Source organism: Theropithecus gelada, chromosome 7b (assembly GCF_003255815.1).
Source record: "Theropithecus gelada isolate Dixy chromosome 7b, Tgel_1.0, whole genome shotgun sequence".
NCBI classification, from domain to species: Eukaryota; Metazoa; Chordata; class Mammalia; order Primates; family Cercopithecidae; genus Theropithecus; species Theropithecus gelada.
Window position 1 is genome coordinate 11,148,353 of NC_037675.1, and position 72,089 is coordinate 11,220,441.

At 45.4% G+C, this 72,089-nt stretch overlaps 1 protein-coding gene across 2 annotated transcripts; it reads right to left on the reverse strand.

Moving 5' to 3' along the window:
- Positions 1-8,166: 8,166 nt before the first annotated feature.
- FAM174B (family with sequence similarity 174 member B) lies at positions 8,167-44,531 on the reverse strand. Of its 2 annotated transcripts, XM_025391928.1 has the most exons (3): positions 44,058-44,531; positions 19,190-19,321; positions 8,167-8,755 (listed from the first exon to the last, which is right to left on the reverse strand). In XM_025391928.1, the coding sequence occupies exons 1-3, from the start codon at positions 44,393-44,395 to the stop codon at positions 8,752-8,754; spliced, it is 474 nt and encodes a 157-aa protein (XP_025247713.1). In that variant the 5' UTR covers positions 44,396-44,531; the 3' UTR covers positions 8,167-8,751. The 2 variants fall into 2 exon arrangements, with proteins under 2 accessions (XP_025247713.1, XP_025247712.1); XM_025391927.1 differs by lacking the exon at positions 8,167-8,755 and having other exon boundaries at positions 18,713-19,321.
- Between the last annotated feature and the right edge of the window lie 27,558 nt (positions 44,532-72,089).

Genomic DNA, 72,089 nt, shown 5'->3' on the forward strand with positions numbered 1-72,089 from the left:
ATACTCTGGTCCTAATCGCTGGGCCTGGCAGGGAGCAGATATTCCCTGGTCGCCGTGCAGAAACAATGACGGTCACAGCAAGTGGGGCTCAGCACTTAGGTGGGCTGCATCCTTCTCTAAGGTTCAGACTGAAAGACTGAAAGGGGGTCCAAGGGGAAGAACAAGGGGGAGGGAAGGAGACTACCCGGAATCTGAGCTCTTGGGAGCCAGGTCAGACCCCAAGGCCTCTCCCTTTGTACTTTTCCATGAGGCCTCTCTCGTCCATAGCTTTTGCCAATACAGGTTGGAGATGGGTCACTCAGTAGTGCAATCCCACAAAAGACAATGGGAAGGCTGTCTCTTAAAAGGCCATTTTAAATATTAATGGTCATAGGGCAATGCTCATAAAATTAACTGAAAAAATCAGGTCAGATGACCCACTTTTGTAGAGGAAACAACAGCAAGGCACACACAAGGCCAGAGGTCACTCTTTGTCCAGGTAGTCGGTCCCTCTCTTGTCAGACATCAGATGCCCCCATGTCCCTGTCACAGCACTTTATTCTCTGTCATCCCTGGCAGTGATGTGTCCTGGTCCTCCCCAGATTCACTTTATTGAGCCTTCCAATTAGCATAGTGCCTAGCACAAGCAGGAGTTCAATACACGTTTGCAAATGAGTGAGTGAAGGATGGATGGATGGGTGGGAAGGAGGGAGGGAGGGAGAGAAGGGGGAGGGAGAGAGGTAGGGAGAGAAAGAGGGGAGAAGGAAGGAAGGAGGGAGGAAGGGAGAGAGGGAGGGAAGGTGAGGAGAGGGGAGAAGGAAGGAAGGGAGGGAGGGAAGGGGGAGGGAGATAGGGAGGGAAGTGGGGAAAGGGGAGAAGGAAGAAAGGAGGGAAGAGAAGAAGACACGGAGGGAGGAAGGAAGGGAGGGAGGCAGAGAGGGGAAAAGTTCAGAGAAAAATCTACCAAAATGCTAATCAGGGTTATGATCTAGATACCTTATTTTATCTTCTTTATAATTACCAGTCTTCCAAATTTTCACCAGTTAAAAGATCACTTTTATAATAAATATACTTTTTATCAAAACTCAGCTATTTGATTTAAATCCATCTGAAATGGTTTCTCATAACTCCAAGTCCTATTTTTAACTAATGAATCTAGAAGACACTGGAATTAGTTCATGTCTATCAAAGTGGTCAATTCTTGAACCAACATTGGGACACATGATCTGACAGTTTCCTAAATGCTCATTAAAGAAATGGGACTATTTGGAATCAAGGTGCCCCACAAATCTAAACAAGAACCCCACATCTAAGGATGAAGGGGAGCACAGGTGCTCCCCTTAGGGAAGATGACAGCAGCACTGGGGACATGGACAGTAACCCTTAAGATGGTGGGCCTGTGTCACCCAAAGTTGCCACCTCTGAAGTGCCCATAATAAAGGTGGCAAGAGGGAGATCTCAGAGGGAGATCTCAGACATTCTACTGGGTATAATATTCCAACCTGCCCGACTTTGCTTCCCTGAAGCTAAATTCATTCTGCTTTTAAGAAATGGATATTGTCACCTTGTTGGGGTTATAGGCTCACACCTATAACTCCCAACACTTTGGGAGGCCGAGGCAAGAGAGAGGATCACTTGAGCCCAGGACTGTGAGGCATGCCTGGGTAACAGTAAGATCCTGTCTCTACAAAAAATTAAAAACTAGCTGGGTGTAGTGACACGAGACTTTAGCCCCAGCTACTTGGGAGGCTGAGGTGGGAGGATCGCTTGAGCTCGGCACGTTGAGGCTGCAGTGAGCCATGATTATGCCACTGGGTGACAGAGCAAGACCTTTTCTCCAAATTAAAAAAGAAAAAGAAAAAGAAAAGAAAAGAAATGGAGGGGCTGGATTATGCAGGTAAACAAAAAAGCCCTTCTGCGGCCTCCTCTCCACCTTCATCCTCCTCCTCTAACCAGAGATACATCCATGGGCCCCAATCTCCCAAGCACCAGTCACCACCAACTTCTTACCCCCAAGAAAGAGAACAGCCTCAGGGGACCCCCCAACCTCAGCACTCTCTCTGGGCCTCTGCAGTCTCACACAACTCCGTAGCTTTCGCAGGGCCGAGAGCCGAGGGACCTGGTTGGGATCAGGGCCCACCCTTCTGCAAGGCTGGCCCTGACCTTATGCCAAGTCCCAGCAATGTAGCACTGTGGGTAGCATCCAGGCCTCCAAGCAGCAGACAGACCACTGCTAGCAAGGGATCTGGGTGCGTTTATTACCAAAGCCTTGGTTTCCTAGCTTGACAAGTAAACATCCCAACAGAGAAACTACTTTGTAGTGTTGCTGGACACATTAATGAATTAGTGCTATGTGCCTGGTAGTGCTTTAAAGACATCAAAACATCCAATTCATAATATCCAGATGAGGTAGTGCTTTAAAGACATCAAAACATCCAATTCATAATATCCAGATGAGGTAGGTACTGCTGTTGTTTCCCTTTTACAGATAAAGAGAGGGTATCAAAGAGAGGTTAAGAGATGTGTCTAAGGCCACACAGTGGCAAATGTTAGAACCAGGATTCCAGCCCAGGGAGTCTGGCTCCAGAGTCTAAACTAGTTTTACTATGCAAATGAGTGTCTTTACAATGCATGTAAAGTCTTCAACGCAATGCTAGGAACATATTAAAAGCTCAATAAATAGTAGCTGATCCTCTTGGCTGCTGGGATGCCTCAGTAAAGCAGATGGCGGCCACCCAGTGCTCTGTGTACAAACCTCATCTCCCTCCTACACCAACAGCCTTATGAATCAGGAGTGTGCCTGTCTTGTCCACCTTTGCATTCCAGCAGGCCCCAGCATCATGCCTGTGGCTCTCTGAAAACCTGCGGATGTATAAGATGACATCCATTTATCAAGCACCCACTGTGTGTGCCTTATCTCATTCAACCCTCCCACTGCCTCATGGGCAAGCTGGGCATTTCAGCATCTTGGCAAAGGGACACCGCCCTTCCACCAGGATATCGGTGGAGGCCCCTGGTCTGCAGCCCATTCCCCTTCTCTTGCCATCCCCATCCAGTCATTGTAGCAAGGGGCCTTGCACACGAGTATGGACACCCCAGGCTGCATATTTAAGCTCCAGCCATGTCCACGTCTCAGTCACAGCTGGCCATTCTCAGCCAAGGCATGGGCATACAAGTGGCCCTAGGGAAGATGAACCCAGTGCAGGCCCTGGGAGCTAGCAAAGGGGCATTTGGGCAGAGAATTATAGAAAAGGAAGGATCTGGGGATCCAGGGGACATGTCCCTTTTGCCCTGCAGACCTCTTTCCCCATTGGGGAGCTGCAGCCAGAGTGGGAGCCTCTTGGAACATATGACCTTGTCTCTTTGGCCCAGAGCTGATGTCTTATGCTATCCCAAGTGTGAGCTGTTTTGGTCTCAAAAGAAAAGTCCCCTCCTCTTCCCTTCAGGGAAAAATACTGAAGAGGGCAGCAGACTAGTGGTTTGAGACCTACCCCTTAGAAACCATGTGATCCTGTGCCGTGACTGACCTTCCCAGCCTTGTGTGTACAAAATGAAGACAAATACCTACCTCACCACCCTGTTGGTAGGACTCAAAGGATGACAAAGTGCCAAGCAAATCATTGTTTTCTTATGGATAGCCAGGGAGGTGAATATGATTCAGGGGAAACAGCCCTGGGCCTATGGAAATGGTCAGTCTGTTCCAGGAATAATACCTACCTAAAGGATGCTGTTAAGGACTGAATAAGTGTGTGTGCAAAGGCACCTGGCACCCAGGAAGAACTCAAAAACTATTCATGGTAGAGGTGGTGGAGCTGGTGACGACCATTCCTGGTGGTGCTGGTGGTGCCAGGCACCTGCAGATATTTGGCTAGATTACATATTTTAATGATCACAATAACCAAAGAGGTGTGTTCCTATAATGCAGATGGAAAAAGTAGGGCCAAGATCACAGGGTTCGTGAGTGAACAGTGAGGCCGGAAACACACGCCTGTCTGTCTGCATCCGATTCCTCTTCCCACCACACTCAGCACCACCTGACTGGCTGTCTTGCAGACTCTGGGGATAATTCATTCACAACACTCTTACCTGCTCACAATAAGAAGCCTGTTCACAGCACCCAGGCCAGATCAGCCATTGAGACATTTATACTAGAGATAGTGGGCCACCTGCTTTGCCAACAGATACACAAGAGCTCCTTGTGTTCCCGTCCACATCAACTCGGCTCATCAAAAAACCCATCCCAGGGAAAATGAGCTTGCTGATAAACCAACTAAGTGTAACAAGAAATACCAGCAAACTTTGAGGCACTTTACAAGGAAAGTCACACCCAAGTACTTGTTGGACCCAAGAAGACTCAGGTAGCAAGGCAGGGAGTAGCTCACGACAGCCACCCGAACAGTCACTTCTATTTAGTTCTCGAAAATAATGGAAAACAAACTCGGTTTTCACAAGTGGTATGTTGTGTACACTGAGTCCATATCAGGTGTTCTTGAATTCTCTGATAAATAAAAACCACAAGCAATTGTGGCACCACCGGGCTGGAGGGAAGCACCGGCTTGCACCTGTCATTAGGAGCAGCCTGGGGCCTTATGGGGCAGACCCTTTTCCTGAACTAGTGGTGTTGGAGTGAACACCTTCCAGGTCCCCAGGGCTCGCTCCTCACCCTGAAAAGATTAAATCATTTATTTGCATAAGAAAATATCTAACCCAAATACAGGAGGCACAGGCGGGCACAGGGCGCTGTGGTTACAATACAAGCAACATCTGGACCTGCAAACTCATGATGCTGCTACAAGAAGTGCGTGCAGGGAAGGTGGGTGGCTGGGGAGGCAGCCCAGCATCATCCCCAAAGTCTTTACTATTGCTCTTCCCTCTGATGAGTCACAATGCTCTTTGTTGGTGATGCTTGTAACATAACCCTCCTCTCCCCTCTTCAGCAACTGGCAACACCAAGGTGCCAAACTCTTTTTTTTTTTTTTTTTGAGACAGAGTTTTGCTCTTGTTGCCCAGGGTGGAATGCAGTGGTGTGATCTCAGCTCACTGCAACCTTTGCCTCCCAGGTTCAGGTGATTCTTCTGCCTCAGTTCCTCGAGCAGCTGGGATTACAGGCACCTGCCACCACACCAGGCTAATTTTTATATTTTTAGTAGAGACGGGGTTTCGCCATGTTGGCCAGGCTGGTCTTGAACTCCTGACCTCAGATGATCCACCCGCTTCCCAAAGTGCTGGATTACAGGCATAAGCCACCACGCCCAGCTGCCAATCTCTTTAAATGGCTTCAGCTGCCAAATCTCACCAGCAAGTTTGGGTCACTGATGCCTACCCCTCTTCTCCTACAGACCCTGCTCTTCTGGGTAATTTCCCCTGATTCCCTTAAAATGATACCAGCACCCAAGAATTTCACCAAAGGGGGCAAGCACGGGACACAAACTTACCACTGCATCAAGGGCCCTTTGAGGCTAATGTGCCATGTCCTTATAAAGCATCTCCCATCCCCACATGGTGTAAGAATAACCGTACAATTCAGGCTTTCATAACAGGAGATGCAGGCAGTAGAGGGAGAGGCTTTGATGTTAGGACTTTAACTTACTGGCTTCCCGCAGGTGTTCCACGGCACAGCAGGGGAAACAGATTTTGTAGAAGAGGTCAAGGTGAGGATGGAGCCTCAACAGAATCTTCAAAACCAAAAGGCAAATTGCAGTACCAGCCGACCCTCCGCCATGCAGAGACCGCTGCAGACGCTGAAACACCCTCCTCACCGTCAGGCTGGCTTGTCCCCGGGCGTCTGAACAAGCCAACCTGACAGGATGGGTACTCAGTGGAGGACACTCTCTGAGAAGGATGGGTACTCAGTGGAGGACACTCTCTGAGAAGACTGAGATGGTGGGGAAACCCACTCTCCAGGGCTGGCTTCCCATGCAGCTATTTGAAGAAAGAGCTACCCTGGAGAACCTTAGTCACCGCTGCGGTTGTAGAGAAGACTGAGCACAGGAGTAGCTCCTCGCGGAGGAGGGACACAGACCACACTCCCAGCTTCTTGGTGACCTCCAAGGGAACCAGTTGGAACAGCAGCAAATGGGCTTTTCCTCTGGCTTTTGCTCACCTCGCTGTGCACCCAGCCCAGATACATTCCACACTTACTCATAGAGTAAAGCAAGCCAGGTATGAGGCAGTTACAAGCTAGCAGTTTTTTATGTGATTGATTCTATCTTCTCTGGAGATGCCCCAAGATTCTCTGGAAACAATTAGGGCTCAGTATTTCCTAGCCAAGGAGCAAGCTTCCAGGAAATGAGCAAGTGAGCCTCCAATTGTATATGTAAATGTAAATTGTGTATGTAGATGTAAAAACAGCATGCACGCCCCTCCACCCCCAAGCCTTTTTCATTTCCAAGCTTTTCTCTAAATCACCAGGATCCAAATATCTCCCACCCAGCTCCCATCCCCGCCCTCCTCCTCAGCCTTGGGACCACATCTGTCTTCACAAAAGGCGCCTCGCTGGCCTGCACCACAGAAAACATCCAAGCCCAAGGTACACAGCGTTTGTGTCTAAAGGGTTTTTATTGGAGAGCCTGTAGTGCTGAAGTGCCACCAAGGATTTGGAAGGTCACTCTCAGCAGCTGCCACTTCTACCAGGACCAGTGGCGAGCACCTGGCAGATGGAGCCCGGGTATTTCCGCGTAAGGCAGAGGAATCCAGCTTTTCCATGAGGTTCAGCTGCAGTGGTCGAAAACCCTGTATGAGCCAGCAGTTCCAGTTCAAAGGTTGAGGGGGCGAACAGCTGCGAGGTGGCTGGGCTCCCGTGAGTCACCACTCAGGCCTGAGTACACCGTGGAGAGGAGAGATAGAGCAGCCACGGCTGTTCTGTTGCCAGTCCCACCCCTCTGGCAAACAGATGGGGGAAAACAGAGAAGGAAAGTCAACAAAGAAGGTGAAATGCAGGGAGCAGAGACTACACGCAGGCCCCCCGTGGCTGGCAATGCCATGCGTGGTGGGCCGGCTGCGCCATCCTCACCCAGGGCTTCCCACGGGCTCTGCTCTTTCCTGCAGAGGCCAGACTGCCTTCCTGGCAGGTGGAGGCTGCCGAGCTCCCATGCCCCTTCCCACATATCCCCACTCTTCTCAGAAAACTGAAGAACCTGAAGATGGAGGTGAGTCAGGAAAGGCTGGAGTTTTCATCCAAAAAAAGAGAGCAGGACAATAAACAGGCAAATACATAAACCCTGGAGCAACTCCAGGAAAAAAGGGGGAAATAAAAAATAAAAAAATAAAAAACACATTTCTAGAGACAGCAAAATCCCAGGGTCCCGAAGGCACTGCTAATAGACTACTAGAAGCATCTTTGTTGCAGCCAATCACCTCTAGCCTGGGAACACCGCTAGTCGGGAGGCCTCAATCAACCTGAGAAGTCAGCCCAAGGCCCTGTCTCCAGAAGCCAGCAGCAGATCTCTGGGTCACATCACCAGCAAGTCCTCACTTCACCAGCTCAGAGGTGAGCCACTCTTACCTGAACCTCTGCCTTCCCGCAGGGACCTCCTGGGTCCTGTGGGGCCTCCTGGGTCCAGGCGGGTTTCTAGTCCAGCCCAGTCTAGACTGACTTCAAATATAGTCCCCTGACAGTGTGCTTTTTTCCAGCCAGCTGAATCACCGTTCATTTTTAAAATGGTTTTTAAAAATTACATTTCTAAGGCAAACAACATAGAACTGTGACAGAGCAGAGGAACAACAAAAAAGCACAAAGAATGCTGCTAATCACAAGCTGCCTAGCACTTTCCTTTCCCTTCAGAGAAGGAGAAACTTTTATCACACATGTGCACATGAGCACAAGTGCACACAGTTTTTCCCTGATACTAGAAATTCTTTGTGAAGTAGCCATGCTGATTTCTGGCTGAACCTTTTTTTTTAAGAAAGAAAGAAAGAAAGAAAGAAAGAGAAGAAAGAGAAGAAAGAGAAGAAAGAAAGAAAGAAAGAAGGAAAGAAAGAAAGAAAGAAAGAAAGAAAGAAAGAAAGAAAGAAAGAAAGAAAGAAAGAAAGAAAGAGAAAGAAAGAAAGAAGGAAGGAAGGAAAGAAGGAAAGAAGGAAAGAAGGAAAAAAGAAAAGAAAGAAAGAAAGAAGAGAGAGAGAGAAAGAAGGGAGGGAGGGAGGGAGAGAGGAAGGGAAGGAGGCACGGAGGGAGGGAGGGAGGGAGGGAAAGGAACCACAGACGTGTCCAGGTCTGGAAGGGGCTGACCAGCTCTAAGCACATCCACCTTGAACTCTGACACAGGTAATGCCAAAATGAGGCCAGGACCTGACCAAGCCAAAAAAAAAAGCAAAGGATCAGACGGGGTCCAATGTGTAGATCCAGTAGAGAAGAATGTCAGAAATTCTAAATACACAGTTGGACATCCTTCAGGCTTGTTTTAGATTCTTGATCCTCCTGATCTCTTTTACTATTGTCAACAATTGTCTTAAAAAAACTTTTTTAAAATCAACATGTTTCTACCCTTTGCTCCATAGCAAGGCACAAAGCCTCTTACACGGGGAGTAGAAGTGGGGGACACTTTAAAGGGGCGCCCAAAGGGTGGCAGAAGCAACTCCGTTGTGGTGATGTGGAAACGAGCTTGCCAGTGACACTCTGAGCAGACGCCTGACACCCACAATGGAGCTGGGGTTTTATACATAACGTTCATTTTGGTTTCAACACCTCTGATGCGAGAGGGCTTCCAGGTCTTCACACCCCAGGTTGCAGCTGACCAACTTTCCACAGGATGCCAACAGGCTGGGAAACAGGTTTTACCTAAAAGAAAGGGAAGGACAAGAGTCAGCCCCTTCCGGCAGAGCCCAGCACCCATTCTGACCCCTCCCGAACATCTCTATCCCTCACCCTCTCAGCCATTGAAAAGGTCACAGTCCCCAGCCACAGGACCTTTGAGTGTGCTGTCTGGAAGGCACAATCCACTCTTCCAGCAAACCCCCTCCCTCCCCTCAGCTCCCAACTAAGGATCCCTCCCCCAGCTCCCCACACAGACTCCCTAGAACATAACCTCTTTCTCCTTGTATCTAACCCTCCTTGCCAGCACTTCCAGGGTGTTTACACTAGGGGTTGGAAAACTTCTTCTGTAACAATCCAGAGAGGAAATACTGTAAACTCTGCAGGTCCCGCAATCACGGTGATAACTCCTCAACCCTGCTGTGGTGGTGGAACAGCAGCCACAGCAAGAAATGCTTGGCCACGGCTGTGTTCCAGTAAAATCTTATTTATAGACACTGAAATTTGAATTGCATATTACTTTCTCTTGTCATAAAATAGTATTTTTCCTTTAGTTCTTTTTCAACCATTAAAATGTGAAAATCATTCTTGGCTCCTGAGCTGTACAAAAACAGACAGCGGGCTGGATTTGGTCCCTGGGCCATAGTTTGTTGACCCCTGGCTTATGTATCTGATTAGCGTTGGTCTCTTGCTTAGACTGGGAGCTTGAGACAAAAGCCACGTCTAAACTTCCTTACCTTTAAACCCCAGGCCCACACCACAGTGTCAGACAACATAAGAAGTACAATAAATAAGTTTAGGCCAGGCATGGTGGCTCAAGCCTGTAATCCCAGCACTTTGCGAGGCCGAGGCGGGTGGATCACATTCTGGCTAACACGGTGAAACCGCATCTCTACTAAAAATGCAAAAAATTAGCCAGGCGTGATGGTGGGCACCTGTAGTCCCAGCTACTCAGGAGGCTGAGGCAGGAGAATGGCGTGAACCCGGAGGCAGAGCTTGCAGTGAGCCGAGATTGCGCCACTGCACTCCAGCCTGGGTGACAGAGCGAGACTCTGTCTCAAAAAAAAAAATAAGTTTAAAAACTGAATCTGCGGCCAAGCATGGTGTCTCACGCCTGTAATCCTAGCACTTTGGGAGGCCACAGCGGGTGGATCACTTGAGGTCAGGGGTTCGAGACCAGCCTGGCCAACATGGTGAAACCCTGTCTCTACTAAAACTACAAAAATTAGCCAGGTGTGGTGCCACACGCCTGTAATCCCAGCTACTTAGGAGGCTAAGGCATGAGACTCACTTGAACCCAGGAGGCAGAGGTTGCAGTGAGCTGAGATGGCACCACTGTACTCCAGTCTGGGTGACAGAGAAAGACTCTGTCTCAAAAAAAAAAAACTGAATCTGCTCAAGACATCATCAAAAGGGACTTTAGAAAAGGAGGGAAAATTTGACCAGTTAAAGCTGCCACCATCACCTCTTGATGTTTGATTATGAGCATTATATAATTACATGAGCAAAAATAACAAGGATTTAATAGAATTTACAAAATAATGAAGTGCCTGTCATAATATTACATAATACCAAATATATTACCATATCAGGTAGCTATTTACTAGAAGACGTAAACATCCTATTTTTAGGAAATACATAATTATTTGCAGGAAAGGGCCATGATATATATAACTTACCCTCCAATGGTTTAGTAAAAACCGTTCGTGTGCACACACACACACATATATACACGGATGAATCAGAAAGCAAACAGGCAAAAAACGTTAACAGGAAAATATGAGTTAAAAGTACAAGGGAGTTCCCTACACTATTTTTATTTTTGCATGAAATTTAATTTTTTTTCCACATAAAAAGTTGTTTAAAGAGAAAACATAAGCCAGGCACGGTGGGTCATGCCCGTAATCCCAGCACTTGGGGAGGTCCAGTTAGGAGAATCGCTTGAACCTGGTAGTTAGAGACCAGCCTGGGCAACATAATGAGAGCTTGTCTCTACAAAAACTACAAAAATTAGCTGGACATGGTGGCGTGTGTCTGTAGTCCTAGCTACCCAAGAGGCTGAGTGGGATGATCACTTGAACCCAGGAGGTTGAGGCTACAGTGAGCCAATATCTTGCCACTGCACTCCAGCCTGGGTGACAGAGGAAGATCATCTCAAAAAAAAAAAAAAACAAAAAAAAACAAAAAACCCCTACTCAACAGACTAGAGAAAGAGAAAAGTCTCCAGCAAGCCATGTCCAAGTTGTACAGGAGGCTGGCTTTCTTATACTGATCCCCTGGCCCCTTCTGTGAGTTGGGGAGTCGGGGGATCTATCCTCTCAAACCAATATCTCAAAGCCCAAGCACTCATACCCCCCACTGCAAAGAGGAAGGGACTAAGGACCCCCAATGTTAAGGCTCCTACCAGGTCTGACTCCACCATCAGGCCTTCCACTGCCTCTTGCTGCAAGGTCAAAGTCGAGGATGAGGGGTGGGGGCACAGGAACTGAGGAGGAGCAGTGAAGATTTCAAAGACCAAGAATCAGAGCTGAGGGCAGGGACCTGATCACCATAGCTGTGCCAGAGCAGATCTGGCCACAGCAGGCCTGTGGGCTCTGGAGAAAGCAGCCGGCAGAATCAACGGAGATGCAAACTCTGTACCACTGCCATGCTGAAATTCACCTCCGTGAGTGTCTGGGCATCCCACGGGACTGCTCTGAATCTTACGGGGATCCCCTACCAGGCTGTTTGCCCTCGCCTCACCCTCAGGTTGCTGTCTCTATCCGTGTACTTAAGAAACGCCCACACGTACACAAGGTAGGGAGCCACACTGCTCATCGCAGAATCCTTCACGCTCCTCCACAGGGAGAAGTCCACCCGCACATGGCAACGCCTGCCCAGGTCAGGCCTGGCCACTGGCTCTCTGGGTCTCTCCAGGAGATGGTAGAGCCATACCCCAAGTTTCAGCCATGTAGTTGGCTGGGCCTTCAGGCTCTCTGGGGTGACTGGGACTCAGGAACAATACTCCAGGGACAGTGGAGGGAACAGGCTGTCTCCAGAGGAGGCTGGTTGTAAAGTCCTGGCTCTCTCAACGTCATCTAGCTGTTTCCCTGTGGCCATCTATGGGCCAGAAGCTTTGGGGTTCCCCCGAGGAGTGGCTTGGGGGACAGAGGCTCAAAGCTGCCGCTCACCCAATATCCCTATGCTGGCTCAAACGTCCCTGTGCCTGCACCTGCTGTAACTTCTCCCTGGAATGCCCTCACTACTCCCTGCACGTTGAGCCACCTTGGGCTCACTTCCTGGTCCTCTCAAACTCGTTAAGTTTCACCTCCTCTGGGAAGAACTTACTGCCCCCTTCCTGGCTGCCCACAGCACCTGTTTCTTCCTCTGTGAGAGCCAGGTGGTCTTAGAAGTGGCCATGCTCAGCCAGGCACAGTGGCTCACACCTGTAATCCCAGCATTTCAGGAGGCCAAGGCAGGCAGATCACTTGATGTCAGGAGTTCGAGACCAGCCTGACCAACATGGTGATACCCCATCTCTGTTAAAAATACAAAAATTAGCTGGGCGTGGTAGCGGGCACCTGTAATCTCAGCTATTCAGGAGGCTGAGGCAGGAGAATCGCTTGAGCCCAGGAGGCAGAGGTTGCAATGAGCCAAGATCGGGCCACTGCACTCCAGCCTGGGCAACAAGAGTGAGACTCCGTCTCAAAAAAAAAAAAAAAAGTGGCCATGCTCCTGCTGTCTCCCACTCTCAACACAGGCCCCTCGAGGGCAAGGCCAGGCTTACCTAGCCTGTACTCATGGTGAAGGGAATTATCAGGCTCACCAACTAGACACACTCTAGATGACAAGCAGAGATTCCAAAAGGCCTCTCTCAGCCCCCCTTCTCATTCCCCAGAACTGCCAAATTGCTAGTGACATTTCACTGTTAAGGTAAGTCAGAAAGACTCAATGCCGACCACCACCCCCACCAAAATCTCTGTAGGAAGTGAAGGCATATTTAGCTGCCACGGCCCAGGCTTGTTCAGATTTCCCACTGTGCTATAGGATGACACTGGGTTACAACCATCCCACACAAGGAGAATGACATGTCCCAACTTGCGTCTGGCCCATGTTTTACAAGAAGCTTGTCTGACCGGTGAAATAGCTGTCAACACAGGAGCACCTGTTGCAGCACCTGTCAGTGGTGTCCGGCACCCTGGCAGCTGACCTCTCTGTGCAGCCGGCAAGGACACCCTGGGAAGAGGACGCAGCGGCCCCACGAGTGAATGACGGAGAAGCCAGAGGGAGGAGGCCTGGCCTGTCTGTGAGTATGTCTGAGACAGAGAGATGTGGGGACACCACCACCATGTGTCAGGGAAGCCCCTGGCAGTTCTACTGCTTCCATCCAGGGACACACAAGAAAAGAACACCTGAAAAACATGGCTTGCTTTTGCAAAAGCATTGATACTTAGGATGATTTGTGTTGTTCGTCTTTCCTTCCTTCCTTCCTTCCTTCCTTCCTTGGTTCCCTCGTTTCTTTTTCTTTCTTTCCCTTTCCTCTTTGTTTGTTTGTTTGATCAGATTCCTGTTCACATAGGCTCCATCCTTGTAGAGATAAGACACAAGAATTTTTAAGGTGCCCTGGCTTTGAGCGAGACACCTTAAATGAAAACTGCCCGCAGGCTGCCAATATTGCTTCCCAAAGAAACAAAAATTCTCCGGGCGATGCCCATTTTTAACACATATGCTCTGCATTCTGCAAGGAAGAGGACTGGCAGAGGTTTATTCAAACTGGTCTGGGGATGGCTTCCGATGCTGTTTCAGATAGTTACCCTGCAAGTCACTGGCTCCTCTCTGGTTCCTTCCAGGCCTCAGAAGCTCATGATGCCCATTGTTTCCATACCTACCGCCCAGGCAGCTGTCCATCTGTTGATGCTCCTAACAGTTCACCCTCAGAAGACCACGAGGAAGCATGGGGTGCTCAGCCATTCAGAGGTCCTCAGTAAGTAGAAGCAGCTGCAAGAAGTCACTGCCTTGAGTGTGTTTAGCAACTGCCATGAAGGCATCCATGGGGACTCAGAGCTCCCGGGTAGCAGGCCAGGTCTGTTTTCCCATACTCCCTGCCTACCCTGCAGAGGCCTCATGCTGCAAGCTGCACAAAAATGCCCTTGGTTTCCAAGACAAGACACCAGCCAAAGCCCTCAGCATTACAGCGGAAATCTCATGGGTTTCTAATTATACTCCCGAAGGAAGCCCTACCCACAAGAGGGTGGGAAGCAGGGATTTCTAGAATGCACGTCCACACACCCCACGGGGCCACATCTTTTCCACATATAAGAAGCGGGGACAGGGACCTCCCTCTTGGCAGGGAGGCAGGGCTGGCAGGAGCAGCGCGTTCTCCCAGCAGTGTGCCTTTGGGCTGCGCCTGTCACAGCTGCTGGGCCGCCTGCCACACACACGGGAGGAAGAGCCCACATCTCGCTCGTCCTGGGGGACACCAAAGTCTCCTGTAATAAACCGGGAATGCAAAGAGGCCCAGAGCATCCACACAACTGCACACTAGGCAACAAAGCTCAAAACACATGCAGCGGAAACCCAAATGCCTCTTGAAAGACAGAACCATTTCAAAACCCCAGGGTACTCTTATACTCCAGTTAGCTATCATTTCTCCCTTCTAATTAGCCTTTTTAAGTACAGAGTTAGAGACTCATTTCTATAGAACTCCTCCCTCCCTCCCCAAACTCTGGCCCTACACACTTGAGGTCTTATCTCCTACCCTGCCTGTATTCTTATTCCTCCTTCATTTCCTACCTGGCTGAAAACTTCGAGGAAAAAAAAAAAAAAAAAAAAAAAAAAGCCTGGCTGATAGGCAAAGGCTCTAGGTCACAAGATGTTATCAGAGAGTTGCCTGGGAAAGAATAAGAAGCAGGTTACTCTGCCTTACTGCCCTGGTGCCAAAAACGTGATTTTCCTCTTTCCACTCAATCATAAAATAACCCAAAGTCATGATTCATCTGATTTAAATGTAGTCTGTTTCCTAGAGAGAACTGAAACATTTGGCTGAGTTATGTCTAAATGGGAAAAACAAGTACCTGTGAACAGATTAGCAATGTGCAGACAAAGAAGTTCACAAAAACATTAAACCAAATATGCAATGTCCTAAACTCTTTGTTCTTTCACACCTATTGACCTGAAAAGTTGCTCATGATTCATTGTTTGGGTAGAAAAACGTGCCAAAACAGCGTGTATAATACAGTCTTGTTTCTATAAAAAAGAAAGTTCCACATATATGTACTCACACACACTCTAGTGGTTACTGGTAAGTAGTGAGATGATAGGTAATTGTATCTTTCCTGTTTATTATCTGTATTTTCTACAGCTTAACATCACCTCTGTAACAAGAAAAGCCAGCACTACTTAGTCTTTCTAAACAGTCACTCATCTTTAGGCCTGAGGACTGCAGTGGGCTCGTGTCTAGTGACTCACCTCCAAGTTCACTCACATTCTGATTTTATTTCAACCACAAACAGCACAAACTTCTCAAGGAAGGAAAGCAGAAAAGGCAAAAGAAGAGATAAAACGTTTAAGGACTTGGGAGCAGGGACAAGGACTCTTCTTAGTCCCAGATGACATATCTACACAGAAGACCCAAAGATTCCACATTTATCCTACAAGAATTAATAAAAGTTTAGCAAGGTTGCTGGATTTTTGTTAAAAAATCAGTATCTTTTAAAAATAACTGCAATAAACAAAAAGTTTAAGGATAATATTTTTTAAGAGACGTCAGAGACAAAGTCATGAATCATGAGGTGGCGGCTTGCAGAGAAATCTGCTTTTGACACTGTCCCCAGAATGACAGCAGAGAGAACCTGGCAGCCCCAGAAGCAGAAACCCAGGCATGGAGATTGATCGGTGGGGCAAAGGGGTTCTTTAAGGCTGATGGTCTGGAGCGGAAAACTAATACAGAGGGATCTGCAGGGTCCGGAGTTTCTGCCTAGAATAGGGGCAGAGGAGACACCACTAAGGTGCTTCAGGAAGCTAACACTATTCCTGTATTGAAAACCACCAAGTGTTAGCCAGGTGCCATGGCTCACACCTGTAATCCCAGCACTTTGGGAGGCCAAGGCAGGTGGATCACGAGGTCAAGAGATTGAGACCATCTTGGCCAACATGGTGAAATCCCAGCACCACTAAAAATACAAAAAATTAGCTGGGCATGGTGGCACATGCCTGTAGTGCTCAGGAGGCTGAGGCAGGAGAATCACTTGAACCTGAGAGGTGGAGGTTGCGGTGAGCCAAGATAGTGCCACTGCACTCTGGCCTGGGCGACAGAGAAAGATTCCATCTCAAAAAAAAAAAAAAAAAAACCACCAAGTGTTGGCGGGTCCCGCACTATTGCTGTGTCAGATAGAGATGGAATGCACATCATTAAAGTGGCCAACGAAAATGACCCAGAGCATGCCTGCAGACCAGGGGTCTCACTTACTTTTGCCCTTGCAACACGCCAGCCAGCAAGCCAACCTGGACTTTCAAAACACAAGCTTGGACTTGTCTGTTAACTTTAATACCCACCAGGTGCTTTACCTTTAGTAGTTTACCTTTAGTAGTTAGTCTGTTTCACAGCCAGCAGCAGTGCCAATATGGCACTCATTGTTAGCCTAGAAAAGGAACTCGCTCCATTGTCTGAAGAACAGAGACAAGCTGTGGAAGTTTCTTAATCTGACACTGGTTTCAATGTGTGCCTTATCTTCATCATACCAGACACAACATCAGTCCAGCAACCAGGCCACAATAATACGGATGTCTATGCCCTCAGGGAAAGGCCCCTTTTCCCACCTTCTAGGAAACAGTCTATAAAGAGAATTTCTGAGCAGATTGATTGTTATATTTTTCTTTGTTTAGGGTCTTCTCTTATTTAGTGGGATGTGGAGATACCACAAAAATCGTTCCGTCTATCATTGTTCCCATGGAGTTAGCTCAGTCACCAAAGATTGATGAGATGCTGTTCAGTGGCTCAGAATCAAAACACTACATTGATCCACTTGAACCATTAAATGCTCCCTGTTGTACAATATTCCCAGCCCTGCAGGAGGAAGTGGACTCTTGACTGTGAATAGTGATGAGGACATGGTTTTCTTCACATTATATTTTACTTCTTTGTATTGAGTGTGAGACAGATAAAATGGCTTAGCGATAAAATCAATAGAGTCACTAACTTTCCTATGTACACAGTCATCCCTTGTTATCCTCAGAGAATTGGTTCCAAGACCTCCTGCAAAGACCAAAATCCACAGATGCTCAAGTCTTTTATATAAAATGGTATAGTATTTGCATGTATTCTATGCACATTCTTTAGTATACTTTAAATCATCTCTAGATTATTCCTAATACCTAATACAATGTAAACACGAGGTAAATAGTTGTTATACTATATTGTTTTTTGGATTTGCATTATTTTCACTGTTGTATTGTTTTTTTCCCAAAATTTTCTTTTTTCTTTTTTTTTTTTTTTAAGACAGGGCCTTGCTCTGTTGCCCAGGCTGGAGTGCAGTGGCATGCTCACGGCTCACTGCAGCCTTGACCTCCCAGGCTCCAGTGATCCTCCCACCTCAGTCTCCCAAGTAGCTGGGACTACAGGCATGCACCACCATGCCTGGCTAATTTTTGCATTATTTTTTTGTGTAGAGGTGGGGTTTCACCATGTGGTCCAGGCTGGTCTCAAACTCCAGAGCTCAAGAGATCTGCACTCCTCGGCCTCTCAAAGTACTGAGACTACAAGCATGAGCCACCATGCCCGAATATTTTCAATTTGTGATTGGTTGAGCCTGCAGATGTGGAACCCTCAGGTACAGAGGGCTAACTGTGCATTATTTTGTGGTATGGATAAATATTACCAATTGATTTGATTATTTTCAAAGGGTGCTGCCCTTTACCTAAAATGCAAATTACAGCTAAGGGGATTTTTCTCCCATTCTGCTATCCATAACCAATCCGTTTTAATGCTTTCAAGTTCTTCATAAGATTTAGGTGTGATTCACTAACAAACTCAGCTTCCAAAACCAGTATGTATGTAAACGTGATAATACAGTCTTTTTTCCAGATATGAGTATAAATAAAATAGTACTTTAAAGTAAAAAAATTTACATATCAAAATGTAAAACACCTGTGAGAATATATCTAATAAAAATGTATAAAACATTTATACGTAAATTTTTGAAAGTACTGAAAAACATTTTTTTAAATACCTAATAAATGGAAAATCCATTCTCTATTCATGGATTGGAAAAGTCAAAGTAAAAGTGCTGATTCTCCCTAAATTGATCTACAGGCAATGCAGTTCCAATCAAAATCCCAAACACTTGTCTTGTTGAATCTGACAACTGATTTATGCAGAAGGGCCAAGGACCACCAAGGCTGTGCTGAGGAACACAGGTGTGGAAGGCTCATCTTCCCGGACATGCAGAAGCCACGGAATGTGGGGAGCCCAGACAGGGACAGGCCTGCATTTCTATTCCACTTTTACTACTAATTGGGACTTTGGTGAAGCAATGCCCCTTCTCTGGATCTTCGAGCCCTCATCTCAAAACTATGCTCATCCTCACCTCTTCCATTAAGAAGCTCACATATTCAAAGTACACCTCAAAACGACCTGGAAACCCACACACTACAATCCTAAAGTCACAAAGTCACCTGCCTTTGGAGCTCATCAGTAAACTCCATCCAAGCAGGAATGCCACCTACCCAGTCACCCACATCCTCAGCTATTGACATAAGTGAGGCTGAAAGATAAGTTTCTGTTTGGGTGCCTGGTGTGTGGCACACATGGCTGCTTGGGCCAGACCCCCACAGCCAGTGGACATCTAGCTTGTTGTCTGAAGCACAATCCTCCTTTTCCTTCTTTAAAGGTGACTTCGTGTTCTCACTTGGGAAAAGCAATAAATAAGCAATTCTCTGCTGGGTTTCCAGGTGCAGTGTGTTCTAGGAAGGGATCTGATATGGTTTGGCTGTGTCTCCACCCAAATCTCATCTTGAATTGTAGCTCCCACAACTCCCATGTATTGTGGGAGGGACCTGGTAGGTAATTGAATCATGGGGGTGGGTCTTCCCGTGCTGCTCTCCTGACAGTGCATAAGTCTCAAAAGATTTGATGGTTTTATAAGCGGGAATTCCCCTTCACAAGCTCTCTTGCCTGCCATCATCCATGTAAGATGTGACTTTGCTACTCCTTGCCTTCCACCATGATTGTGAGGCCTCTGCAGCCATGTGGAAATGTGAGTCAATTAAACTTCTCCTTATAAATTACCTAGTCCCAGGTATGTCTTTATTAGCAGCACGAAAACGGACTAATACAAGATCAGAGCAGGTCTCTCCATGTGCAGAACACCCCAGGGCCCAACACTTAACCAAAAAACAAGAACACATGGACATCATGCCTGACCTTGAGGTCCCACCAACCCACTGCCCCAAGACCAGGAGGAAGCCTCTGTCTCCACCCTGTACCTGTATTTGATGTCGAATACTGTGGAGTCCTCATCCTCATCATCCTCTTCATTTAGCGGCGCCATTTCCACTCGCTCAGCTGGAGTGGTGATGATATCATACTTGCGGGTCTTCTTTAACCTCTTTCCTGACCTGCAAGAGAAGAAGCACATTCATGAGAACACAGCTGAGAGAGAAAGAGTCATTGGGCCCAAGCCCCAGAGGACCTGACAGCAACTTAGCAGCTGGTGTTAAGTCAGGTTTCCTTCCTCTGTCTGAGAGCATGAGGATCTGACAGAAGGCAAACCATGCTGCTGCCTCCAGCCTGGCTGCTGAGACCACTCCCAGCAGATTCAGTGAACGCCCTGCTAACCTACTTACGATCATGGGACCTCAAGTGAGTGACTGGCCTTGCTAACCCTTAAAGCAGAGGTCCCTGGCCTGAGCACTAAAAACTCAGTAAGCAAGATAAAGAATACACAAATGCTCTCGCGCTCTCTCTCTCTCTCTCTCTCTCTCTCTATATATATATATATATATATATATATATTTTTTTTTTTTTTTTTTTTTTTTTGAGACGGAGTCTCACTCTGTCTCCCAGGCTTGAATGCAGTGGCGTGATCTTGGCTCACCGCAAGTTCTGCCTCCCAGGTTCACGCCATTCTCCTGCCTCAGCATCCCGAGTCCCAGGCACCCGCCACCACACCCAGCTAATTTTTTTTGTATTTTTCATAGAGAAGGAGTTTTGCCATGTTAGCCAGGATGGTCTCGATCTCCTGACCTCATGATCCACCCGCCTCGCCCTCCCAAAGTGCTAGGATTACAGGCGTGAGCCACGGCGCCCGGCCACAAACGCAGTATTTTAAGAAGGCAAAATTCATGCTTTTTTAAAAAACCCCAAAGATCAAGATGTCCAATGAGGACCAGGTTTGTCACAGCCTGATGCTTGAGGGTGCTGCCCTATGGGCCATTCAGGGGAGAGCTGGGTCAGAAACGGGCTGCTCTGTGCTTGTGTGATCAGGGGCAAGTCAGTTCACCTCCCTGAGCTTCCATTGCCTCACAAACCACATTGGATAGGAAAAGTCTTCCTCACAGGTGAGGGAGAACTGCATGAGATGATGCAGTTATGTCTGCACACAGCAGGCTCCTGGCAAAAGTCACTATTAGGGATGATAAAGAGGAGTTAAATATGCTACATCACTACATCGTTTCTCCTAGGTCAAGGGCTTGTGAAAATGAGTCAATTTTGTTTCCATCATGAGGATTCATGAGGAAAATGGTTACAACACTACAGTGTTCTGGTTTTGTTTCCTTGTTTTGTTTTGTGTTTTAAAGGCAGGCTCTCAGCTGGGTGTGGTGGCTCACACCTGTAATCCTAGCATTTTGGGAGGCCAAGGCAGGCAGATCACGAGGTCAGGAGATTGAGACCATCCTGGACAATATGGTGAAACCCCGTCTCCACTAAAAACACAAAAATTAGCTGGTCATTGTGGCAAGCGCCTGCAGTCCCAGCTACTCAGGAGGCGCGGCAGGAGAATCACTTGAGCCGGGAGGCAGAGGTTGCAGTGAGCTGAGATCGCACCACTGCACTGCAGCCGGTGACAGAATGAGACTCCGTCTCAAAATAAAATAAAATAAATTAAAGACAGGGTCATATTCTATCACCTAGGCTGGAGTGCAGTGGTGCAATCATAGTTCACTGCAGCCTCAACCTCCCAGACTTCAGTAACCCTTTCACCTCAGCTTCCTGAGAAGCTGGGACTACAGGCACATGCCTCCAAACCTGGCTGGATTTTTTTTTCTATCTGTAGTAGAAATGAGGTCTTGTTATGTTGCCCAGGCTGGTCTCAAACTCCTGAACTCAAGTGATCCTCCCACCTCAGCCTCTCAGAGTGCTGGGATGACAGGCACGGGCCACCAGGCCAGACCTAACACTATGTTTTTACCTTTAGGATGGTAGAGAGTCACCGTGGGCTGCAAGGAAAGCACTGACACAAGCCACTTCAGCCTCTAGCCTAAGACTCTCTGCACAAAGGCTGCGATATGTATCAGAACATGGCTAGAAGGTCTAGGATACCACTGGGAATAACACTATTAGTGTGATGACTAACGTTCTTTGTGTTTGTTCCTCCACTCTCTTGAACTTTTTCCTAATTGCTTTGTATTCACTGATGTCCCTCCTTTTTCAGAATATTTAATACTGTCTATGAGAAACCAGCCAACCCAGAAGGTCATAAACGGGGCACTGAAGAATCAGGTTCCCTACACATTCTTCTTGCTGACTGTAAGCTATTCCTGAGTGGAGACCACATCAAAGACACACGCGAGATCTCTTTGTCTTCAGCACAGAGAAACTCTCCAGTAAGTTGGCAAAATGAATGAAAACAGAACTTCACTTTCAGGTTTTCTAAAAATTTCTTAGCAACAGCAACTTGGTCTTGTCTTAACTGATATGATTTACCAAAAACATGGCTTACCAAAGTGTCACATCATGTTTTTGGCATAAAGCAACCTACACAACCCATAGCACCCACTTCTCATGTTTCCTTGTGTAAAGAAAAGGAGTAGGATTTTGGAAGAGGGGGAAAAATCAGCTGTAAAGTCTGATGACACCCAAGCCTCATCACACAGCATTTTTCCTCTCTGCTTTCATCACAGGTGCATACACACACACACACACGCGCGCGCACAGGCATGGGTGTGAATCTACCTGGATTCTGAACACAGGGTAAAGCATGGTGCAAATGCCAAGCCTAGTGGTAAGAGGATAAACCAAAGGGGCATACAGCCAGTCACCTTGCCAGTAGCCTTGGGACAACAGTATTTAGGAAGCAAGCTTTGTGTGGGACTTAAATGCTAACTTTATAAACAGTTGGATTCACATTCTCTCCCCCAAGAGATTCTTCTCTCCACCTCCCTCCAAAGGGGTAAAATAAATCTCTGCATTCTGCCCTGGATGACTTATGATCCCGGATCAATTCCATCTCAACACTGGAAGGGGGAAATTTAAGCCCAGAAGTGGATCCAAATGCCACAAGCAATCCAAGACAAAACCACAAGAAAAACCACCCATCCTCAAACCTCTGAGTCTAGGGTCAAACTCCTGATCTACACGCCTTTCTCGGGAAGACAGCCCTAAATCCCTGTCCAGACAAGTTGTGGCTATCTGGCAGGAAAGCTTGGCTTCTGCAAAGGGGCAAGGCTGGACTGTCCATTTCTGACATGCAGCTGAACAAGCATCTGGAACAGTAGAAAAGGAAATGTCCTGCAAACCCAAGGACATGAGAAAGTCCCCTGTGGACCTTCAAAAGGACACACCCAGATGGCTTCAGGCTGAGGAGTCATAGTCATGTTTGTGACTCTTTTTCAGGCATCGCAAAGCCCAGAAAATGCAAAATCGGATTCGCAAACCTCATTGCATACTTGGAACTTGGTGCCTCATGTAGTCATTGGCCCTGGGGGCAGGACTGATGGCTGACCCTGGGAGAAGGCTCTGGAGGCTCTGACTTCAGCCCTGGCCCTGCCTTGTGGGAGTGAATCCCGGGAACCTATAAAATCACTCTTCCTTCTCTATAATCTTATTGTTCATGTATAGAGTCTTACAATAAGAAAATTAGCCTGCTGAGCTAAAATAAGGCTCTTGAACACCAACCCATGGGAGAAGGAAGAAAACTACACTAGCATCTAGAACACTGTGGCCCATGATGCTTTAATGCCAGCCTCTGCAGCCAAGCAACCCCAGAAAATAAAAAATCCCAAGATTATATACCAAAGGTGTGATGGCTAATGCTCCTATGACAACTTGAGTGGGCCACAGGGTGCCCAGACGTTTGGTCACACTGTCTGCGAGGATGGCCCTAGATGAGATTAACAGTGGAATCAACGGGCTCTGAGTACAGCAGATGGCCCTCCCTAATGTGCATGGGCCCCATCCACGCAGTTGAAGGCTTGAATAGAATAAAAAAACAGAGCCTTCCCTCAGGGAGTAGGAGAACTCCTCCTGTCTAACTGCCTTCCAACTCGGACATCAGTTTTTTCCTGCCTTGGGACACAAACTGAAACATCGGCTCTTTGTGACTCTGCAGCTTGTCTGCATTTAGGCTGGACCTTATACCACCAGCCCTCCTGGGTCTCCAGCTTACAGATGGCAGATCCTGGGACCTGTTAGCCTCCATAATCACATCAGTTGATTCCTTACAATAAGCCTCTCTCTCTCTCTCTCTTTCTCCCCACCCCCTCTAGCTATCTCTCCACACACACACACACACACACACACATGCATACACACACACCCCCTATTGATTCTGTTTCCCTGAAGAATCCAAATACAAAAGGCTGTTAGCAAGAGTCCTCATGTATGCTTCAAATGCCAGTTTTGACATAATGAGCTGAAGAAATTACATTTCAAACAAACAACTCTCTGAAACACAACTCTCTTTACAAAAGAAGAGCAATTTCTGCTGTTTCCACTGCTGGGTGTGTTAATAGGGATAAAACTGAGACTTCTGAGAAGTTTAAAGACATTGAGACACGTTCCCAGCTGAGGTGCACCGGCTGTGTTGATAAGGGTCTCTGTGGATGGTGGGCAGGAAACCTCACAGCGTATAAATGGAGTTGGGGGTACAGGGACAGGGCAGTGGGAGTGGGGGTGCGGGAAATCTTCACACCTTTTTTTTTTTTGAGACAGAGTCTCACTCTGTAGCACAGGCTGGAGTGCAGTGGCACAATCTTGGCTAACTGCAACCTCCACCTCCGAAGTTCAAGCAATTCTTCCTGCCTCAGCCTCTGGAGTAGCTGGGATTACAGGCACCTGACACCATGCCCAGCTAATTTTGGGATTTTTAGTAGAGATGGGATTTCGCCATGTAGGCCAAACTGGTCTTAAACTCCTGACCTCAGGTGATCTGCTGCCTCGGCCTCCCAAAGTGCTGGGATTACAGGCATGAGCCACCATGCCCAGCACATTTCTCAAATTAAAAGAACTCTTCCTTTACTAACTGTGCATCAGTGAGAAGCCAGGAAATTTAGGAACAGAGCCAATCAGCATTTTCCACATACCTTGAGATCCACAAGCCTGTCTGAACAGTGGGCTCACAGAACAGTGCAGTTCTGCCTCAGAGAGAGAGAACGTGAGAAAATGGGAAAATAAAGTGCATTCGAAGCCTAAAAAACCTAACCAAGTCTGGCTCTTCTTCTCTAAGTGTAGATTCTTTAACATGTCTTTTTAAATAATAGTCCATAAGGCTGGACACAGTGGCTCACGCCTGTAGTCCCTGCTACTTGGGAGGCGGAGGCAGGAAATCACTTGAACCCAGTAGACGGAGGTTGCAGCAAGCCGAGATCTCGCCACCACACTCCAGCCTGGGTGACAGAGTGAGAGCCTGATTCAAAATAATAATAATAGTCCCTAAAAGTTGAATTTTTCCTGGGTGCCAGCTAAGCAATTTAAATTTGTGATCAAATGCAAAACATCTAAAGCACCCTGCAAGGCACATGCTGCTGGTATCCCTGTCTTACAACTGAGGAGACTGAGGCTCAGGGAAGCCGACTTACCCATAGCCATGTAGCTAATTAGTGGCAGAGCCAGGGTTTGAAGCAGGCAGTCCAGGGACCAGAAGACTTGCAGTGGGGCCTCCTTCCCACATGGGTGAGTGAAAGTGCCACACAACTACCCATGGTCTGAAATGTGGCGTGGAGATAAGCTGCATGGGGCTTGAGAGTATAGACTACGGAAGCAACTCAGGAAAATCACAGGGCACAGTGAGCACATATGACCCTTTAGAGGGCCAGGGGGTGCTCCAGCTCAGACCTCCCCAACAGGTCGCCTTAAGCCATCCCTGGCATGCCCTGCTCTGTCACTCCCACTCACTCCCATACAAGAGCCCCACTCCACGTGACACCAGACTTCGCGGCCACTTGACTTCAGCACTAAAAAACTCTTTGCCCTCCCTCATCACACTTTCCGGAACATGTCACTTTGCACAGCTCACATTTTCATATTCCACACTGATCTGGACACACTTCTAATAAACCCTTTCTAAACTGTGACTCCCGCAGGAGGTGTGCTGGTTTGCAGCCAGCCCACAACCACTTCCTCCTTCCTTTTGGCATCTATATCCTCTGTGCCCTGGGTGAAGCCCCCTCCCACATGGGCCTGGCCACACTGCCAGTTCCAGGAGCCAATCCAGGTATCGCCATCCCCAGGCCATGGCAATGGCAGGGGAGCCGGGCAGTGGGGAGGGGAAGGCACGACCAACCCGAGCCAATGACCCTCTGCTGTGAAGGCTGGAACAGGGGAGGTGGGTGCCTCTCCCACTAGCCTTGAGGCCCAGATGACATAAGCCATCATGCCACCATCTAGAAACAGAAAATAAAGGCAATATGGTGGAGGGCAGATTGGAAAGAGAGAGACCAAGTCCTAAATTGACTACTAAGCCAGTTCTCCTTAAAAACTACAAACTCTCTTTTTCACCAAAGCCAGCTGGGGCCGGGTTTTCTGTCACACATAACCTAGCAAACCTTAACTGCCTCGAGGTCTCAGGGAAGGCACTGCACGAAGGGAAACCACCACTGTAATCACAATACCTTCTTGGGGCTTTTTCCATATTTTAATAGTTAGTCTTCCACATGTAAGTATAATTTTCCTATATCCTCAAGTCTGTTTAAACCCCAGGACTCTGCCCCTTATAGAAACAATGAACTATATACACAGAAGCAGAGTGATTTTTTTGCTTAGGGCTACCTATGAGCAGGCTTTCAATGAGGACAAACATCCGGCGACTGCGCCTCCCAGAACTGCCATGAGCCTGAGGCGAAGGCAGAGACTACATGGCTGTGATGAAGCTGAAGTCCCCTGGGTCCCTTTGCAGGCAGTGGGCCAGCCGTGGGAACAGGACCCTCATCTTACCCAGAGACACACGCAGCTCAAGGACAAAGCGCCTGGTTCTAGAAAGAGCCCAGGTTTGCAGTCAGACTTGGGTTTGCAGCCTGGTGCCCCCACGTCCAGAGCCTGTCCCCTCAGCTATGTACTGGGTGGTGTTGGGGGCCAGTGAGACAGCAGCCTACGAGGGCAGCCCAGCTAGCACCCCCCATCGAAAAAGGAACTTTGGGAAATAAAGAAGTGAAAAGACACTGCTGGCCCATCGTCCACAGCGGGAATCTTTCTTTTCTGAGATAGGCTATTATTAACCAGGAGGCGTCAACCTGGTTGAGACGTAAAGTGGTCGTTTTATTAATAAATAAATGTCCATACTGTCTTCATAGGAACAGGCAAGGCCAGATAATTTCTAGAAGAGATAAAGCACTGTTCCATCCAAACCAAAACTCATTTCTAACGAGAGAGGAGAGGTTCAAAATTACTTTAGTCTGAAATATAATCCTGAAGCCAGAGGGTTTGTTTACTCAACGGACTGTTCACCAGCTGCTCAGAAACAGGTTTCGTGTGAGTGCTCATACATCCCACTTATACAAACAAGGAGGCCGAGGGAGGACACCAGCCCCCAGCAGGCCACAGAGGGGAGGCCTTCCTTCCTCGCCCTTCCCCACAAAGAAAACAAAACAGGACTAAACCCTTTAGACTCAATTCAGTTTTGAGTGTGACAGTCAGAGCCACCGACTCTAAGTGCAGAGACTGAGGTTCAGCGCTCAACCCTGCAATTCCCTTGCTGGTGTGCTTCTGAGCAAGCCTCTCATCGTGAACCCAAATTTCTTCATCCATTTCTACTTCCTAGCAAGTGTGGTCCAGATTCTGATGACAGAGCCTCTAACACCTCTCGTTCTACTTACTCCAAGGGGCCACAGGCTTTCTCACTTCTCCTGAGGCCATTCCAGGACATCCCAACCAGGCTGGGTTTTCTCCTTCTTCTGAATCCTGCAGCCCCTCTTCATAGGCACATCCCTGCCACTGGGCACCATCTACACATGACCTCCAGGCACGCGGGCCCCTCCTGCATCATCCACAGCACTGTGGATGTACCAGCAGGCACTGTGAGACGGCAACCCTGAGTGCCAGGTAATGCACATGTGATCTCATCACAGCCTCCAGCCAGTGAGGCAAGGAGGGCTCCCGTTATCAAAGCAAGGAAACCAAGGCCAGAAGGCACTGAGTGACCTGCCCCAGGAAGCAAGCAGGGCTCAAATCCAGGTCCATCACACTCCACACCATGAGCCCTTCACACTCCAGCAAGAGGATAGAAACTCACCTCAGACCTCTGGATGTGCCCCAACCCTACGACTCAGCACTCAACAGACACTTCTCAGGACCCAGAGGTGCCCCTGCAAGTTCTTTTGGTTGCCAGCCAGCTCCTGTGATGACCAAAAGCAACCAAAACAAGCTTGTGTCAACAGAAGGACGGCACGCTGTGCCTCTGACTAGGAAGTTTCAGTCTCATAAAGATTTCAAGCCATCTAAATTAATCTGTAAGCTTAGTGAAATGCAGTAAGATACCAACCAATTTCTGCTGAGGATCTATATGAGCTGATTCCAAAATTCATGAGGATGGGAGAAGCAGCAAGAATGGAATAGCCAGGAAAATTCTGTAAAGGAGTTAGATAGTAAAACATGCTGTAAAACTATAATAACTGAACACGGCGTGATATGGTTTGAAACTGTGTCCCCAACCAAATCTCATGTTGAACTGTAATCCGCAGTGCTGGAGGTGGGGCCTGGTGGAAGGTGACTGGATCATGGGGGTGGGCCTTCATTAATGGTTTAGCACCATTCTCTTCCTTTTGTTCTTATGATAGTGAGTGAGTGCCTGAGAGATCTGGTGGTTTAAAAGTGGGTGATACCTCCCACCTTGCTCTTTGTCTTGCTCCTGCCCCCACCATGTGAGTGTCTACTCCCCCTTTGCCTTCCACCATGATTGGAAGCTTCCTGAGGCCTCCCCAGAAGCAGAAGCTGCCATGCTTCCTGTACAGCATGCAGAATCATTAGACAATTAAAACTCTTTTCTTTATAAATTACCCAGTCTCAGGTATTTCTTTATAGAAGTGCAAGAACAGATTAATACACAGTGGCTTCCCACATTAACAATCAGATGCTATAGCAGAGTAGGAAGTCCAGAAATACACCAAAATACACACTGGAATCTAGTATAGGATAAAGATGGCATTTCAAATGAGTGAGAAAAAGGTAACTCATTAAATATTTTGTTGATAACCACCTATATCTCATGCTTTACATCAGAATAAATTAGATGGATCAGACTTAAATGTAGAAAATAACACCATAAAAGTACTAGAAGAAAATATAGGAGAACTCCAAAATCCATTTTTTAAAAAGGATGATAAATGTTAACACATAAAAATGTCTTATAGTCAAGGCAAATAGGCCGGGAGCAGTGGCTCACACTTGTAATCCCAGCACTTTGGGAGGCCAAGATGGGCAGATCACCTGAGGTCAGGAGTTCGAGACCAGCCCAGCTAATATGGTGAAACCCCATCTCTACTAAAAATACAAAAATTAGCCAGGCATGGTGGTGGGCACCTGTAATCCCAGTTACTTCGGAGGCTGAGGCAAGAGAATTGCTTGAGCACAGGAGGCAGAGGTTGCAGTGAGTGGAGATTGCGCCACTGCACACCAGCCTGGGTGACAGAGTGAGACTCCATCTCAAACAAACAAACAAAAAAAAGTCAAAGTAAATGATATACTGGGAGAACTATTTCCAACTCATTACAAATTTTGGTTTTTGTTTTTTGGTTTTTGGTGGGGTTTTTTTTGTGTTTTTTTTTAAGACAGAGTCTCACTCTGTTACCCAGGCAGGAGTACACTGGCACAATTTTGGCTCACTGTAACCTCTGCCTCCAAGGTTAAAGTGATTCTCCTGCCTCAGCCTCCCAAGTAGCTGGAATTACAGGCACGCACCATCACACTCAGCTAAGTTTTGTATTTTTAGTAGAGATGGGGTTTCACCATGTTGGCCAGGCTGATTTTAACTCCAGACCTCAAGTGATCCACCCACCTCAGCCTCCCAAAGCGCTGGGATTACAGGCATGAGCCACGGCACCTGGCTAACTCATTATAAATGTTTTAAAATTTAATCTCCTTAATATATATATAGTCCCTACAAACCAATAAAAAAGATCAATAATCTAATTGAAAAATTGGTAAAGAACATAACACAGGCAGTTCACACACACACAGACACACACACACAAACCCAAATGGCTCCGCATTCTTAACTATGAAAAAATGTCCAATCTCACTTTCAATAAGAGAAATGTAATTTTGATCTTCACACAGATTCAGTTTTTCACCTATTAATTTAGCAAAAATAGAACTGTCTGAAAACACACTGTTGGCAAGGATGTAGAGAAACACTCTCTCATTACCTGTTTGTGGACATGTAAATTGTTACAACACATACAGAGAGCAGTGTGACAATATCCATCAGTTACAAAAGGTATAGCCCTTAACCAGTAATTCCATTTCTAGGAATTTGTCCTATGTGGTGGGAAGTCAGGGACGCTGAACAGAGGGACGGCTGAAGCCATGGCAGAAGAACATAAATTGTGAGGATTTCATGGACATTTATTAGTTCCCCAAATTAACACTTTTATAATTTCTTACACCTGTCTTTACTGCAATCTCTGAACATAAATTGTGAAGATTTCATGGACACTTACCACTTCCCCAGTCAATACCCTTGTGATTTCCTATGCCTGTCTTTACTTTAATCTCTTAATCCCATCATCTTCGTAAGCTGAGGAGGATGTATGCTGCCTCAGGACCCTGTGATGATTGCGTTAACTACACAAAATTGTTTGTAGAGCATGTGTGTTTGAACAATATGAGATCTGGGCACCTTAAAAAAAGGACAGGATAACAGCAATGTTCAGGGAACAAGGGAGATAACCTTAAACTCTAACTGCCAGCGAGCCGGGTGGCACAGAGCCATATTTCTCTTCTTTCAAAAGCAAATAGGAGAACTATCGCTGAATTCTTTTTCTCAGCAAGCTACATCCCTGAGAAACAGAATGCGTCCCTGAGGGGAGGCCTCTGAAATGGCCACTTTCGGGGGTGGCTGTCTTTTATGGTCAAAGCCAAAGGGATGAAATAAGCCCCAGTCTCCTATAGCACTCCCAGGCTTATTAGGATGAGGAAATTCCCGCCTAATAAATTTTGGTCAGACTGGTTGTCTGCTCTTAAACCCTGTCTCCTGATAAGATGTAATCAAAGACAATGCGTGCCCAAAACTTTATCAGCAATTTTAATTTTGCCCCGTTCTGTGATCCTGTGATCTCACCCTGCCTCCATTTGCTTTGTGATATTTTATTACCTTGCAAAGCATGTGGTCTCTGTGACCCACACCCTATTCATACACTCCCTCCCCTTTTGAAAATCGCTAATGAAAATGTGCTGGTTTTATGGCTCAGGGAGCATCATGGAACCTGCTGACTTGTGATGTCTCCCCCGGACACCCAGCTTTAAAATCTCTCTTTTGTACTCTTTCCCTTTATTTCTCAGACCAGCTAATGCTTAGGGAAATAGAAAAGAACCCACGCTGAATATCGGGGGTGGGGTTTCCCCCGATAGTCCTACAGGTATGTTTCCACATGTGTGAAATGACACCTACATGTCCATTAACAGGAGATTGATTAAACAAATTATGTTACATCCATATAATGAACACTAGAGATTGATTAAACAAATTATGTTATATCCATATAATGAACACTAAGCACCTATATAAACGAATGAAGAGTTTTTTATAGCCTAACAAGGAATAACCATCCAGACACACAAGATATTTTTATAAAGCAAGATGACAAGCATAGTGTATGTATAAGAGATAGAAAAGATATCCACATGCAAAAGAATAAAGTTAGACCCCTATAAATCACATAAAAAAATTAACTCACACCATATACAAAAATTAGCTCAAAATGGAGCTTCCATATAAGTATGTAAGACTTATATGTAAGAGCTAAATTTATAGAAAAAAATAGCATAAACCTTTGTGACACTGGATTAGACAATGGCTTATTAAATATGACACCAGAAGCAAAACCAACAAAAGAAAAACTACATAAATTGGACTCATCAAAATTTAAAACTTTTGTGCTTCAAAAGATATAATCAAGAAAGTGAAAAGACACCCCCATAGAATGGGAGGAATCACTTGCAAACTATACATCTGATCGAAGTATTTGTATGTAGAATATATAAAGAACTCTTACCCATCAATAATAAAAAGACAAATAACCCAATGTAAAATGGGCAAAAGACCTGAATAGACAGTTCTTGAAAGAAGATTTACAAGTGCACAATACACAAATGCAAACAAGGTCAACATCACTAGCCGTCAGTGTATTGCAAATTAAACCCACAACAAGATGCCACTTCACACCCCCTAGGATGGCTATAAGCAAAAAGACAGACAATAACAAATGTTGGTGAGGATATAAGAAATCATAACCCTCATACACTTCTAGTGAGATGTAAACTAGTACAGCAATTTGGAAAACCATTTGGCAGTTTGTCAAAAGGTTAAACATGGAGTTATCACATGACCCAGAAATTCCACTCCTAGATATATTCCCAAGAGCCATCAAAATATATGTCCACACAAAAACTCATACACTTGTTCAGAGCAGCATTATTCATAATAGCCCCAAAAAGGAAACAACTTAAATATCTGATATGGTTTGGCTGTGTCCCCACCCAAAGCTCATCTTGAATTATAGTTCCCATAATCCCCATGTGTTGTGACAGGGACCTTGTGGGAGGTGATTAGATTATGGGGGTAGTTCCCCCATGCTGTTCCCATGATAGTGAGTTCACATGAGATTTGATGGTTTTATAAGGGGATTTTCCCCACTCCGCTCTGCACTTCTCTCTCCTGCCACCATGAGAGGACGTGTTTGCTTCCCCTTCTGCCATGATTATAAGTTTCCTGAGGCCTCCCCTACCATGCAGAACTGTGAGGCAATCAAACCTCTTTCCTTCTTAAATTACCCAGTCTCAGGCAGTTCTTTATAGCAGCCCCTGAGAACAGGCTAGTACAATATCTATCCATTGATGGATGGGTAAATAAAAGATGGTATACCCATTTGATGGAACACTATATGGCAATAAAAAGAAATGATACATGCTACACATAGATGAACCCTGAAAACATTATACTAAATAAACAAGCTATTCACAAAAGACTACACATTGTATGGCCCCATGTATATGAGAGACCAGAATAGGGAAATCTATACACATAAAGAAAATTCAGAGACACATAGGGATTAACTACTATGGATTCATGGTTTCAGTCTGGAGTGATGAATGTATTCTAAAATTGATTTCAGTGATAGATGCATAACTTTGTAAATATACTAAAAACCACTGAGTTGGACACTTTATTTTTCTTAGAGAGATAGGGTCTGGCTATGTTGACCAGGCTGGTCCAAACTCCTGGCATCAAGCAATCCTCCCATCTTGGCCCCCAAAGTGCTAGGATTACAGGCATGAGCCACCATGCCTGGCTGGGTTGGACACTTTAAATGAGTGAATATGGTGTATAAGTTATATCTCACTAAAGTCATTATAAGAAATAGGGAAGGAATGTGTGTGTGTGTGTGTGTGTGTGTGTATGCATGTATATATTACATTCACTTGCTTCCACATTTATAAAATCTCCCTGGAAAGATTTGACAAGAAATTGACAACATAAAGTGAAGAAAATTGTGTGGCTAAAGAGTAGAATGCTTTTTGCTATATCCTCTTTTGTTCTTTGTGAATTTCGAACCATGTGAACATATGACCTATTTTAAAACTAAGTAAATAAATAAAATTCAATATAAATGATTAAAATAAATTTGAAATGGACTAAGTCTATGTCAGCTGCCCCTCTGGCAGGTGACCCTTTCCCCAGAGCCCACCCATGGCCACCTCCGTGTGGCTTTACCCAGCTCTACTGGTGACTTCAGAACCCAAACTCAGTGACTCAAACCTTTCCTCCACCTTGGCTGTTTCCACTGAAGTAGTTCTGTAGCCCAAGAACGAGCATTCTGCCAAAACTATATTACTTGTCAACAAACAGCAAATGTGAACTCTGACATTTGGAAAAAGCAATCAAGAAAATGAAAATGGATCGTGGGAGAGGAAGATTGAAGCACACAGGTGCTGCCAGTGTAGACAGGAGGACTAGCAGGCGACCCTGAGCCAGGCGGTCCCTCTGATTCTCTGAGGACACAGACCTGCCTCGCTTTTACCCTCTGAGCTCTACACTGCACCTCCTCCTCAGGACACAAGAAGTAACAGGCTCTACACTGCACCTCCTCCTCAGGACACAAGAAGTAACAGAGCTTCCCTTAGAAAACCAGCTACACTTGAAGAAATGAAGAACATGACTCAGAACCCACTCTTCAGCCCTAGCCTCTGCCCCACCCTCTAAGGAAGCAGGTGTTGGAGGCCCCTGGACAATCAACAGGCTAGCCAGGGTCTTGCCACCATGGCCTGCCACCAAGACACATTCCCAATAACCAGCCTACCTCCCTTTCTGCCCTGGGCACAGCCCTCTGAGCTCCACCCGACACCTTCCACCTAGAGCATTTTTGACATGCCACTGAGAGGCAAACACCAGTGTGACAGAAATCTCATCTTATTCCACTGCAGGTGGGCCACTTCAGACAACCAATAAGTCACACGAGGCAGAAGTATTTTCCTATAGTGCAGCAAGAGCCTCCAGATCTCCAGCAGCCAAGCTCCAACACAATCCAGCTCCAGCAGATCCCTCCCCAACACAGAGGCTGGGGAGACCTTGGATGCACCCTCGCCTCACCCCTGTCCTGGGGCACCCCCTCCCACCACACTGTAGCCCCTCTGTTCCAGCACCCAGCACCCAGTCACCCAGTCAAGCACCATGGCTCAACATACCAGGTCAATAACTCAAATGCCCGAAGGCCTTGTAGACAAAAGAAACCAGAGCAGCAGAATTGCCAAGACCTAAATGAGGGAACAAACAACAGTGACAAGTGGTGGACAATGCTCTGTCTTCGAGTCAAAAAGGCACAAATAGCGGCACCCTGCCCAGCCTAGGTAGAGTGGCAGCCACCCAGTTCCTGTCCGGCTGCCCCTGGAACAAAGGTCTTGCACTTCCATGTATCCCCTTCTGTCAAAAGAAGCAGGAAATCTAGATTTTTATATAAAGGCTCCTAACTTATAAGTGTTCTCAACTATCTTAGTTTTTAAAACACCGTGCAGACCAAAAAACAAAACAAATGTCTGTGGGCCAGATTTTTCGGCCCCAGGCCATCAGTTTGCCATCTCTGACTTGGTTCCCTGACCATGGTTCATTAGGTCCTATGTGCCACGCATGAGTGATATTTAGTAATTTGGCTCAAAATCATGAGTCCAGAGAGATGTAATGATATGCACGTTCCACCAAATCCTTCCTTATCTCTGTTCACCAACAGTTCAACCATGACTAAGGAGTGTTGACCATTATTTATATAACCTAGCTGCTTCCTCTCCCTCCTGGGCACCATCCCATTGGGGTTAGTTAACCAAGTGTTAGCACTGTTGATTGACCTCAGGATGGGCATGCAGCACACTGCACAGACTATGCCCCTGGGGGCTTATGCTTCATAGAGGATCATCCAGCATGGTCCAGACAAACCTGAAGAGCTCAATGACAAGTCTTCAGGTTTTCTTCATTACAGTAAAATGTTTACCCTCCATCTGCTCCCCACCTTGTTTCTCTTTCCCTCTCTCAGTCCCTGAGGGACAGATCCAATGCTTACTCTTCCAAGACAAAAGCAGTACACATTAAATCCGGCAACAGCAAATGCCCCAAGACCTGTTCCTCCAGCTCTCGGGTGTGTTTGCAAAGGGTTGGTTCTGCTTTGTTTTTATATAAGGTGCCAGGGGAGGGAAGTGAGGTTTAAAGCAGAGAAGGTAGCCTCTAGAGGCAGCTCCATGGAGTCAAGGACAGTGGCAAGATGACTCAGAGAGGCCCTTGGTGGACCCAGGGGACCTGACCACCACCTGGAAACTCTGAGGTCACAGTGCTTTGGGACACAAGTCATAAGGGGCCCTTTCAGTACCACTTATCCCTGCAGCCTGGGTAGGGGAGGCATGGGAATGTCAGTCCTCACCACCCACTCCTTCTAGGCAGATGCTCCCAATGCCCCCTGTACCCAGCCCCAAGGCCCAGCTACATGACTGGAGTTTTCATGAGTAAGTTTCACCTATGAGTCCTCTTCCTCCTCACCAAACCTACACCCTTCCCTTTCTGGCCACGTCCTTCACAATGCCCCCCTTCTCTGGGCCCTTCAGGACAGTCCAACACGTTCCTCTTTCTCCTCTTCATCCACTCAGGCCTCCAGTCCTCCCAAGTGGTCCTTCCAGCACCTTCCACAGGTCTCCCCAGCCATCCTGCACCCCCCACACCAGCCACGTAACTATTCATGCATTCTTGGTAAATCCTTGGTACAATCTAATCTGGACCAACATTTCTACAGAAGCCCTGTGATTACTTCACTCCTGTGTTCAAATCCTCCATTTGCTCCTCTCACCCACTACAAATCCCCAAATCCTCCAGCTAGAATTGACTTCCAAAATCCAGCTGCAATGGGAAGGGTGAGCCAGACTCCTCCCCTTCCCCAGCTGCTCATCCTCAGGCAAGACACTTCACCACTTGAGCCTTGGTTTTCTCATCTGTGAAATGGGGATGATAAACCAAAATTAAAATTCTAAGCCCCTCGACCACCTGAATGAACCCGTCCTCTCAGGAAGGCTATTGATGGCAATTTGGAATCTCGGCAGTGCCAAAGCTAACCTGAAAAACTAACTCAGGCCATGCTGGGAAGGGTAGGGGGCTGGACATACCTGATTCTACCCTCCTCCCCTTTGGAATTATTGATAGACCCTTTAAGTCTGACAAGAAACATTTACAATCTATTTTCTCCAAAACCTGCTACCTGGAGGCTTCACCTGCATAATAAAACCTTGGTCTCCACAACCACTTATCTTAACCCAGACATTTCTAAGTCTTTAGACAATAACTTAACTCTTTCAACCAATTGCCAATCAGAAAATCTTTGAATCCACCTATGGCTTGGAAGCCATCCCCACTTCCAGTTGTCCTGCCTTTTCTGTACCAAACCAATGTACATCTTACATGTATTTGATGTCTCATGTCTCCCTAATATGTATAAAACTAAGCTGTACCCCAACCACCTTGGGCACATGTTCTCAGGATCTCCTGAGGGCTGAGTCATGGGCCAGTGGCCACTCATATTTGGCTCAGAATAAATCTCTTTAAATATTTTACAGAGCTTGACTCTTTTTGTTGACAGGACTGACAGTACACCACTCATAGGCACGAGGAAAACATATAAAATGCTTCTTACAGAGTCCATTACACAGTAAGGGCTTAATAAATATTAGTTGCCATTATTGTCATCATCATCACATATTTCCAAGTGATCATTTTTCACAAACCCTACCCTCGGCAAAGCTTGCTTCACCCATCTGGTCCTGGAAGAACCTCTTCTTCCACCCATCCTGCCAAGTCCTAATAGTCCTCCTCCGCCACCATGCCTTCCCAGACTATTCTGGTCCCTAACCAAAGCCACTGTACCCATCCTTTCTCAGTTTATCTAGCACTGCTTTTAATACATGGCTCCCCTGTGGGACTGGATGGCTCCTTATCTGCCAAGTAGAATCATTCAAGGCATAAGTCAAAAATAAAATTCTAAGCCCCCCAGCCAGTTGAACAGACCTGGCTGTTCAAACCTGAAAAACTAAATTCCAGGCCTAGACAAGAAAGAAGGTCAGACATGCTGTATTATACCCCTCCCTTTTGGAGTTTAGGCACAAATGACCAGCATCAATAATGAAATAGAGATCATAAGACTGGCAAAACAAGGCTCTTTGTGGCAATAAGATAGCAAATTCCAACCTGATTCTGTATAGCATCACATGACAAACAGCAGGCCCCGAAGGAAATGAAATTTTACCCAAAAATATCTGTGACATAGTTTGAAATGGCCCTGCAAAGCCATCTTTTATGGGGAAATTTTTGCATCTGTAGAGAATCTTCATTAATGCAGCTAGGCCTTTGGTGGATCTAGGAGAGATTAACTAAAAGTCTGACACCTTTTACGGTCTGAAAAGAGACATTTACCATCTATTCTCTCTGAAGCCTGCTACCTGGAGGCTTCATCTACATAACAAGAACCTTGGTCTCCACAACCCCTCTTATCTGAACTTAAGCATTTCTTTCTATTGCCTTCAAGTCTTTAGACAAAGCTTAACTCTTTCAACCAACTGTCAATCAAAACCTCTTTGAATCTGCCTATGGCCTATAGGGTTATAGGCCCCACTTCAAGATGCCCTACCTTTCCGGGCTGAACCAAAGTAAACCATCCATATATTGATTCATGTCTTTGCCTGTAACTTCTATCTCCCTAAAATGTATAAAGCCAGGCTGAAACCTGACCACCTCAGGCCCATGTTCTCAGGACCTCTTGATATTGTTCCCCAAGCCAATATGGTCACTCATATAGAGTTTGGGGTTTTTGTCAACAAAGGGCATTATCCTATCCCCTAGATTGAGCTGGATGGTCCTTGACCTCTGATGTGTCCCATGGCACCCCTATGTTCACAGTGGGTGCTAACTAAACACCCTGGGAAGAACACTGTCTACTCAGCCATGTTTTCTCCTAGGTGCTGGGTTCCGTGTTGGGGAGACCTGGCTGGACAGGGCCAAACTCAGCCTACCACATCTTGGAGGCCCAGAAAGGGCCAAGCTGAGCATCCAGGCCCCTAGACTTAAGTCCAGAAACAGATGCACCTGCCTGATAATTGTGGTCATATGGCTGCATCCTCATTTATGGACAGAAGCAAGACCAAAAGGTTGGGTGTAAATTACATCTGTTTTCAGAATCGTATTTTTCAATACAACAGGACACTTGGCTGCTTAAAGGAGAGCCAGAGACTTAGTTGACACACTCTCATTCTAAACATCCAATAGCCCTTGGAAGCATATACTCTAATTAATGATGAGAAACAGCGCCCAGAAAGGTTCAATAAACTGCCCATATCAGACAACCAGCAGGCCTTGAAGCTGAGATTCTCGGCATCTCTCAACCCTGGCACCCTTGAAATTCGGGGCTGGATAATTCTTTGGGTGGGGGTGGAGGTGCTGTTCTGTGTACTGTAGTATGTTTAGCAGCATCTTGGCCTCTACCCACTAGATGCCAGTAGTAAATTCTCCCTATCCCTACAGGCGCTCCCCACCCTGACAACCAAAAATGTCTCCAGATATGACCAAATAACACCAGGGGGCAAAATCCTCCCCAGTTAAGAACCATTTGAGTGATCTTGTTCTCTCCCTATACCATGATGTTTTGGAGAATTGAATCTAGGGCTTGCTCTCTACTCTCTTATTTAAAGAATCTGGATTTTGGCTGTATCCAATTTGCTTAACACTTCTTCACTGTGGCATATAATATCAAACATAAAAGAAGATGAACATTTGTCACTTCTATAGTTTTTTCCCTTCAATTCAAAGCCTCGGGCAAGCAATGAGAAATGACAGACTGATGCTAAACAAGTCCCACATCCTTTCTCAAACCTGAAAATGGGGCTGGATCTTCTAACCATGGCTCCACCCAAAATTCCAATTTATTAAAATAACATTGATATACTATTAAATAATAAGCAATGCCAAAAAAAAAATCTAATGGTAACTTTCCCTAAATGCTAAAAGTATTAAGCTTTATATTTTCTTTTAAATAACTGTTCTTATTACAAATGTAAATACACACACAATAAAAAATTTAGGAAATACAAGATAAGTAGGATAGTTCTCGTCCTTTTCAAAGACCAGGCTTAGTAAAATTAACTAAGCATCTGTGGTTCCAATGTCTTCAGGGCATGGCAGTGTGCACCTTTTCCACTGACAGCTGGGCAATGTCAGACCGTTTAGAATTCAACCTCCCAATCCCTCGGGAAGCACCAAAAGAACCCTCCTTTCAGATAAGAGGATTTTACAGAGATTTTGAAATAAGAAGTGGCTGGGCATGCAGCCAACAGAGATCTGGGAGAAGTGGAGCCTGCATTGTGGAGATGGGAGACTCTCCAAGACTGGGAAAGGATCCCCAGGATGAAAGGAACATTGTGGTTTCAAGGTAGCAGGGTTTTCCTGACTTGCCCCCACTCTGCTCATGAGACACCAGAGCGTAAAGTCAGATTCCTTCCAGAACTCAGACAATAAAGTGTTCTGAGTGAATGTAGGGGCCAAAGGGTACTGATACCAGCAGTCCTTGGCTTATGTGTGTTGCCCTGAATCCATGTAACATCACCAAATGTTTCCCAATATCAAAAAATTAGGAGAAACACAGCTTTCTACTTCCTAGAGACAGCCTCTTTGCTGATTCCCTTTCAGCTCCCATAAACCTGCCAAGTAGCAGACCCAGGGGGTCCACCACACCAGGTGCCTACAGGACTGCTCTCACACATGTGAAGGTACCCGGCAGAGGGCACTCAGTCTCCAACCAGCTTTCCCTCCTTCCGATTTTGTCTCCTGTGTAAAAACGGTTTGCCTTAATGATGAAATACATTTAAAAAGGTGGACATGATTCTATAGATGGGGAAATCAGATTGATTAAGGAGAACATTTGGAAGAGACAGAGGCTCAACTTTGGTAGAAAATGAAGAAATATAAAACAAAACAATTAATACCAAATTATACCCATCAGATTGGAAAGCATTAGAAAGTCAGACAATACTAAGTGTTGGATATGATGTGAGAATCTGAGAACCCTCAGGCTCTGCAGATGGAAACCTACACTGGTGCCTACTCAAGGAAATCAAGAATGAGCACCCCCCAGGATCCAGAAGCCCCACTCCCAGGTATACACCCCAGATGCTCTCATACTGGTCCTCAGAAAGACACATCCAAGAATGCAGCCAGGAGGTGAGTATACACACAGGGGTACTCAGCATACACACATCATAACTACATGCTTCTGGATTGTAAAAGAATTCAAACTATGCAGAAACATATCACGAATAATAAAAAAATTATAATCATCCACAATCACACAGATTTATTTGCACATTCATCTATACATGTTTATAATTTATTTAAATGAGCTGATACATGTCACTTTGTGACCTGTTTCACACTCAAAAATATATAGCAAGTGTTATCTCAATGTCATCATTTTTAACAGCTACATAGTATTCTGCCATAAAGATTACCATAATTTGCTTAACCAATGCCCCATTGTTGGGTACTTAGATTATTTAAACCTTTTCACTGTCAAACAGAACTTCTCTGAATATCATTGCACTGCATCTTGGCTTTCTCTTCTAATGATTAACATTAGAAGCAAAGAATACATAGTGCGGTGGAAAATGTACATCCTTTAAGAATGGAATTGCTTGATTAAAAGTATACATCTTTTTCATTAAAATACATATTCTTTGCTTCTAATTTCCTTGGATCCAAATTTTTTCTGTTGTCTGGTAAGGTGACTCCTTCAGAGAAAACAGACAAATAGGCTAGGACTGCCATTTTATAAGCAATCATACTTACTACACTCCCTTTTATCTACACTGTACAAATTCCTACCTCGCAGGTATCCAGCATCAATCATGCAGCTAGTCTGGCACATTTTGAGAGACATCAGCAATGTAAAATCCTTGAGAGCTCAGCATTCTTTTGCTAAAAATATCTTTATTAAATGCCAGCTTGTGCCTGGAACCACACTAGGTATTAGGGAAACACAGAAGATTAATGCCTAGTCCTGCTCAGAAGAAGTTCAGCGACACTTGACTCTGAAGAGATGGAATTCAAAAATCGAATGTGCTTTGGAAGCACAGAGGGGCCCTAGCTGCGGAGGCTTCTCAGAGGAGGCAATGGCAATGAGGTCAAACAGCACCAAACTGACCATACAGTCTTAGTGACAGAGGGGACTCCAGGCAGAGGGTTAGAGTGGGACAAGATGCTCAGGCCACGCAATGCCTCCGGAGAACCCCCGGAAGTCCAGCAAAGCAGGAGGCGCACTGAGCAGAGCCGGGATGGGGGCTCAAGAGGGAAGCGGCACTCTGGTCTAAAGAGTCAGTCTTGCCCACACATTAAGGAGTTTGTATGCAGGGAGAATTGGCAGGGAGGGGTGGAAGAAGGATGAGACAGGCATTCCTGCAGACGAGGGAGGATGGACTGGAGAGGGACAAGGTTGGAGGCAGGAACCCCAGCTGAAGAGATATTATTGCAATTCAGGAGCGACAAGGTAGAAACAGTGGCAGGTGGAGAAGCTTCACCAGGGAAGTTGGTGTGGGCAGAGGTGAGACAGTCTCTAGGAGACTCAGGTGGTGGAATTTCCAGGACTCGGTGCCTGCATGCTAAGGAGTTGCAGAGGGAGAAAGGAAGGAGGGCCCCCAGCTAGCCCAGCAGGCATTTGGTGAACTGACTAACCAAGGTTACAGGCGAGCTTGGGACAAGGGAAAGGCCACAGTACAGACCCAATAGCACAGATGAGGTGCTGGCCCTGCCTTGGCTACGCAGACTTGCAGAGTGTTCTAGAATCTAGCAATGACTTATTCCACTTCCTGGGATACAACTTTCTCATCTGCAAAGAAACATATGGGGACTGTGCACCATCAGGGCCCTTCCAAGCTGTAAAATGTTACAAAGTCTCCTCTAGATCAGAATCTGGGGTGGCAGATGTCCACCTGAAAATTCACCCTAACAAGATTGCCTTCCTGGGAAGAGACATAGATCATGTCCATAACTAGCTTCTCCTATGAAGTCGTAAACTTCTTTCAACACTCCACACCCAAGCCACTAAAGATCCATCTCTTCCAGGCCAGAGTGCTGGCTTACCCACTCCAACATGAGGTTCGCACCCCTCACATCTGGGTGCATGCTGCCTTCTTTTCTCCCCTACTCCTGAGTAATAAACAGCAGACTAGCAAAATAGTTCAAATACCTTCTAAAAAAAAATACACAGCCTTGTGGACTCCATGGCCTATTTTGAGCTAAATGTTTCAAACCTCCAGACTCAGAGCTGCTCTAGGCATTAACCTTCACTCCAACTGAACAATCAGGAAGTACGTAAATGACAATGGCACCTCTGCTGGATGGCAGGCCCGCATCAGGCATGGAGACACGAAGATGAACTGGACTTGTCAACCTCCAAGGCTCTCTCCTGAGTGCAGAAGCCAGCATGGCATGGTTGGACTGAAGGATGCACAGATTAGGGATGAGGAGGTCAGAAAATAGTGACCTCATTCAAATGTCCAGGAAAAATATACAGAGGAAGGAGGATGGGAGCTGGGCCTTGGTGGCTGCACGCACTTGTAGAATATAGTTAGGCTAGAAGCCGGAAACCACAGAGCATAAGGAGCAAGTGACAAGGGACTAGGCTGAGAAGCGCTGGTTGATATCTGCATTGTGGACTGGGGCCAGCTTGCAAGGGCCCCGAATGCCACACCCAGGTATTGTCATACCTAGGTAGGGCCACAGGGATCTGCTAGAGTTTGTAAACAGAGGATTGAGGCCAGGGGGTAAAGTGGGAAGAAGACAGGAGTATTTCAACCGAGAGTACATCAAGGAGACCAGCAGAGTGAGGAACGATGTGGCCTGAGACAAGTCAGGGAATGGTGGGGTGAGCGTGGGACCGTACTTCCCCTTTCTCCATTTTCTCAGACCACTGGCATCTAATTCTACATAGAAGGAAACACCTGGACCCAAAGTCACACACAACTGACAGCAAAGCTCAATACATAGACGGCTCCCAACTCTGCCTTTTCCTGGTCTGGTTTCTGCTCCTGCACTGAAAATGCTTCCCAGGAGAGCAAGCCCTGAAGCCCAACTTCCACAGCTGATCAAACACCAAAGCACAGTGTGTAGGCTTGGAAGCAGAGGGAGGCAGCATTGAACAGCTGACACACACACCCAGACTTCCAGGCGGGCGGGCCTCAGTAACAGGACAGGTTTGGTTCATTTCCTGCAAAAACAGGATTTCCCAGGCATTAAAGGAAATGTCCTTGCATTCCTCTTACCCCTGTCCACCAGGATGGACAGGGATCAAGGACCTGGGACATCCTTCCTAATTTGCCAGACACTTTATCCCTGAACGTGAGCAACCTACAAAAGGCTCTCCAAGATCCCTCGTGCCCCTGTGAATGTTCATCTAATGCAACTTAGGCAGGAGCCTAGGAAAGTCGTCTGCGTACCCCACTAACAGAAAGTAAGGGAGGCCACCAAGGGTCACCAAGAATCCTGAAGCCCAGCTCCAACCCCTGGTGCAAAACACCCCTCCAGTGTAATCCTGCAGGCAATTCTCCCACCCCCCACGCTAGAAACTGCTTCTTTCAGTAGCAAAAAAAAAAAAAGAAGAAGAAGAAGGAGAAGGAGAAGGAAGAAAGAAGAAAGAAAAAAGAGAAAGAAAAAGTAGGCGCGGCGTGAGGGAGCTGCAGATGGTAGAAAGGAGAAGGAGTAGCGAGATTAAAGTTACACAGGTCCGGGTTCATATCCTACCTCCACCACTGAGTTTACTTAGATAAGCCATTTTGCCTCTGAAAATGTTTTCCTCATCTGTGAAATGATTATAAAAATAAATTACGGAAAAAGCTGTCAGAATTCGGAGCACTCTTGTTAGTGTTCAGCATTAGCAGAAAGTCAACAAATGGAACCAAATATTTATTTTATATATATAGTTAAAGAGAGGAAAGAAAATTCCTAAAACGTGTACCAGGAAAATCCAGACGAGCCCACCCCGGCCCCCCACCCACCCTCCCGGGCAGGGCAGGAGGCACACGTCTGGCTGGGGCGCACCAGGGCACCTGTGCGTGCAGGTGGGGCGGGCGCGCGGCGACAGCAGGTAGGCAATGCCGCCCTGTCGACCGGCGGGGGAAGGAAGAGGGCGGGAGGCCCACCTGAAGACGCGCAGCAGCAGGCAGGCGATGAGGAGGGTGGTGAAGGCGAACGCCACGATCACGGCCGCCTTGAGGGTGGGTAGGTCGCGGAGCAGGGTGGAAATGCGGGTCACCAAGGCGTCGCCGCTGCTGTTGGAGCTGCTGCTGCCGCCCGCCGCCCCAAACCCAATCCGTGTAGTGTTCCCGGGCCCCGGGCCGGGAGGTGGCCGCGACTCGCGCTCGGGTTCGGGCCGCGGCGCGGAGATGGACTCGGCTCTGTTGGCGCGGGCGGCAGGAGCTGCCAGGAGCGCGAGCAGCAGCAGCGGCAGGAGCTGAGCGGGCGGCGGCACCGCGCGCATAGTGCGGTGGGTCGGCGCAGGATCAGGCAGGGCGCGCGCGGCTGAGCCCCAGGATCCGCACCAGCACGGAGGCCTGCACCGGGGGATCCTGCAGCGGAGGCGGCTGCGCGGTGCTTGGCAGGAAGCTGCGGCGCCCGGAAGAGCCCGCGCCACCGCCGCCGCCACCACCAACACGTTGCAAGGAGTCATTCGACGGGCCGCGGCCCCACGTGGGCGGGGCAGGCCGCCCGGCCTGGGTCCCAGCTGCGTTCCGCCCGCCCGCGACCCCAATTCCTTGGGACCTGAGACCCCGTGGTGAAGCAGCAACTGCCACGATGACGCTCGTGCTGGCCCTGTGCTGCACGTTTCACGTGTTTTATTTATTTCATTTAATTCTACAACCCCCTTTGAAGACAGGTATTCTGTTATCCACATTTGATAGTCGACTTAGTACCCAAAGAGCTAGCTCACAGCAACCCCGATTGTATCAGACTAAGAATCAAAGACTATGGGACCTAGAAGTAGACTCCCATTTTGCAGATCAAAAACTGAAGCCGACAGTAAAGTGGTTGCCTGATGTCCTATGTGACGCATAATTTCAGTATCTCTCCTAATTTCCCTCTTTCTCAAAAGGAGTTTCTTATTTCCTGCGCCTCTGCTTATGAACCGGACTGGGATGTGAATCTCTGCATTCATACCTTTGCTGTGGAACACCAGTTGGTGTGTTTAATGCCCTCCTGCCTGGCTGAAGTTTCTCCAGGGAATAGTTGGCTTGCTGCCTCTGGTTTGTAACAAAGCTAAATGATGCTTAGGTGAAGAAAGACAATTAAGGAGGTTCTAGTGGGAGGTCCAAAGGTGGGAATTGATGGGGGCACAGAGCCCCTACCTGAAGTACTAGAAGCCATTCCCAGGGCTTCAGGGTTCCCCTTTTACACTGCAGATGGGTCCTGGCAGGAAGCTTTTCAGTGGTGGGTAAACAGTTAAACACACATGACAAGGTCCCAGGGACCTTAAACGGCCCATTTCTGGTCCTGCTGGAAAAAGAGACAAATATAGTACAGTGTATTAGTTGTCTATTGCAGCATAACAAATTGCCCTAAAACCTAGCAGCTTAAAACAACATGCATTTAGTATCTCACAGTTTGTGGGTCAGGAAACTGACCATAGGTTACCTGAGTCCTCTGCTTCAGGGCCTCTCACCTTGTACAATCAAGGTGTCAGCTGGGGCTGGGGTGTCCTCTGAAGGCTCAGCTGGTGAAGGATCTGCTTCCAAGCTCAATCAGCATTTTTTGGCCAGATTCAGCCCTGCACTGGCTGTTGGACTGGAGCCTCAGTTCCCCTGGGGCAGTTGGCCAAAGGCTGCCCTCAGTTCCTTGGCATGGGGCCCTTCCAACATAGCAACTTGCTTCATCAAAGTGTGCAAGTCAAGATAGCAATAGAAAGAGTCACCTAGCAAGACAGAAGTCACTGTCTTATAAAACCTCATCACAGAAGTGACATTCTCACACCTTTGTCATATTCTGGTGGTTAGAAGCAAGTCACAGGTTTCATCCACACACAAGCAGAAGGAATTACACAATGGCATGAATATCAGGAAGCAGGGATCATTGGGGCCATCCTAGAAGCTGCCTGCCACATACAGTGTAATTCATTTTGATTTGGGGAGATGGACAACAATCGGATTATCAGAAGCCATCATCCAGAAGGTACTTTTGAAATGCATGTTAAATATGCATTTCATGTTAAATATGTCCCAGTGATAAGAGATATGGATAGATCACATAATTTAGGTCTCTTCTAACTCTGAAACATACCTTCTGGTATGTTAAAAATGTTGCATTAGTAAAAAGTCAACATCATCATATCAGTATGATAGAAGATGTAATAGAAAATTTTTAAAGAAATACCTCTGAGTCCATTATTTTGGAGCACTGTTCTCCAGGGCATAAACGTCAGCCACCACAGCCTCTTATTTTTGTACTTATCAGAAATTCCTGCACGATACAGCAAAGAGGTCCTAGGCTTTGAGCCTCTTAGCCGGGATGAAAGGTTTGACCACTGAATTAGCCTTGGCCAAGTATTTAACCACTGAATGCCAGGTTTCTAATATCTGAAATAGGCTGGGTGTGGTGGCTCACGCCTGTAATCCCAGCACTTTGGGAGGCCAAGGTGGGCGGATCACCTGAGGTCAGGAGTTTGAGACCAGCCTGACCAACATGGTGAAACCCCTGTCCCTACTATACTAAAAATAAAAAATTAGCCCGGTGTGGTGGTGCATGCCTGTGTTCCCAGCTATTCAGGAGGCTGAGGCAGGAGAATCGTTTGAACCCGGGAGGCAGAGGTTGCAGTGAACTGATATCGCACCATTGCACTCCAATCCGGACAACAAAAGCAAAACTCCATCTCAAAAAAAAAAAAAAAAAAAATCTAAAGTAGGGACAAATAGTACCCAGCTCAAGGCCACTGGGAGCTTCCACAGAACAGAGAAAATATCAGTGCTGTTTTCCTTATTTTGCCACAATTTGTGGACTGATGGTCTACATCAGTCATTAAACAATGCTTGATTGTTTAATGTTAACCTCAAGAATGTAGAAAGCATAAATGTTAGACTTTTTTATGAAGTGAAACTTTAGAATCTTTCCTTCTAATCATTTGCTTACTTAAAAATTGCCCTCAATTAGAGTTCCTTAAAAACATTTTAATTCAAATAACCATAAACAATGACATTTTTAACATGGTAAATGGGCAACAAAACCAAATCTGGTTGATTTCAAAGAAGGGGAGATTATTGGAAGCATGTCATGTTGCTTCCAGAAATGACTGTAAGCTAAAGCAGAAATTCTAACAGTGGGATTTGTGGACTCCTGGGGTCTCTCAGATCCTTTCAGGGAATCTTCGAAGTGAAAACTAATTCCATAATGATAAGATGTTATGTGTCTTTTTCACTATGTTGACATTTGCACCAATAGTGCAAAAGCAACAGTGAGGAAAACTGATGGTGCCTTAGCACAAATCAAGGTAAACAATATTCATAGTCATTGTATTCTTCACAACTATACACTATAGGAAAAAAAAATCAGTTTTACTTTAGAATGCCCTTGAGGTAGCCATGAAAATATTAAATCTTGACCCTTGAGACCCTTTTAATATTATACATGATGAAATGAGAAATAGGAATAAATCACTTCTGCTGTACACTTACGCATAATGATTGACTCAAGAAAAAGCATGTTTACAATTCCTAGAGTTGCAAACTGAACTAGCCACTTTTTTCATGGAACAACATTTTTAATTAAGAGAGTGACTGATAAACTTTACACTTGGCCTTTGGCAGGCATTTTGTCAAAAATGAGCAAAATGAGGCTGTCACTTCAGGGACACCCACTGACAGTATTGTAGCCAATGACAAAATGCAAGCCTTCAGGTGAAAATTAGAATTTTTAAGAAAACTTGTCAATTAGGATGTTTTTGCTATGAACTTGACAGCTTCCCAATGCTTCAAAATTTTTCTGATGATCTTGGTGGTGATATTAAAAAGTATGGGTTTTTTATATTATGTAATGAAACATATCAAAATTTGAAAGATCTGCATAAATTTTTCCAAATGGCCAATGCACAGTGTTACAAACTCATTTCTGAGTAAATGATCCACTCAAAGTATAAGACAGACCAATAGATTCTGATGAAACAAAATACAAAATATTCATTGCATGGTTTCATATTCCACATTGCAAATAATCTTTGAGAAACTACTACCTGCAAATTTTGGTATAGTATCAAAGAAGAATCTCCACAACTACCTGAAAAGGCTACTAAAATTTTCCTCTCTTTTCTGAGTAAATATCTAGGTGAGGCTGGATTTTCTTTTTTTCTTTTTGATACGGAGTCTCGCTGTGTCGCCCAGGCTGGAGTGCAGTGGCACGATCTCGGCTCACTGCAAGCTCCGCCTCCCGGGCTTACGCCATTCTCCTGCCTCAGCCTCCGAGTAGCTGGGACTAGAGGCGCCCGCCGCCACGCCCGGCTAGTTTTTTGTATTTTTAGTAGAGACAGGGTTTCACCATGTTAGCCAGGATGGTCTCGATCTCCTGACCTCGTGATCCACCCACCTCGGCCTCCAAAAGTGCTGGGATTACAGGCTTGAGACACCGCGCCCGGCCGAGGCTGGATTTTCTTCATGTTCTTCAACCAAAACAACCAACTGCAACAGATTGAATGCAAAAGCAGATATGAGAATCCAGCTATTTTCCATTAAGTCATACATTAGAGAGATTTGCAAAAAAAAGTTAAAGAAAGGCATGCTTCTCTCTAATATTTTTGTTTTAGAAAATTAGTTATTTTTCATTAAAATATCTCTCATTTTTTTTGGTAGAGACAGGGTCTTGATATGTTGCCCCGGCTGGTCTTGGATTCCTGGCCTTAAGCCATCCTTTGGCTTCAGCACCCCCAAAGCACTGGGGTTATAGGCATGAGCCACTGTACCCAGCCAAAAAATATCTTATTGATGTTAACATGCTAATGTGTTATTTTTGTTTTTAAATGAATTTTAAAATATTTTAGACTTCATTTTAATTTATAATGCAGCAAATATCAATATGTATATTGATATAAAACAAAATAAACCAAAGCTCTTCGAGGTCCTCAATATTTCTTAGAATGGAAAAGATTCCTAAGACCAAAAAGTTATCTAAGAAATGCTAACTTCAGAGGAACAAGCTTAGGGAAACAAAACCAAACCAAACAAGCAAACCAATTAGGATACTTTCTGCTATAAAAAAACAGAAAATTCAACTTGAGCTGACTTAAATAAAAAAGGAAATTTCACCCCAATTACTCTGATGTGATTGTTACACATGCGATCAGAACATCACATGTACCCCATGAATATATACATGAATATGATGTGCCCGTAATATTTTTAAAATTATTTACATAAAATGTTTTTTTAAATCACATTGTACCAAAAGTAAAAGATGAAAATGAAATCTCTTCTTGCACATAAAGGAAGTGCCTGGGAGGGGAGGTTTCAGGATTGGTTCATTCAGCCACGTGCATAATGTCAAGGGTCCTAAATCTTTCCATCTCTCCACTGCTGGCCACAGCATTGACTTCAACCTTAGAAGGGTGGCCGCCTGGTCACAAGATCCACAAGGATAGCTGGAGTGGCAATCAGGGTGGAATGCTTTCTTGCTCACATATAGCAGGTGAGAGAGGAAAATACTTTTTCCAACTATGGAACATAAACCCTCCTCTCAGTCTGATCGGTCCATCTTGAGTCACAGCCCGAGGACTATCATGCCCTGATTGGACTAGACTTGCCTTGAAACTAGGGTTAGGGCACCCCCCTCCCTAGGAAAATTAAAGAAAAAGAAAAGGTTGTGTTGGGAACAAAGGGGAAGACATGGATACTTAACAGGCTGCAACGCCCATTCCAACAAGCAAGAAACAAGGAACTGAGTCTGTCTGGATTTATAGAACCAAAGCCAAAATCAGACCCAGGAAGGATCTGGTTAGGAAACAGCACTGTCCAGCAGATGTCTCGCAGGCTCCACCATCACCACTGCCTCCTAAAGCCACCAGACAGTAGATGCCACTACTGTGACCATGGCTCAAAGAGTGCATTTTATTTATTTTTATTTTTTTTTATTTTTATTTTTATTTTTTTTGAGACAGGGTCTCACTCACTCTGTTGTCCAGGCTGGAGTGCAGTGGCACGATCTCAGATCTTGGCTCACTGCAACCTCTGCCCCCCAGGTTCAAGCAATTCTCACACCTCAGATCAGCTTCCTGAGTAGCTGGGACTACAGGCATGTGCCACCACTCCTGGCCAATTTTTGTATTTTTTGGTAGAGAGAGGGTTTTCACCATGTTGGCCAGGCTGGTCTCAAACTCCTGACCTCAAGTGATCTGCCCACCTGGGCCTCCCAAAGTGCTGGGATAACAAGTGTGAGCCAATGCGCCAGGCTTGTAAGAGTGTCTCCTTAACTGCCTGTGAATTGCATCACTGGCTTGAAATTAAAAGTCCTAAAATGCAGCATCCGATTGGCTACCTCAGTCACGTGGCACTGTCCAAGAAGGGGAGAGGGCATATCCCATTCTCTTCATCTTCCAAACGGGAAGAGGGGGGTCCTCCTCCACCAAGGATCACACCACTGGGTAGTCTACCACAATAAGGACATCTGGATGTGGGTAGCCAAAGCCAAAACTAGTAAACGGCCACTTCAAACACAGATGAAAATTCTTCAGAAATAATTAGATCAAAAAAGTAAGTAGATTGTTTTTTTTAAATAAATAAATAAATACGAGACAGGATCTTGCTGTGTTGCCCAGGCTGGTCTTGAATTCCTGGGCTCAAGTGATCCTCCTGTCTTGGCCTCCCAAAGTGCTGAGATTACAGGGATGAGCCACCATGCCCAGCCAAGGTGGGTAGATATTGATGAGAGAGATATAAAGATAGATAGATAGATGTTAGAGATAAAGGATAGAGAGGTGATAGATGGGCATATAGGTAGGAGAGAGATATTTATACATATTTTTTATATACTGTACATACATTGATATATGCACATATATATTTTTATATGCACAATAAATACAAGTCATTTAATTCCAGTACACCACTTACTAACTGTGTGATCTTGTTTAAACCTCCTTATGCCTCAGTTTTCTCATCTGTAAAATAGGGCTAATAAGAGGACCTATCTCATGACAATATTTCAAGGACCAAATAAGTTAACACTTGTAACATGCTTAGCAAAATATCTTAAAAATGGTAAGTGCTCAGCAAATGTTAATTATTAATAAAATATCAGAGCAATGAAGAAGGATCATTGAAATGGCAGAAAACATTTAACTGTAAATCACTTTTCCAGCCTTCAAGGTTCACCAATATCTGAGGGAGGGAGTTTCCGATGCCCTGCCTGGGACACCTCCAGGAGACAACAGCTGTGGAGCAAAGCTAGATCCCTGAGTTAATAATGTCTAAAACACCTTGGAATTCAGAGCAGGACCACCCTTTGGACACCTCTCACCTATTTGCTGTTTTATACATATGTAGCCCACAGGAAATAGGTCTCAGTGAAGTAAACTCACCGTTTGAAAGACAGACATTCTCTATTCTCTGTGAGTAGCAGCTGACTTAAAACAGTAGGACACAGGAAAATATATTGGAAGAAAATATACCAACATGGTTTGGTTTGGTTTCGTTTGGTTTGGGATGGAGTCTCTGTCGCCCAGGCTGGAGTGCAGTGGCCAATCATGGCTCATTGCAACCTCCACCTCCCAGGTTCAGGCCATCCTTGTGCCTCAGCCACCCGAGTAGCTGAGATTACAGGCACGCACCACCACACCTGGCTAATTTTTTGTATTTTTAGAAGAGACAGGGTTTCGCCGTGTTGGCCAGATTGGTATTGACTAGGCTCAAGTGATCTGCCCACCTCGGCCTCCCAAAGTGCTAGGATTACAGGCATGAGCCACAGTGCCCAGCCCCGGAAATATACCAACATGTTAATAGCAATTATCCCTAGATGTGGGATCATGGGGCATTTGTTTTGTCTTTACTGTATCAGACTTTTCTAGGCTCTGTAATAAATATGTACTAATTTTGCAGTTTTCTTACATGCAGTACATATATTAATCTTAACTATTTTATTTCCTAAAATGAATATGACATGACTCACCTTTGTTTTTAACATACCCTCAGGCAAAGGGCTTACAAAGATGACCAGAGATCAAACTCTGGAGCATGCGTAAGCAGAATGTGAGAGGCAGACTCTCTCTTCCTGCTGCACCCCATGTTGCTGGCGCAGTGTAGTGAAAATAATTTTTAAGGGTAGGCTGAAGAGCGGTAAGGAAATTCCAGATAACAATGTCCACTATGCATTGAGCTTTGCGCATAATCACACATACCTTTCAACCCTATGGGAAATAGGCATTCGCATCCCTATTTTGCAGAGGAGGAAACAGAGGCTTGTCAATTTAGGGACTTGAGAGAGGCACATGTGCGTGGGCAGTGGAAGAAAGGTCTGGCCTGGTAAGGGGGTCCCCGTCAGCCCTTGGGGAGTTATTTCTATTCCAATTTGGAGGAGCTGCTGACTACACATCTACCTGAGAGGGACCCATAGCAAAGGAGTGGAGGGGAAACCCAACACAACTCAGCCAGAAACCCAGCAAGCAACCCCACAGAGTGTTCCAGCCCATCTTTCATTTCTTCCTAGATGTCAGCAGCACTCATGTCATCTGGAAGGCTTCTTCCCACAGCAACAGATATTTTTTGTGCCCTTGTTATGGGCTGGGCACTTTTGGGAAAGGAATAAATATATAGCATGTGGCCTCTAGCCGTAAGCATGGCCATTCTGATTTGCAGACAAGATATGTTAACTGTTGAGCTAATCACTAGTAAATAACATTTGCAGACCCAAGAGACAAGGATGGGAAGGAGTAGAGGATCCGTCCTAAGTATATTCCACAGTCATTGCTAGAGACGTTCAGAATCAGGAACTCGTGTTTGTTGCATGCCCACTGTGTGCCACACTCACCTCACGTGCGTCTCATTAGTCCTCACAGCAACCCTCTGTACCCCATCATAGCCTCCCGGGTTAACGTGCAAGTAAATGAAGGTCTGCGGGGTCCTACAGTGTCTGGGGTCACACCAGCACCAGGGCACAGACCCTGAGCTCAGTCTTTCCAACTCCTAATTGAGACTGGGGTTGTCTCCAAAGACGGTGGGGCATTGATCCATTAAAAATATCCTGTCTCGCTCCATGGTGCTGGGAATATCAGAGAGTACCTTTGGAAGAGTAGAGCTGAGTAGCGGGAGAACCCTCTGGAACCCCAGTGAAACCTCCTGTGTGCAGGCCACAAGCACTCGTATAAAGAGCAGGCCCCAAATACTAGTGAAATGTCATGATCAAATCCACTTCTCAGATAGGCTCCTTTATACACAGTTGTTATCATCCACATAATAAAAGGAATTGGATTTCCCTCATTTGTCTTAAGTCTTTGCACAATTTCCTCCCACCTTTCCTGGGCCTGCTGGGAGGCTCTGCAGAACCCCACTGGGTGGAAGGCAGAGTAGGCGGGGAACCCTGGGCCTGGCAGTTCTGTTACAATACTGTGTCACAACACAGACAGATGGGGTGGCCAGAGTCAGGCAGAGAGACGCAGGGTGTGTCAGGTGGCTCTCCTGCCCTGCCTGTGCACACACATGCTGGAACCCTGGTACTGTACTCAGCTTTCAATTGAGACGAGAGGAAGAATAAACGAGGGACAATTCATCCTAGCAACTCAGGACAGTGGCCAACCCTCTGGTTTGCCTGGGTCTGAGAGATTTCCAAGGATGCAGGACTCTGTTTTTAAAACCAGGTTAGTCCCAGACAAACCAAGAAGAGCTGGTCACCTCAGCTGACCCCTCTACCCTCAGGTAATGCAGCCCCTTGCCTTTATAGTCTCTGGTCCTTCCTCAGCCCACACGCGTGCCCCGCCCCTCTGTGTCTGAGCAGGCAGGCAAGCTTGAATACCAGCTAATATTTATTGAGCATTTACTTAGCGTCAGGCACTTTACATCAGGCCTAGGGAGAAAATACGGTCATCACCTCCTGTCACAGATGAAGAAGCTGAGGCTGACAGAGTTAGTGTATACAAATAATTCCATAAAACCAGCTTCTACGCACACTTGAGCTTATAAAGGTCTCCATACTTTGCCTTCCCAAGTTGGCCAGAGAGGGAGACAGAAAAAGAGAGAGAGAGAAAATGAGTGATGAGAAAGAGAGAGAAAACGAGTGATGAGTGAGAGAATGAGAATTAAAGGTCTCTCCCTCCCTCCTGGATGGGGACAGGCCGCATCCCAGACATTAGCCCCCCTCTCGAGGGATCAGAGAATCAAGCGCATCCTCCGCGTGCTCTCTGCACCTCGCTTGTGGAGCTGACACAGCACCAGCTGCAGCTCATTTTACTCCCCGCCAGAAACGAGGGTGTTATCATGTGATATTTTTGCCTCTTTTTATAAATAATTCATCCTTTTTTGCACGAAAGTAAGATAGCCTGAAGCTAGAACATTTAAAAGGAACGTCAGTGCCTTATACATAAAACAATAACGTGCTAGTTTGCCAGAAAGTTTGCGAAAGTCCCGAAGCTAAAATACACCTCGTTCTAGGTCTATTTTTAGCCTGGAAAAGGCTTTCCGATGTCTTTCTCAGTTCACATGTGATAAGGGCTGTGTTATGCTTTCTCTGAAATGAGGCTTTCCCAAATCAGTTACATTTGCACAGGGAAATCTAAAAGATAACTTGCCAAATAAGCATATTTATGAAATCCAAATGCCAAGTACACAAATGCTTTTTTTAACTCCACAAAAATAAAGTATAAACAAACGGATAATGGAATCTATCGTCAACCATGGCTATGACAAATGGGGCCACAGATAGTTAACGTTTACAGGAGTCTTTTTCCCAAGACTGACTGGGAGTTTTCCTTTGCAGGATAGCAATTCTGGAGCTGGAAATTACAATCGTAAGAACAATTATGGGGAAAACAACTATGTTTGATGATAAGATTTGGGCCTCCATGTTACTGTGGGCTCCCTCATCTCCTTGATATCATGCATTGGTTTGGTATTTATTTGTTTGCTTGTTTGTATTTGGGATGGAGTCTTGCTCTGTTGCCCAGGCTGGAGTGCAGTGACATGATCTCAGCTCACTGCAGCCTCTGCCTCCCGGGTTCAAGCGATTCTCCTGCCTCAGCCTCCCAAGTAGCTGGGACGAGAGGCACCCACAACCACACCCGACTAATTGTTGTATTCTTAGTAAAGACAGGGTTTCACCATGTTACCCAGGCTAGTCTCAAACTCCTGACCTCAGGTGATCCTCCCGCCTCGGCCTCCCAAAGTGCTGGGATTACAGGCATGAGCCACCACGCCCGGCCTCATGCATTAGTTTTTTATGAGAAAGACATTTTATTTCTTTACCTATAAGGATTTTTTTTTTTAATACTGACATTGCTGTTGTCAAAATGTCTTCAGAAGGACACATGACAAACCCATAATGTTGGTTGCCTACGGCAGAGGGTGACCAACCAACCTAGTTTGCTGGGGATTGAGGGGTTTCCTGGGATGAGGACATTTCAGAGCTAAAACAGAAAGTCCTAGACAAAGTGGGACCAGTTGGTCACCCTACCTAGGCAGAGGAACTCTGGATGGCTGGAACAGGGGCAGGAAAGGGAATAGTAACTGTATCCCTTCATGCATTTGGAGTGTTGAACTATGTAAACTTATTACTGGTTAAAAAAAAAAAAAAACAGGTTAAAAATGTTCCCTCAGTATCATATGAGAGGACTCTTTTTAAAGTAGTAGATAGATAAGAGTAGCAAAGAAAAGGTTACTGGACCTATGCAAAATTAACATCAGTACATTTAAGGTCTGCTTTGTTTATTATTTCATTTGTTTCTGAAATATGTCCTCCGAAAGACTTCACAATTATTCACCAAAATAACTCAAAAATTTGCACAGTTCTTTAACCCTCATTCTCACAAGACCAGAAGGCCACTGAGGCTCACTCTGTTGTTCCATTTTGAAGATTAGGAAATGGTGGCCTAATGAGGTTATCTGACTTGCCCCAGGGTTGGACATAAGTGTGCCGTGGAGCCTGTGTCCCCAGGGCCGGTCTCTCCCGTGCTGGCCTACTTTATAGCTGGCTAGTATCGTCAAACCATGGAAACAGCGGGCTGTTGCCAAAGAGAAATATTTCTATGAAAGTTTCTCAAGTGTCCCCTAGGAGAGCCTGCAGATGCCAGTGACGACATAATATTGCTGACGGAGCCCTCCCCTCCAATCGTGCTGCTCAGAGAGTGCCACCCACAGAGCAACTTTTTAGGAGATTCCAACACCTAAAGTCCTGAAGTGCGTACGTGGAGGGACCCCATCCTTGAGCTCAGGTGGACCATCTGTCCACAGTTCTTTTCACAGTGCAGTACTTTTCCCATACACATCCAAGTTGCTTTGGATTGAGAGGCGAAAACCAGCAGGGCAGAACTAAGCAGGCCACAGACATCTTTCACCAGAAAAGCCGAGGGTGAGGGGCAGGGCGGTTCACCCTCCGGATGGCTGTTTGTAAAGTAAATATTGATTGTGAGCCATCCCCCAACCCGCTCGGGAAAACACACCATCTGTTGCCTCTGCCTGCAGCTCCAAGTGGCAGTCACCCCCGTGTCCAGAAACATCCTCTCCGTACCTGTCCCCACTGCAATTCCCACAGCTGGCATTGTCAACCTCTCTGTGATGGCGGAGTTAGACCTCACATTTGCAGGAATTTGTGTTTTAATTCCCAGGCAGAGCTCAGGCCTCTGAGGGATAGGGACACAGAAAAGGTCAGTTTGGAGATGGCCCCAGGTGGATGGCTGTTTCTCCTGTTCCCCACAGTGTGGAGCCCAAACCTTCACCCCTGTGTTGATGCATCCTAGACCTACTCTGGACATTTCCACCTCACAAGTGACTTCACAAGAGGCACTGCTCGGCGTTCCTGACCATCTTTTTTCTCATTCACCTCCAGCCTCAGGGATACACCCTCCTGTTTGAGACCAGCCCCCACACGTTGGCCCTGAGTTCAACGCTCCTCCACCTCCTCTGAGGCTCTGCTTCACGCATTACCCCTGCTTCCTCCTGTATTGTCATCCTCCAGTAGTTATTTCCCATTCTGGTTTCTCATTGAGGGGAAGGGGAGGTGAGGGGAGGGAAGGAGATGGGGGAGGGGAAGGGAGCGGAAGGGAGGGGAGAAAAGGGGAGGGGAGGGGAGAAGGGGAGAGGAGGGGAAAGGGGAGGGGAGGGGAAAGGAGAAGGGGAGGGGAGGGGAGAAGGGGAGGGGAGGGAAGGAAAGGGAAGGGAAGGGAAGGGAAAGAGGGGGAGAGGGAGAGAGGAAGAGAGAGAGAGAGAAAGAGAGAGGAAGAAGTGAAAAGGAGAGGAGAAGGAAGGAAAGAAAGGAGGGAGGAAGGAAGGAAGGAAGGCAGGAAGGAGGGAAAGAAGGGAGGGAGGGAAAGAGAAGGAAAGGAGGGAGGGAGGGAAAGAGAAGGAAGGAAGGAGGAAAGAAGGAAGGGAGGGAGGGAAAGAGAAGGAAGGAAGGAAGGGAGGGAGGGAGGGAAAGAAGGAAGGAAAGAGGAAAGAAGGATGGGAAGGAGGGAGGGAAAGAGAAGGAAGGAAGAAAGGAAGGAGGGAGGGAGGGAGGGAGGAAGGAAGGAAGGAAGGAAGGAAGGAAGGAAGGAAGGAAGGAAGGAAGGAAAGAAGGAAGGAGCGAGCCTACAACTTTGTGTGTCTCCCTTTTGCTCTCAGATATCTCCAGCTGCTCCCTCCCTGAACCCCTAAGTGGCATTTGACGACACTGGGGCTTCCTGCCTCAGAGGTCTCCAGTTTTCCATCTTCCCTCTGACCTCTCTGTCCCGCTCTCTCAGGAGCTGGCTCCTCTCCCTTTTAACTCAGACCCCAGGGCTTCTTGCTGAGTTCTTTTCTCACTCTGGCCCCTTTCTCTGGGTTCTCAGGTACCCAGCATGTCCCACACAAGATTCCTCATTGTTCCCCAAAACCTGCCCTACCTCCAGAGCTCCCAGGCTCTGCTGGCCACCACACTGCACTTGGCGTAGCCAGAAACCTGGCGGTCCCCCACACTCCCCCCCGTTACTAAGTCCTTCCTCTTCTCTCCTACAAACAGTCCAAATCCAACCACGAGTAAGTTAGAGTAACTTGTTTATTTGTTTATACGTCTCTCAACACACACACACACACACACACACACACACACAATGTCCATGAAATCAGGAGTTGGGTCTGTTTTGTTCATTGCTATTTCTTCATCAACCAGAAATGTATCTGGCACACAGTAAGTGTTCAATAAATGTTGCTGGACTGAATGGATAGGTTCCTACTGCCATAGTTTATAGCAAGCAACAGGAGTTGAGTTCACATATTTAAAGTCAGAAGGCAAGAGCTGGAATCTCGGCTTTGCCATTTACTCTCAGTGTAACTTGCACTAAATTAACCTTAAGTCTCAATTTCCTCATCTGTAATATGGGCATAAAGATAGCAGCTCACTTACCATCAGGATTAAATGAGAGAGCACATGTAAAGAACTTAGCATAACTGGTATGTATTAAGTCATTAATAAACATTACATATTATGTTTCTTATTATTATTCTTTCCTGTCCTTGTGTGTCACCTGTATTATAACATCCTTCCAACCGTTCTCCTAGACTCCAGGCTCCTCCCCTCAGGAGAATTCCCACTCTGCTATCCTAATCAGAGTGATCTGTTTGAATGCAAAGTCAAGCATAATACTCCCTCGCTGAAAACCCTTATGGGATTTAAACTCTGCCTGTAGGGTCCAAATTCCTCGGTATGGTCCCAGCTTCCTCACCCCCAGCTTCAACAACCCCCACCTCCCAGCACCCCAAACTCTAACTTCACTAAACTCCTAGCTTCATCTACCCTTACCTCCCAGCACCCCAAACTCTAACTTTACTAAACTCTTTCCATGCAAGCCTTTGCCTAAACTGTTCCCTGGTTCTTCTACCAGGAATGCTCTTCCTTAACCCTCTCCTCTCCATTTTTTGCTTAAAGAACGCCTCCTAATCATTCTACAAATAAGACATAAGCTCCTTTGTGAAGCTTTTCCTGATCTCTTCTGCACAATCCCCCACCACCCCATACAAACTCACCCCTGCCCACACACATTCCTCCAGGACAGTTAAGGTGGACCAGCTGTCCCAGTTCAGGCAGGACTGAAGAAGTTGCCCAGGATGTGGGGCTTTCCAGCACTAAAACTAGGAGAGTCCGGGGCAAACAAGGGCAACTCTAATAGCACAGATCACATTGTTTTGGAGTTAGCTGTCTTTCTGATAAGATTGGAAGCAGCAGAAAGCTTACTTTGATCATCTTCATGTCCCCAACACCTAACCTGGTGTCAGGCACTTATATGGCCCATACTCAATAAATAGGTGCTGAATGCATTATTGAGATAGTATGGAGGCAGTGGAGGAACTAAAGGCCATGGTTCAGATCCCATTCCCTCGCTGTATGACCTAAGTTTTTATTTTCACTTATATATTTATTTGTTTGTTACTGAATGATTGAAGGCAAATTTCTTGGCCTCAGCCTCTGTTTCCTCATTTGTAAAATGGAGATAATATCCATTTCATCAGAATATTGTAAAGATTAAATGCATGCAAACTGGTTAACACAATGCCAGGCATATAACAAGCTTTCAATAAATGTTAGCTGCTATTTATATTCACTTTTTTAAGGGAGTTAGCACAGTGTATTCAATAAGAGTTTGTTCCCTTCTCCCCATTAAACAAATTAATACGGGTGGCCTTAAATGTAATTATACCACAGAGAAGGCTTCCCTTAGGACAGTGATCAGCCACCTTGGTTACACATTAGAATCCTCTGGAGGACCTTACAAACACTGATGCTCAACTCCAGGCCAATTAATTCAAACCTTCTTTGATGGATCCATGCATCAGCATGTTTAAAGGGCTCCCCAGGCGATTCTAATAGGCAGCTGGTTGAGAACTTCTGCCTTAGGGCACTGGGTTGTGGCTCTTTACCTCTTAATTGCTGCACTGGGTCTTTCCAAAGTTATCCCTAATCTAGCTATTGTCAAGTGCAAGTGTTTAATACCCTCCGTTCCCTTCACTTTGTCTTCAGGGCAGGAACTGGAGAATTCTCAGCTCCCTAACCATTCCTGGCCTGTACCCAAGTTCCTAACAGCTTTTCACACCTGGCCTATCCCTTCAGAGCCTTCACAGCTTGATATTCCCCCAGGAAGTTGAAGAAATGAAAAAGAGGTCACTTCATCTGTGTCTTCCTTAAGGGGACAGATGGTTCCATTTTCTAGCCAGTGTTTCTCAAACTGGAGTCCGCAGACATGTTCTCGGGGACCCGCCAGTTCTATATGAGGATTTTTTTTCTTTGCATTTTTAATTTGCTAATAATACAAAATATTACTATTGTACATTAATTGGTTGCCCCTTTATAAAAGACTGCAAGATTTGAGTGCCCCCTGCAAAATTCGATATTTGAGGGGTTTGCATTTGTTTGTTTTTGGAGACAGGGCTCTCACTGTTGCCCAGGCTGAAGTGCAGTGGTATGGTCAGAGCTCACTGCAGCCTCGCACTCCCAGGCTCAAGTGATCCTCCCTCCTCAGCCTCCTGAGTAGCTAGAACTACAGGCGTGAGCCACCACACCTAGCTGATATTTGAGTTTTGTAAAGGCAGTGCACACATATAGATTTCGAATTAATTCAAATAGAAGGACCAAGCAGGGAACCAAATCCTCCCATTGCACAAAGCAACTGAAACAAAACAGGCTCCAAATGACCAGCAAGTAGTCGTTAGTCTCAAATTAGCTGCAGAAACAGATGCAGTTTGTGCGTCCTGTCAAAACGTAAGTGTTTGCAGCAGTTCATTAGCAGTGAGTAGTAAATACACATTTACTAAGATATTTTCTGCTCCCATTCCAAAAACAATGGGAAGAGAAACTCCAGTTGAGGTAGATTTTAGTAAAGCTATAATGCTAACTATATCTCAGTGAATGTGAGCCACATACAGATTTATCAAGGGCCATAGAGTGCCTGATTGTCCAGCAGTAGCAAATACAGCCTTGACATTAAATACCATGTGTGCCTCATTCTAATAAGAGACAGTCTTTGCATGGATATTATTAAAGTCAAAATACAGGAATAGATATAAAACTAGACCCGAGGCTGTATCTTTTCATTATTAAGCCAACAATAGGCATTTATTTTTAGTACAGCTCATCATAAGTCCCATCAAAATAATGTCATTTAGATGTGCCTATGTACTCTCTTTTGCTTTCAATTTGTAAATTTGTTTTTGGTTTTATAGGTGCATAAGAGCTTGAAGCATAAACTGTTTATGCCTAGTTTTATTTTATACCTAATTAAGAGATGGTAAAGATAACTCTATTGTTGCTATCAATCCTCAGTGATCTTTTCCCTGGTGGTCTGGAACACTCGTGCTGGCTACAGATCAGAATCAGCCAGACTGTCAGACACATGGGCTCCCAGAGGTTGGAGACTCCGGGCTAGAGGACAGGACACTTCCCCGGGCTCCGGATCTGCTTTGTCACTAGCGGCAGAGGCTACTTGGTGATTTATGGACATGGGTTCTTGGTCCTGTCATTTCACCATCTGCCCTCTCCTCCCGCTCCCACTTCCACCTCCGCCGGGCCTCAGTTTCCTTGATTCCCTGAGGTCTGTTGTCCTTTCTGTCCCTAATTTTTAGGGGTTCTGTGATTCTTGCGTTCAGTGCGTTATCAACTGAAGGTAGCGGATAAAGCACCCGCAGGGCTGGGGGTCAGACCTGGCTGAGAATTCTGACCCAGGCACTGCCCCACCTGGGACATTTAAACTTGATGAGCCTTGGGTTTCTTGCTGTAAAATGGAGAGGATAACACTGTCGCCACCAGATGCTGCACAGATTAAGCGAGATCAGAAATGTCTGGGAGGCACAGCGCACTCCTCCCTGCCTGACTGGGCATTCAGTGCGTGTTCGATACTGCCTTTAAAGTTCCTGTTTGTCTTCAGGAGGGGTTCCTAGGCCTAACTGGAAAGAAGAATTTGTTTTTGTTGTTTCTAAAGTTCAGCCCATAACCTCCTTTCAACTAAACCAGGTCTTCCTGAAACTTCTCTAGATTTCTGAATGTTTGGCTTCAGGATGCACCAAGGAGTTGGGAGAAGCTCCCGGGTGGCCTAGGCTGAAGCTAGGGGGTGATAAGGCCCAAGGGCTGCCCTGAGACAAACCCCTTTCAGGGACCAGAGGAGAAAGAATAGTACTCACCCCATTCCAGGATGAGTGAAAAGGAGGCATATGTTTCCTGTGCACTTTTCAGCTAGCGGTAATGAAGCAAGCTCATTTTATATTTGATTTTAATAAAGTGTGAATGACTGATGGCTTCAAACACACACATCTGCCATGCCTGTTTACCCACATGAAATTAATCAGAGGACTTCAGGGCTTATGCTGGAAACATGGGTGAGGAGGGCAGGTTTCGCTTGCCCCCAACCCCACCTAAGGTCAGCTTTGGAGTTGGGGAGAAGCTTTTAGCTCCAACTTTCTCAATGAAGAGAGGTCACACTGCAGAGAGACAGGGAGGCTCCTGCAGCCCTAAGCCTAGGACCCCCAGAATTCTCTGAGCCCAGGTTCCCAACACCTGCTAGGTAGGTAGGAGGAGGCTTTCCATTCAGCCAAGATTCACAGAACCCCACACTGTGAGCCCTCCTCCCTGGCAGAGGTAGAGTTACCCTACCTGGATCCCTGAGGGCACAGGGAACCCAAGGGTTCTGAGACACTGGGTTTCATCTTCCTCTTATCTATTAGCTGCCATTCTGTTATCTATTAACTTTATGATGATATCCTGTATTTTGATAGGATCAAGTATGTCTTCTGCTGAAAGGTTTTGTTTAGAAGGCTCTTGCCTGCCTCTAAATCACAAAGATATTTTCCATTTTCAGTTTGTATTTTATTTAATTTTTAATTACTGAATTCATCTAGAATCTGCCTTTACATGTGGTGTTATGTTCGCATCCAGTTTTAATTTCCTTTATGTAGTGAGACACAGTATAAAGGAATTTGGGGGTAAAAAGAAAAAGAAATATGTAATGAGGCAGCTTTCTCAACACCTTCTATTAAACAACCATCCTATTCTATTAAACAACCACTGGGGGAACTTAATACCCCATTGATTTTGTGGATTAAATTCCCACATGTACCCGACTCTGTCTAAGAGCTCTTCTCTCTGTTCTCTTGGTCTATCCATTTTTCCAAGTCCATTCTATATTGTCTTTACTACTATGGCTTTGAAATTGTTCTAATATGTGGTGGGAATGTCCCTCACTCACCTTCCATTCTTTGCTCTTTTTTTAAGAGTTTGCTTAGTTATTTGTGGACTTTTATTCTTCCTTATATTTTATAATTTGTGTTAGTCTAAATAAATTATTATTGAGTTCACAAAAAAATTCAACTGGGATTTTTATTGGGATCGCATTGAGGTTAGCGATTAGGAGAAATTTAACATCTCTATAATACTAAATTATCCCATCAAAAACACGGACTATGTTTCCATAGATGATCCTCTATGTCCTTCTGAGTCTAAATTTATTTTCATAAAAATCTTGTATATTTTTGTATATGTTAACACCTAGATACTTATCGATATTGTGAATAGTATCTTATTACTATCAAAATTTCTAATTGGATATGACTGGTGTCAAGAAATACTATTGATTTTATTTTTGGATAATCTTATATCCAGCAAAATCTTGCAAGTCCATTTAATAGTTCTAATCATTGATCTTGTTATATTATCAATATAGATATTTATATCACGCATAAATAGTTTTATTTCTTCCTTTCCAATCCTTTCTCCTCTTATTTCTTTATCCCACTGGCCAGAATCTCCATGCTGTGTTAAACAGTAGCTGCATAGGTGTCTTAGTCCATTTTCTGTTGCTTATAACAATCCCTGAAACTGAGTAGTTTATAAAGAAAAGGAATTTATTTCTTACCATGAGGGGAACTAAGAAGTCTAAGGTCAAGGAGCCACATCTGGTGCGGACCGTCTTGCTGATGTTTTTACATGGAGACTCTGCAGAGTCATGAGGCAGCACAGGGCATCACATGACAAGGGGGCTGAGCATGCTAAGCTTAGGTCTCTTTTCCTCTTCTTATAAAGCCACCAGCTCCTCTCCCATGATGATCCATTTAATCCACTTACCCATTAAGCCATGAATGGATTAATCTATTCATGAGGGCAGAGTCCTCATGACCCAATCACTTCCTAAAGGCCCCACCTCTCAATACTTGCACATTAGGAATTAAATTTCAATGTGAGTTCTGGAGGGAACAAATACTCAAACCGTAGCAATAGGAGTATCTTAAAGTAACATTTCTGTTCCCTCTTAGCAGTGAAAACTTGGTTGAGTTTCTTCACCATCCTGAGTCTCCATTTCTCTAACTGATATGCATTCCTTGCAAGGTTGTTGTAATGATCATGATAATAACCCCAAAGTTCCTGGCACACTGTAGGAGCTCAAAGCATAGAGTGTGGTTTCACTAATTCCCATAATAAATATAGAGCTGTTCATTTTCTTTTTAAAAAATTATTTCCACCTTCTATGTCTTTATTCTGTATGAATATAAATACAAAGATACATCTAGAAATAAATATAAATAGGTAGATAGATAAACACACATATACAGGATTATATGTCTATATAAATATTCATGTTTACAGAGGATGTTCCCCAAAATACATTTTCAATACCCCAGCATATTCTAAACATGCAGATATAGGCTTACTTCCCTTCCACATGGCTCAATAACATCCCAGATTGGAAGATAGCCCTACAGTATTGTTTGTATAGACAAAGCTTCACCTTTAGGGGCAAGGTGTGGGAAGCAAGCTGGCAGTACAGCCATGTAATGCTTTATGTCTAGGTTAGCATTTCAGGACCCTGCTTTCCATCTCACTGTATGCCTATTCACATGCACCCTTTGGGGTCTGCCTTGATTCTTCAGCAGTCCCAATTTAGCTAATTGGCTGACTAAAATCACCTGGGCTGAGCTAACTGGCTGATTGGAAGCACCTGGGCTGGAGAGGCTGCGTAGGGAAATGACCTCTGACCTACTTTTCTTTTGGGGCTTTTTTACAGACATATTCACAAATGGACATTACATAGACATATTCCTATAACCCTGTGTGTTTGTGTATCTACTGACATATATCTGTATGTAAATCTACAGAAAAAAGACTCTAAAGAAAACTGATGTTTGCTTTCCGCATCACAGTCTACATTCAAGTCACAGATCTTTCTTCCCCTACCCAAGGAATCACTTCCCCAGCCACCAATACAAAGACAAGAGGCACTTCTACATCACCCATTCAAAACAAAAGAAAAAAGAAGATCTCCTGAATTGATGGAAGCTTTCACGAGAAATAGTCAGTATTTTCAAATTTGAGTGAGGGCCTTTAAGCTGAAGCCAGTTCAACTCTGGTCCCTTATTCACCAGAAGGCGAAGGGTCAACTTTGACCTGGCAATGAATGATTCCCATGGCCTTAGTGCATTTTCTTCTCACAGAAGTGAGCAACAAGGACCAATGCTTCCTTCCTTCCTTCATAGACATTAAATGCAGCAGGATCTACGTCAGAGTATACCTTCATTTGTGTACTACTGTGGATATCGTTTAGAGGACAAATAAGATTCTACATTATGGAAGTTTATTTTTGTATTACTGTCAGTACCAATATCTATCAATACGTCCACCTTCTATATCTTTATTCTTTATGAATATAGACAGAAATATAGATAGATCTGGATATAGACATACATAGGTCTATAGATAAACACACATATACAAGATTATATGAGTATGTCTATATAAATATGTATGTATACAAAAGATGTTCCTCAAGAGACATTTTCAATTCCCCAGCCCATCCTATGGAGGCAGATGTAGACTTACTTCCCACTTATCTGGCTCTACACCATCCCAGAATGGAACACAGCCATACAATGTTATGTATAAACATAACCAAATCTTTACTTTTAGGGATAAGACCTGGAAAGTAAGCTGCCAGTACTGACATGTAACAGCCATCCATTTTCTCAATACCCCATTCCCGTTGTTATAGGGAGCTGCACCATTTAAAATATGTGGGATATCAAAAGTGGAGGGATGGTAATTATTATTTGACTCCAAAATGAATGATTTATAAAACAGTGGAAAGGATTTCAGCCCCCTACTCTAAAACATTGTTCATTGAGAGTTTTCACCAAGGGTAAGCAGAGTAAATAATCAATAGCAGCAGCAGGTACATAGATCACCTCAGTTTTTCACTCTAACTTTATAATGTATGTGTCAGCAAACTCATTATAGCACATTTTTAAATAAGCTTTCATGATCAAGATGGTGGTGATAGAGGATATGGGACAAACTGAATTTTCTATGTTCTAAACTGTTGGGCAATGATTGAAAAAAAAAAAGGAATGTAAATGTCAGGTTTTTTTATTTAACCCAAATATTTGATGAGGAAAACCTGTTATTTAACCTACATAAAGTTTTAATCTGTATATATTAGACCAGTGCTTAAAGTACTATAGTAATGTAAGTGCATTAATAAAATCTAAGTTTTACTCAATTCTGAAAAAATAGATACAAGCCATCAGGCAATTTTGTTTATCAAATTTCATGAAGAAAAGATAGTATCTCCACTAATTGTTGATACATGCTGGTAGGCTGGTCTTCCCCCCCACCAACATGTGTACTGAAATGCTAATAAATGAATCATCAACAGTAATTACAAATATTCTAGGGATGTGATTTCACAGCTCCCATTTTCAGGAAATTGCATATTTTTGCTCTGTTTGGGTGAAAGCATGTTTATAGTAACAACTTAGTAATAAAAGCCATCTTTGAAAACTGTTCTGGTTTTTTATATGACTGCAGGGATTTTTCTCACGGCTGACAGCTAAGATTTTAAATAACATTTGTACAACTCGGACAGATTTTCTGTTCTGCTTGGAAGTGGGTGATTTCACAATCCCCCTTAGTGACATCATGCTTATCAGAACTGCAATGAAAGTGATTCAGCCCCCTGTGCTCGTTCCTCACTGTGGGTGAAAGATGGTTACAGCTGTGGAAATGGAGCTTGATTTCCCTACACCAGCCGCTTTGATTTGGATTTCAGCACTTTTTCCCCTGTGATTATAAGCGGGAAGATTGTTTTGAATATGAACTACTAGAGTGCATGTAAAGTTGAACTGTGGAATTATAGTTTTAGAAATTACTTTGGGCCGGGCACAGTGACTTAAGCCTGTAATTCCAGCACTTTGGGAGACCAAGGCAGGCGAATCACAAGGTCAGGAGTTTGAGACCAGCCTGGCCAGCAAGGTGAAACCCCGTCTCTACTAAAAATACAAAAAATTAGCCAGGCATGGTGGCAAGTGCCTATAGTCCCAGCTACTCAGGAGGCTGAGGCAGGAGAATTGCTTGAACCCGGCAGGCAGAGGTTGCAGTGAGCCGAGATCATGCCACTGCACTCCAGCCTGGGTGACAGAGTGAGACTCTGTCTCAAAAAAAAAAAAAGAAAAAAAGAAATGACTTTCAATATCAACTAGCAATGCCCTATCACCACCACCACCATCTCCACAAAATATGTAACAGATGAATTATAGAAAGAATTGTCAGGTATTTCAAAGCATGTATTAAGCACCTACTCTATCCCTACCTCGTGAAAGGAGATTTGGCCTCATTGTGCCATGTAATCTTCCCAGTTGTCTTTTGAGATGGCTAATGGCAGTTAACACCAAAGTCCCAATAATAGCTATTGAGAAAGTATATTACAGGGGTTAAGAACTTGGTCTTGAGTCATAAAGCCTGTCTTTTAAAAAATTTTTATTTCCATAGGTTATTGGAGAACAGGTGGTGTTTGGTTACACAAGTTCTTTAGTGGTGATTTGTGAGATTTTGATGCACCCATCACATGAGCAGTATACACTGAACCCAAATTGTAGTCTTTTATCCCTCACTCCCTTCGCACTCTTTCCCCAAGTCCCTAAAGTCCATTGTGTCATTCTTTTTTTTTTTTTTTTTTTTTGAGACGGAGTCTCGCTCTGTTGCCCGGGCTGGAGTGCAGTGGCCGGATCTCAGCTCACTGCAAGCTCTGCCTCCCGGGTTTATGCCATTCTCCTGCCTCAGCCTCCCGAGTAGCTGGGACTACAGGCGCCCGCCACCTCGCCCGGCTAGTTTTTTTGTATTTTTTAGTAGAGACGGGGTTTCACCGTGTTAGCCAGGATGGTCTCGATCTCCTGACCTCGTGATCCGCCCGTCTTGGCCTCCCAACGTGCTGGGATTACAGGCTTGAGCCACCGCGCCCGGCCCATTGTGTCATTCTTATGCCTTTACATCCTCATAGCTTAGCTCCCCCTTATAAGTGAGAATATACGATGTTTGGTTTTCCATTCCTGAGTTACTTCACTTAAAATAATAGTCTCCAATCTCATCCAGGAGAAACCCTGTCTTTAAATCTCAGCCCTGCCACCTTAGTTGTGTGACTCTACTTTCTTAACCTCTCTGTGTTTGGGCCTCCTTGTGTGTAAAGTAGGAATAATAATAGCACTACCTCAAAAGGCAGTTGTGGGGATTAAACCAGATAATGCAGGCAACACGCTCTATCGGTTACAAATTATCGTCAGTTTCAAACAACACATAAGGTTTTATCTTTCTCAAGTAAAAAAAAAAATTCCAGAATTGTGCAAGCTGCTGCTGATGGTTCAGCAGCTGCAGGAGTTAAGACTACAGACTCCAGGCCCCAAGATGGCCACTCTGTTGTCCAGCTGTCAGGTCCAAATTCCTCGCAGGAAGAAGGACAAAATTGTCACTCCACTGACATGGCTCTAAGCTTAGTCATGATTCCATATTGCTAAATTTCACAAGACATGTTCCTCCTCTTCCTTGACCTCCCTCTCTCGCAAAGCAAGAGCCCTTTCTTGAAATATGCCCTTCTTGTGGCCTCCATGACACTGCACTCTCCTGCTTCTTTTCCTGCCTCTTTGCCCCCACATCCATCTCCTTAGCATATTCATTCTCCTCAGCGCCAAGACCCGCTTCTTTGCTCCCACAGCTTCCCTTCCTAGGCCATCTCAGCACCTCCACCTTCATTTCCACCTACATGCTGATGATACCAACTTTCCCTCCAGGCCAGACCTCTCCTCTGAGCTCCAGACCTGGGCATCCCTCCCTTACCCACTCAAGTCTTCATGGCCTTGTTTCCAAGGCTCCTCACACTCAATATATCCAAGAGTGTTTGTGATCCCCCTGCCCATAAACATACAAACAAAAACAACTCCACCAGACTTCAAGCCCGGCCCCGTCTGCTTGTTCCCCCACCCAGGGAATGGCACCATCTGCTGTCCGGTTGAGCAAGGTGAAAACCTGGGAATCATCCCTGACTTCTTCCCCTTGCTCTCCTCCCATGTCCAACAGGTCTAGGTGACTTTTACTCCTAAAGATCCCTCGAGTCTGTCCACTTGTCTTTGTCCTGCTCCAAGCCACCCTAATCTCTCACTGGCTTATGGAAATTGCCTCCTCACCAGTCAGCTTGGGTCTACTCTTGCTCTGGTCTTTTCTCTAAATGAAAGCCCTGAAGGTCTTTCCAATACACAAACTGATCAAGTCACCATCACGAACACATGTCACCCTCTCTGCCCCCAACTTAAAAACTTTCTGTAGCATCTCATTTCTCCTATAATACAGGCCAAAATCTTTAATATGACTGACAAAGCACTGAGTGATGGGCCCTGCCTGATTATGGAGCCTCATCTTGCCCTGTGGGCTCCACACTCAACTCTAACTGTAATGGCCTTCTTTCAAGCCTCCAAGCCTTTGCCCTTGCTGTGCTCTCTGTCCATGGTGTGGCAATGGGAACAGGCCCCCTGAAGAAAACAGAGGGGAGAGCATTAGTATGGAGAAGACCCAGTTGCTGAGAGGCTATGGTGCAGGAAAAGTCATCCATGTGGATAAGGAGGTGATCTAGGATGCTGGGAAGAAGTGGAGGGGATCACGCCTGTAATCCCAGCACTTTGGGAGGCTGAGGTGGGCAGATCACTTGAGGTCAGGAGTTTGAGACCAGCCTGGCCAACATGGTGAAACCCCATCTATACTAAAAATACAAAAATTAGCATGGCATGGTGGTGCGTGCCTGTAATCCTGGCTACTCGGGAGGCTGAGGCAGGGGAAACGCTTGAACCCAGGAGGCAGAGGTTGCAGTAAGCGAAGATCACGCCACTGAACTCCAATCTGGGTGACAGAGTGAGACTCTGTCTCAAAATAAATAAATAAATAAAAGAGGAAGTGCAGGGGAAAAGACTCACGGTCACCTGACAAAGACTTTGGTGGATATGCAGAAGAAACCCCAAAGTGTAGATGACAAACACAACATTAGAGGAGTGAGATATTCCAATGGCAGGAGCCCTAAGACACTGGGAGTTTTTGGCTCATGAAGAAAGATGTGGAAGCAGCCACGAAAAGCTAAGAGAGTGCTAATCCATGCCTTGGCCTGCCCTTCTTCCAGGACCCATGAAACCAGGACCACCACAGAATAAACAGCCTCCACTCGAGACAGACACAAGGGAAATGGAGACTTAAGCTCTCCCACTCTGCCTCTGGCCCCATTTCCCTTTTCTGAGCCCTCCCTCTGTCCTCTTTCCACAGTCTCTTTCTTTCCCCAGTCTCTTTCCTTCCCCCAGCTGCTTAGTGGCCTCCCCTGTAAAATAGGGATGGTAACATTGATCTTTAAAAAAGCCTCATATAGACTCCGGAATATGTATCCTAGAAAGATTCTCACACAGGGCCATAAGGGGACATACATGCTCATGATAGTGTAGTCTGAGCTAGCAGGGAGGTGGAGCACTGGAGGAACAGACTTGAGTCATGTAGAGAATGCACACTATGGAATATGATGTAGCCTTCAAAAAAGCAGATTGGATGTACACAGGGCAACATGGATAAGGTATAAAAACAGTTCTCCCAGCATCCAGGCTATGGCCTCGGAGTACAATTTCCCACTAATCAAAAACCAGAAATGGTTTTTGGAGAAATGACTGACTCTAGGTCTGAGGCAAGAAATGTGTAAGATGAGCCCGGAACATCTTATACCAGCCTGCAAGAAAGCTATCAAATACTAAAAAGGTGGTGTTAATAACAATTTTAAAGAAAAAGAAAAAAGAAAAAAAAAACTTGTAATGGCTCTCATCTGCCAAAGATAGGAGTTTGAGCATTGATTGAATAATAACTGCAAATAATATAGTCAAAAGTGTTTGAATCCATGAGTTTTATATTAATCTTAAGCCTTATTTCTAGATCTTTGAAGGAACTCATTATTTTGAAAATTGATAAATAAAAGTATTAAGCACTTATCTTGCCTTTTCTATACAAACTATATCTCAATGTTACTAAAGAGTTAGTGGGGGAAAGTTTCCCTTTATAGAACATGCCAGCTAATAAATAAAGAAGAAGTGATAGAATTAGATTATCAACATTTTGTAACCCCTACGGAAGTCATGGATGTAGGCACTGATCATCAACGTTGCTAACATAACAAAAAAAAAAACCTCAATATTAGACACCTCTAATGGAAGTCTAAAAGTTTATATACTAAGTATTCCTGTACTTCAAAAATTAGACCTGCATCTGACCAAGCATCTATATAATTACCAATTTACAGGACATAGAGAGGACAGAGAAGCATGTTAAACAGCAGCACAGGGATACAGTCAGAAAAATTCGGACTAGAGAAAACTCCCTGAATATATTACCTGATCTTCAACAAATAAATAGCAAGACAAAAAAGATCACAAACACAATGTATAAATCTTATTTGAATCTTGAGTCAAGTAACTAAATAAGATGAGACAATTGGGGAATGCTGATCAGCTGAATAGGTGATGATATTAAATAATCATTGCTAATATTAATATTTATGTATGATAATATGATACAGTGATTACATATTTTTAAAGTACTTATATTTTAGAGGTACATACCAAAATACTGACGAAATAGCCATTCTGCAACTTACTTCAGAGCAATCTGTGAAGAGTAGGAAAAAAATGGGTATAGACAAAATAAAATTGGCCGCAAGTTTGTACTTGACTTTG

Coding starts and splice junctions, on each gene's coding strand:
- FAM174B (XM_025391927.1), bottom strand. CDS start 44,395: ATGCGCGCGGTGCCGCCGCCCGCTCAGCTCCTGCCGCTGCTGCTGCTC. Junction 19,322..44,057: donor CTGCTGCTGCGCGTCTTCAG/GTGGGCCTCCCG, acceptor CTTCTCTTGCAG/GTCAGGAAAGAGGTTAAAGA.